The 72089-nt window shown below is 39.3% G+C and overlaps 1 protein-coding gene across 2 annotated transcripts; it reads right to left on the reverse strand.

Annotated features, from left to right (window-relative positions):
• Positions 1–2678: 2678 nt before the first annotated feature.
• On the reverse strand, positions 2679–43511 carry LOC101096984 (pantetheinase). Of its 2 annotated transcripts, XM_023254381.2 has the most exons (9): positions 43374–43511; positions 33248–33497; positions 31799–31929; positions 17146–17338; positions 16190–16481; positions 15384–15745; positions 7536–7706; positions 6024–6202; positions 2679–3482 (listed from the first exon to the last, which is right to left on the reverse strand). In XM_023254381.2, the coding sequence occupies exons 2-9, from the start codon at positions 33458–33460 to the stop codon at positions 3467–3469; spliced, it is 1557 nt and encodes a 518-aa protein (XP_023110149.2). In that variant the 5' UTR covers positions 33461–33497; positions 43374–43511; the 3' UTR covers positions 2679–3466. The 2 variants fall into 2 exon arrangements, with proteins under 2 accessions (XP_023110149.2, XP_023110155.2); XM_023254387.2 differs by lacking the exon at positions 6024–6202.
• Positions 43512–72089: the final 28578 nt, after the last annotated feature.

A 72089-nucleotide genomic window follows, 5' to 3' on the forward strand; every position in this document is an offset into this window, starting at 1 on the left:
ATACGTAAGACATTAGTGATGTCTTTGCATACTCTGGGTAAGAAGACACAGGTGAAGTTGCCTTCAGATTAATGGAAAGGGCAAGTAAAGTTTGAAGGAAGTGGTCATCTTGGCTTGCAATTGGCAGGCACATGGGCTGTCAACAAAGTATGGGGTAGGAGGCAAGGATTATAGTCTCACTATACATTGGAAAATAAATGATAAATAGCAGTGCTGGTGACTCATGGCAGACATTTATTGGGTGGAAATAAATGGAAGTGGAAAAAGAATATAAGATGCATGCCTTTGAAGACTTTCATTAAATGATAGATATTACTAGTGCTAACCAATATTTATGAATCCCTTCCCTTTCCTGGACACACAGGGAAATTATGCTTTCTGTGCATTTAAATTTGGCAAGTCCATAAGACTTGCTCTGGCCAAGAAAATACAAATGGGAATGACAAGTATCACTAGATGAAAGCATTTTTTTTTAACTGTTTATTCATTTTTGAGAGAGAGAAAGAGCACACATAGCAGGGGAAGGGCAGGGTAGGGGGGACAGATCTGAAGTGGGCTCCACACTGACAGCACGGAGCCCAATGTGGGGCTCAAACTCACAAAACACGAGATCATGACCTGAGCTGGGGTCAGATGCCCAACCAACTGAGCCACCCGGTCGCTCCTAGATGAAAGCATTTAAAAGACAGTGTGCAATCTCTCCATATTCTTCTGTCATGCTCCAGAAATTATGGGAGCATTGGTAATAAGGAAACAACACACAATGAAAAAGCCTGAGGTTCTGAGCTTTGACACAGAGGCTAGCTGCCCTGGAGTAGACTTTGAGAAATGAATTTTCATCTTATTTAGCCAGGAGATTTTTGGTTTTATTTGTTACTACGCCACAAGCTAGCCTATCCTAACTAATACACACGATAAAGAAAAAGTATAACAGAGTGAAAGAAATTTGGTTTTGTAGTGTCTGTACTTAAAACACTAAACTTATCGATTATGGCAGCATGCTACAGTATTACTCGTGGATATAGGTATTTTCCCCATCCAAGACTTGGTGATTACAAAAGCAAAATTAAGGTAATGCATTTGGAATACACTCAAGACATCCAGAATAGAGAATTGGAAGAATGTGGGGAATGTGAGGTTAATTTTCGATGTAAGAGCCAAGTGATAGATTTCAGAGCAGCTTTTGACATTGATAATGACTTTCTAGTTGATTGTTGCCATATTCAGAACACTTCAATTGTTATTTTCCATTTGTTTTATATTTTTATAGATTAGTAGAAAAAAATCCTTGCTGATTCAAAAAGAAAAAAAAAACAGTTAATATGTTGATGTTCTTAAGACCCTTTTTCCTAGTAGTGTCATTTCATGAATTAATGATTCTGGAACTTATGCTGTTTATTCTATGTTACTTTTTTTTTTAAGCTTTGTTTATTTTTGAGAGACAGAGAGAGAGAGAGAGAGAGAGAGAGAGAGAGAGCATGAGTGGGGGAGGAGCAGAGAGAGGGAGACACAGAATCCGAAGCAGGCTCCAGGCTCTGAGCTGTCAGCACAGAGCCCAATTCGGGGCTCGAACTCATGAACCGCGTGATCATGACCTGAGCCGAAGTCGGACGCCCAACCGACTGAGCCACCCAGGCACCCCTATTCTATGTTACTTTTTAATGTGTATTCTTTTATAAAGTAGACTTCTAAGAAGTGAATGTAAAAGTCACAGGTGTGTATCAGGAGATGATGCCACCACAAATGAGTAAATCCAACCAATTTAAATTTTACCAAGAGCAGAAATCATTAAATTATTTAATCTTTAGCATAGAAAATAATTGTAGAAAGTCCTTTGGCACAATACTTTTCAGATGTAAATATTGGGAGTATATTTTGAAAGACATATTACATATATAGCAAAAAGAAAAGGAAACGGTCCTATGTTTTAAAATTATATAGAAATACATATAAATATAAATACATACTTATCGTAATAGCCAGCATCCCAACTGATCTGCAAAGATCCTTGTCTCTTGATATTCTTACCTTTGTGTGATTCTCTCCCACATTGTACCACTGTTGGTCTGTGTGACAAATAGCGTATGGCAGAAGTGATGTCACTTCCAAAATTAGGCTATAAAAGACTGAAATATCCACACCCTTCTATATATAGATATAGATGATATAGATACACATGATATGGATATAGATAGATATAGATGATATAGATATCAATGATATAGATAGATATAGATGTAGATGTAGATATAGATATAGATATAGATATAGATATAGATACAGATATAGATAGATATATTTGTCTATCTCATCACTCACTCTTGGAGACGCCAGTTGCTTTTTTGTGAAAAATTTCAGGTAGCCCATGCATAAGGAAAAAGGCCACAGCCAGCTTCCAGCAAGGAGCTGAGGACCATCAACAACCATGTGAGTGATCTTAGCAGTGGAGTCTTCAGGCCCAGAGGAACTTAAGATGATTGTAACCCTGGGGACAGGTTTATTACAACGTTAAGAGAGACCTTAAGCCAGAAAACCCATTTAAGCCATTCCCAGATCCTGACTCCTAGAAACTGTGTCAGATAATAAATGTTTGCGGTTTTAAGCTGTTGCGTTGCCAGTAATAAGGTGAATTTTACTCAAATATTATTGGATGAGATAGTATTTTTTTGAAAAGTATCTACCACAAAAATGTTTATTTCAAAATGTTATATTACTGGTATGGATCATGCTCTCCTTTGCAGAAGGGCATGCTTCGTATAGTGTGGGGCTGATCTCGGGCTATGTGGATAGTCTACCGGTTGAGAGATGTTTTTGACTTCAACGATGTCCTTTGTTTCACTCAGTTGTATCAACAGATTCTTTTGTCACTAAAAAAGAATATTTAAGGACAGATCAATTACTTGATTTCATCCGTGTGACTTTCTGCTTTCCCAACATCCAGATGGTCTGATGGTTTCAGCACCAGTTCATCAGCAATGCTTCTCTGAGAGTATCTAGTTGAGTCTCATGGAACCAGGCTAGCTGGATCTTCTTAACTAGGTAACCATTCTGTTTAAGCTTCAATTTATGGTAGAAATGGAGAGGAGAGGGGATTAGAATTTGTACTGGTTTTTTAGGACTGCCATTATAAAGTACCACGGATTAGTTTAAACAACAGAAATTTATTTTCTCAAGATTCTGGAGGCCAGAAATCCAAATCAAACTGTCAACAGGGTTGATTTCTTCTGAGGGCCTTTCTCCTTGGCTTGTAGATGGCCATCTTCCTTTGTGTCTTCACATAGTTTCACATAGTTTCCATAGTGTCTATGTCCTAATCTTCTCTTCTTATAAGAATACCAGTCATATTGGATTAGGGCCCACCCTAATGCCATCATTTTACCTCTTAAAAGACTTTATCTTCAAATGCAATCACATTCTGAGGTATGGAATTCAGACTTCAATACGTGAATTTGAGGGGGGACATAATTCAGCCTATAGGAGACCTGAAATAGATTGTTTCGATAAAAAAACTAAAAGACCAAATAAGTAAAATCAATAGAACACTGAAGCAGAGCTGAATAACAGATATGTGTTAGGATACAAGTAAGAATGAATTCATATTTATTATAAGTGACAAGGCTCAGAAGCTATATAAAAATATAAGAATCAATAGCAACAAAACAATTAATCGTGGAGAATTTCTCCATGGAGCCTGGGTGGGAATCACTGGGGACCAGCTTGGAAAAAGGCTACTACAGTGAGAGAGGAAGTGGTTACATCATCATCATGAAGTTGATAACAAATGATATCTTTAAATGAGGAAGTATCAAAAATTGCTCTCTGGACCATTCAGAGGAGATCGGGTGCGTTCAGGGTGGTATGGCCATAGACAGGACCATTCAAATTGATCAAGGTATAAAGAGATTAAGGAACATATATTTGAGCATTGGTCTTTTTTGGAATTGGGCTGTTTGTATTGAAAGAATATTACGAATGTTTTACGCAAAAGAAATAAAAATCACAGTTAAAAAGCACATCAAAACTATCGTAAAATACGTATGCATGTGTTAAAGAAATGCACAGTGAAAAAGTAATCAGATCTGGGTATGGATGTTGTAAATACCATTTTTAAAAAAGTAAATTCATTGCCTGTAATGTTTAATTTTAAGAAAAATCATTCTAAGGCAAGCTGGTGAGTTTGCCGAAGTTAAAATACCAGATAGTGTATTCATATGAATAGTTCTTAGTTGATCTCCAGGAAAAATTTGAAAATAAAAACTAATGTGCTTTCTCCCAGGAATTTGAGAACATACCAAATCCATCAAAAGGCTTTGTGATGTGGTATCTTACAGTGAATGGATATCAACCATGTTTATAAAAATGATCTTATTTGGGGTATTAATCTACTTAGCACATTTGGCCATACGTTAATCAAGGTAATCTTTGCACATGTGTGCGTGATGATACATAATACAAAGCAAATAAAGATATTCTATTTCTCTTTTTATGAAAGACACAGGCAATTTGCCCACTGAATTGCTTTAAAGGCTTTTAATAGTAACATCTGTAGTTATTTAATACTTCAGAGCAGGAGTTAACAAACTTTTTGTGGAAAGGGCCAAGCAGTAAATATTTGCAGCTTTTCTGGCCATAACTGGCCATAACTGGCCATAACAGCTTTTCTGTGTCATAACTACCCAACTTTGTCACCATAGCATAAAAACAGTCATCAGCAGGGGCGCCTGGGTGGCTCAGTCGGTTAAGTGTCCGACTTTAGCTCAGGTCACGAGTTTGAGCCCCGAGTCAGGCTCTGGGCTGATGGCTCAGAACCTGGAGCCTGCTTCCGATTCTGTGTCTCCCTCTCTCTCTGCCCCTCCCCGGTTCATGCTGTGTGTCTCTCTGTCTTAAAAGTAAATAAACGTTAAAAAAAATTTTTTTTTTAATTAAAAAAAAAACAGTCATCAGCAATACTTAAACAAACGTGGTGTGTTCAATAAAACTTTAGGTATTAAGACTAAAATTTGAACTTTAGATCGTTTTCATGTATCACAAAATATTCTTCTTCTTGGATTCTTCCTCTTTTTCAACCATTTAGAAACATAAAACCCTTTCTTAGCTAACGGGCTATGCAAAAATAGATTACAGGCCAGATTTGGTAAATGTCTTAGAGCCTCCTTATTACTATACTTATAGGCTGACAAGGTAGACAAAACACTAAAGAGACGCTGAAAACCACAAAAAACATGAAGGCCTTCTAACAAGTTCCTAGGTGGAAGCCCAGCTGCCTTCTAGAATACCTCATTGCTAGGTACCAAGCCAAAGCCAATTAGCTGATGTTGAATTCATTGAGAGACATGCTCTGAGGGACAGAGCATGAGTGGTGAAGGGGCAGAGAGAAGAGGGAGCCACAGAATCTGAAGCAGGCTCCGGGCTCTGAGCTGTCAGCACAGAGCACAATAACGGGGCTTGAACTCATGGACTTTGAGATCATGACCTGAGCTCAAGTCAGATGTTTAACCGACTAAGCCACCCAGGCACCCCGAATTCACTGATTTTCTAACTGAAATATGTAGGGTGACTGAACCATTGGAAAATGTTTGCACTTTAGACAATTAGAGTGATATAGTTTTAGCAGTCAATATATCGTGCATGGTTTTCCTGTGACAGCCATTCACAGTTGTGATAGCACACGTGCAGTCCTTTCCATGATCCAGTAACTGGTCTAAGGACTTGAAGTGTATTTTTTTTTCCTCACCAAAAATCCCTAAAATGTGGGTATAATTGTTATTCTCATTTTATGGATTTTACCTTTCAAAATTATGTCACTGTGTATCTGGCTTCTATTATCTGGTGTCTGTGTGTGTGTGTGTGTGTGTGTGTGTGTGTATGCGTCTAAAAACAGAGAAATACATACGTATAAATAATTGTATTCACTTGTACAAAAGACCATGACCACTCTTATCAAAAGCCCAGATCCATGCTTCTGTTGTCACCCATCATTTTTTAAATCATGCAAAATAAAAAGGGAAATAGAACTATTTTACCAACTGAATGAGCACACACTCAGTGCTATAACTACGAGCATTACTCCCGGTGCTTGTGCCCTGAGGTCTGATGAAGCCTTTAATATCCAGTCCTTCTCGTACAACCTCCCAAACAGAGTTACGGTCAAGACAGGTCCCGATGGCGGCTTCACGCTAAACAAGCGTCCATCACTTGACACCTAATTAAAGCACAGAGAAGTTAACCGGGTCTCCCTGGAAGTTCTACAACCCCACCACACGCTTTTAAAATTCAGTGCAACTGGGGCGCCTGGGTGGCACAGTGGGTTAAGCGTCCGACTTCAGCCAGGTCACGATCTCGCGGTCCGGGAGTTCGAGCCCCGCCTCAGGCTCTGGGCTGATGGCTCGGAGCCTGGAGCCTGTTTCCGATTCTGTGTCTCCCTCTCTCTCTCTGCCCCTCCCCCGTTCATGCTCTGTCTCTCTCTGTCCCAAAATAAATATAAAAAACGTTGAAAAAAAATTAAAAAAAAATAAAATAAAATTCAGTGCAACTGCATGAAGAAACAGTAAAAATAATGGCTACCTTCTGTCAGAAATTTTGAAATGGTGCAGATCACGGGAAAAATTGGAGGTGTGGAATTGGCATGGATTCATTTATTATTGAAATGGCTACAATCAATATCTTATAATTGACTTATTTGAGGAAGCATTCCATGAGGAAACAAGCATAAAGCAATGGGTTTGGGAAATCTAATGCTCTCAGACAAAATAGGCTCTTCCAAGTGGACAGAAGGGACTGACTGAGGGGGTTGAGCTGAGCCTCTGTCAACCCTGTCACTCGCTCACCACAGCCCCCCAACATGTTCATTGACCCGATGCCCCACAGTAGCTGTTCCTACAAGGAATACAGAGTAAGAGCAGAACCTGCAGGAAAGCCAGGGAAAGAATGTGGCAGAGCTTATACAGTAAGGAACTATTTCCGGCCTTTAAACAAAAAAAAAACATGTTTTGTTTCTTGACAATTTCAGCTACCATCAGATTCTCTCTCCTTAGCTTTTCCTTCCTTCTTTTTCCTCCTGTGATCACAGAAGGTCTTTACACAGCAATGAAAGGAACTCCCTTTAATTTTGCTAGGCTATCACTGCTCTTGATGTGAAGGGGTTCCCTCTGGTGGGACTGGTCCTAAAATCCTTCTGGAGTCTTCTTCCTACTCAGGGGATCCGAAACAGCCAGCCTCCTCCCAGTAGTCTTCATAATATATATATGTATATATGTATACATAATATATATATGTATATATACATATATATTATGTACATAATATATATATGTATATACATATATATATTATTCTCAAGGACACTAATTACTATAGTAAGAATTTCCAGACAAAAAATTCAGCCTGCTCAGTGTGCTTCCTGATTCCTAAGAACAATTTTATCCTTTCCAAATGGAGATTTTTGTGATATTTGTAAACACTTGAGTCGGTTTCATACTCAAAAAGTGCTCCCTCTTACATGAAATGAATTGTCAATATTCAGCAAAGATTCTTACCTGAAATTCCCCAGGTGCAAGCTGACTGTCACTCAGCAACACCTCAGGGAAGACATATTGGGTTCCAAAAGTGCCACTGAGGGAAAACATTTCAAACCTGGTGGAAGCAGATTCAACCGCATCACCACAAGTGCGTAAGTTTGGTGTTTTACACTTCAGCAGAGTACAAATCTAGGAAAGTAAATGCAAACCAGTGAGTCCTAAGAAAGCCAACTGATGCACCCTTCTGACCTACAAATGTTGCCTCTGCAATGCCTAGGCTCTTTTGTTTGATAAAATAATGTTATTTTTCCATTCGATTAATTCAATTCATTGATGGATAGCTAATTCAACTAGCAATAAAAATAAACGACTTCAGACCCTAATGCTTTCTGCCATTCACGGTCAAACAGATTAAATCTCATGAAGAGACAATCAGACCCTTGGTCTATAGCGATGAACAACTATACCCTCATTGTTCTCAAGCTGGCAATGCTTTTAATCATTGACTTCCATTTTTTTTTTCCAAAAGGTTAAATCTAGTTTCATCTCTACATTTTTGCCTATTTCCCGCAATAAAAGAAATTTAAAGTTGTAATGAACCCTAGAGTTGATCTAGAGGCAATCCCTGTGAATGGGAAAAGTCACACACTTTATATCTGAGCAAAAACTGAAATAGTTCTCACTATACTACGCAGTTATATTCTACTCTACTCTACTACATAATAATGTAAATGTAATGTACATGTAAATGTAAATGTAAAATCTAAGTATAGGAATCATTTCACTATGCAGATGCAAAGTCCCCAAAAGGAAGATCCATATTCATTGAACCTGTACTGCATCTTCCAAACCTTATTTCAAGCCACCTTACCTCCTGCCTGACTAAAGCAACAGCTTTAACTGGTCTCCCTGTTTCTACTTTTGAAGTCAGAGAGTAAGAGCTTTAGAGCAAGTATGTTAAGATGGGAAACAAATAGCTTTCAGATAAAGGAACAATGAATACATGCGTCTGTTTTATTCCCTATATCTTACCTAAGCCAAACTTGGTTTGTTTGTTTAAGACATGAACCCATAAGGATAGGAAAACAGGAGGCTAGAGCATGGCTTAATGTTGGAAGTTGGGACGGTTGATGCAAAAGTAGTGACTGATTTCCCAAGCCTAAGGAAAGCCAAGTCCTAATCTGGCAATAAGAGAACCACGAATCAACCCTATCTACACGGCAGAATACTCAGAAGATTCCACCCCTGGGAGCATCAGGTACCTCAGGAACTGGTAAAGTTGTGGTGGCTAATGTAAGGAAAATTGGTAGGAATTTGTTAAGGATGCCTCAGATTCTGAGTCCCCCACCATGGATGGGCAACTCTCCTTCCTCTATTCCAGTAAAAGATGGGGCATTTATTCCCAGAGAGGATAAGGCAGATGATTTTTAGTAGAGGTTTTGAAAAACCTGGTTGAAGGGGATTACATGAATGAAATTTTGTTGAGATCATCCCCCTCCACCATGGATGCATCCAGCAAGGTCATTGCTCCCACCTGGTTCTCTAGATGCTGTCAGCAATGAATTTACCCTTCAGAAATAAAATTACCAGATAAATACAGGACAGGAGCCCAATTTAAATTTGAAGTTTAAATATACTAATAGTATCAAAAATGGTTTTTAGTGTGTAAGTATGTCTCAAATATTGAATGGGACAATCTTATATTTTTTAAATATTTGTTGTTTATCCAAACTTTGAATTTACTAGGGCACCCTGTATTTCAATTTGCTAAATTAGATAACATTATTCAGGAAGAGAATTAGAAGAATTTTAAAGACTGAGAAACCTGACCCATCCCAAGAGGAAGTCTCCAAATATACTTACTCCAAATATACTTACTTACTGTTTCCCCTAACAAAATGCCTGGTTAGATCACCCTACTTTGAAGTTTAAGTGGGCAAATATCACTCATGCTCGGCCCTTCACTTAGTTTTTGGTAAGGTTAAAGGGTTACTATATTTCTGAGGAAAGCTTCTAACATGAAAGAGAGAGCAGAACAGGTAGATAAAAGAAACTTTAGGGAAAAAGAGACTATTTAAAGAGAAGAAGCTTCAAGAAAAAATTTTCTGTAGGGCACCTGGGTGGCTCAGTCAGTTAAGTGTCTGAATCTTGATTTTGACTCAAGTTGCAACCTCACAGCTCTGGAGATTGAGCCCCCTTTCAAACTCTGCACTGACAGTGCAGCACCCGCTTGGGATTCTCTCTCCCCCATCTCTCTGTGCCTCCCCCACTCACCCTTATTGTCTCTCTCTCTCTCTCTCTCTCTCTCAAAATAAATGAATAAACATTTAAAAGAAAGAAAAAAAGAAAACAAATTCCTTACCAGTCTCAGAGAGATAAAATACTGGATCCACAAAACAACATCAACAGAAAAAAATTCATAAAGCAAAAAAAATAGTTCTTGAAAAATAAAAACATGTCAACAAAAATAAATGACTCAATGTAAGGCTTGAAAGATCAAGAGGAGTAAATGAAAAAAAGAGAGAAAGAAGAAAGAAAGAAAGAAAGAAAGAAAGAAAGAAAGAAAGAAAGAAAGAAAACAAAGAAAAGATACAAAAATATTAGAGGACAAACCCAAAAAAACACATGATTCCAAAAATAGGAGTTCCAGAAGAGGAAACCATGGAGGGGAGGAAATTCTATAAGGTTTCTGAGGAAACAGTAGGAAGAGGGATACACATACAAAGCACCAGGAATCAAAATAACTCAAGAATTCTCAGTAGCAATACAATGACCTTGAATTTTATACTTAGGGAAATCCTCCATCAAATATGAAAGGAAAGGCATTTTGAGACTTGTAAGTTGAAAATATTTTATCACCCACTCAGAGTGATCTTCCAGGAACTTACACCACCACCAACAAAGGAGGTGGGTGGTACTGTGTAAGAAAATATAGTAAGAAATATATATTTGGTCTTTTTCTAGTGCCTGGCAAGAAAAGCTCTAAAATCCTTGGAATTTCCTTAGTGATGAGAGGTGAAATGTGAAAAGAGGGGCTTTTGTTACTAATAACAAGCCTCTTTCAACCACGACTGAGTTCATGTTAATGAGGAGATTTTTGGAGAGCCTTTAAATAACCACAGGATGGAAACTGGTGACCAGGGAAACCAACCACCTGGTTAGAGAGTTGGAATTTTCAGCGTCGCCATCCCCACCCCTATATCTGCGGAGGGAAGAGGAGCTGGAGGCTAAATTAAGCACCAACGGTCAATAACTTGAATCAATCATGTCCATGAAATTAAGCCTCCATGAAAATCCCTAAAGTATGGAGTTCAGAGGGAATCCAGGTTGGTGAACAAGAAGGCCGTATCTACATGATGGGAAGGTGGCCTACCCCAAACTCCATGGGACAGAAACTCCTATGCTTGGGATACTCCCAGACCTTACCGTATGTGTCTCTTCATCTGGCTGTTCATTTGTATTCCTTGAAATGTCCTCTGTAATAAATTGTTAGTAGTACATAAGGCACTTTCTTAGGTTCTATGAGCCTTTCCAGAAAATTAGCAAACCCAAGGCCGAGATCGCGGGAGCCCCTGATTTACAGTCAGTCAGGTCAGAAGCATGGGTGACAACCTGGACTTGCGATTGGAGTCTCAAATGGGGAGGGGACCAGTCTTGTGGGACTGAGCCCTGACTCTGTGGACTCCGCTTTAGCTCCTGGTAGATGATGTCAGATGAGTAAATTTCAGAAGAAACAGTTAAAAGATTCAAAAGTGTTTGCCTTCAGAAAGAAGGACAAGATGGATTAGGGAAGAAACCGGTGTTTCACAAGATTTTAGTGCTGTCTTCTTAGGTGTGCCCATGCATTACTTTTATTGAAATGAAGAAAGAAGTGATAGAGGCAATCCAGGTGGTAGGAAGGGAGAGAACATCTGGCATATGACAAGGACTCAAGAAACAAAGGAGTTGACTCAGGACCTGCTTGCAATGCAGCCAGTGTTCACGTGAGCAAACCTGGTCGTATAGGTCTGACGGCTAAAAGAAAAGTTTATGTTACTTTTTTTTAGCAGCAACAACAACAACAATAATAAAAGTTAACATTCATTGAGGACTTTTTATGTGTAGGCACGGTGCTGACTTCTTTACATTTATTTGCTAGTTTATATATTTACTTATTTTTAATGTTTATTTCTTTACTTTGATGGGGGGGGGGGTAGGGAGAGAGAGAGATTGAGCACGAGCAGGGGAGAGGTAGAGAGAAAGGAAGATAGTGCGGGGCCAGACGTGGGGCTCAAGTTCACAAACTATGAAAGCATGACCTGAGCCAAAATGAAGAGTTAGACGCTTAACTGACTGAGCCACCCGGGTGTCCCTGTTTACATTTATTTATGAAATTAAAGTTCCCCCAAATGCCATAAATAATAATAATTATTATTATTATTATTGTTGTCATCATTCTTACTTCCCTCCTAGGATTAAGTTAGGTCCTCCAGTTGTATGGTTTAATTGTCCGTGGTACTTTCCTTTGGCAACATTTGTCCCAGCGAAACTCAACTAGTGATTTCCTTGGTTTTCTCTTCAATGCCTGTGTCCCCACCAGCATTAAGCTCTATGAAGACAGTGACAGTATCTGTCTTGCTCATCTTAATATCCTCAGGCTGTACCAAGTGCTTGCACACAGAAAGCATTACATAAATATTTGGTGAATGAAAATGAATCCACATGTTACAGATGAGGAACCAGGGATTTAAAGAAGTTGGCCCAGGGCCAGGTGGCCACTATACAGTTAAGAAGCGATTTACCCAAAATTTCTGGCTCCAGAATCTATGTTCTCACCATGTCATATCCCTAATTTCTTACCCTGTTGGGAAATAGTTTCACATTCTAGAAGAGAGAGGCTGGTGATTTGGATGACTCTTACCTTGGTGGGAGGAAATGGAGAGGACAAAGGGTACAGAAAATAATCTCAAGAGGAAGATCTCCCAGGTTATATGGGGTAAAGGGAATGAACTTTTGTTTAGTTTATCCCTTCTTTATTAATTGATTTACTCAATGATTCTTTACAATATGTAGGCTGCTTCTCCCAGTCTCCTATAACCACTGCTATAAATTTTTACCCAATCTTTTACCATCCTGTACTCTAGAAAATGCTACAAGCACCTTCTTTCCCTACGTCCTTAAAATTCACTATAGAACATTTGGAAAATCTCCGTGGCAAGATGCAGAGTTATTGTACCCTTATTTCCTTTTTTTTTTTTTTGTCTTCTCTTCTTAGTTAAGAACTAGATGTTGGTGTTACAGAGATTTTTCTGGCATTAGTTATCGTCACAGTTAGACTATGAAGGATTATGAATATAATCCAATACCCAAATCCCTCATTCTTAATTCCAAGACCAAACTTCTCTGAAAATAAAGGCTTTTGTAGCACATTGGACATTGAAACCTAACTTGAACTAACATAAGGCTATCCTGTTTTTAAGTTATTTAGGATGCATAATCCCACGTTTTCCAGCAGACACATTAACACGTTTTATCTGGGGTGCTGCTCCAGGCTCTGCTGGTGATGTCAGGTACCAGGGCTCCAGCTGAATGTCCCATAAATACTTTGAAACCAGAATATCCAAAGCTGAACTGAGCATCTCTCCACTGCCAGCCTGCTCCCCTTCTAACATCCTGAAACATACATTCACCCAGCTACTCTCGTCGGAAACCTGGCATTCTAGCCCCTTCATTCTGCTTTCCTGTTCTGTATCCAATTAGCTACTAAGTTTAGACTTCTACATATTGCCAGAGTCCACACCCTGCTCTTACTCCTACTGACATAATCTTGATACAGGTTTTAATAGGGCTATTTTTAAAATCTAACCAGTCTTTGTGCCCTCGCTCCCCCCTCCACAGTGCTGCCACAGCGCTCTAACTCAACAGCAGATCTGATCACATCATTCCCTGGCTGAACACCTTCCCACAGAAGACTGGCACCCAGAGAATAAAGCCCAAACCTTAGGAATGACGGGTAAGATCCTGCCAAACGTGATCCTGCCTCTAAGCCCATCTTCCACCAATCCTTGCTTCTTGCGTTATGCCTTAGTGACACTGACCCGTATACTCTACTTCTTGACATGTCCTCACCCTTGCTCACACTCTCTACTCCACCTAGAATTTCCTCCCACTCTTTTTCATCTGGAGAAGAGCATGAGCATAAGCTCATACATCATGTCTCCAGAAACCTCCCTGAATCCCCAAATCAGGCTAGGTATAGCTCCTTAGTATTTCCTACAACAAAACGTGCACTCTATGTTCTATCACATGCCGATTTGTACTGACATTACCTGGTCCTATGTCTTTCCCCCCTGCTAAATTCTTCAAGAGGAGGGCCTTGGCTTATTCGTCTTCATATCATTAGCACTGAATACATACACCTACTATGTAGTAGGCACTCAACAAGTGTCCAGGTAAAGATGCATTAAGAAGGTGCTTATCATGCAGCAAACAACATTTTGCACATTGGGTACAGTTCCAGCACTTATGCACAAGGATGTGCATCATTTCACATAATATGTCCTTAATAAAGCTGAGCGTAGGATGCCTGGGGAGGTGGGCTTGGTGCTACAGGAAGTGTCAGGGCAGCCCTCGGGGTGAAGATAACACCCGAAAAGCACCATGAATGGTGAGGAGGTGGGGCCATCATAGATAAAGGAGACAACCTGTGCAAACATCCAGAGGTTCTGCAGATGCCGGCACATTGGGGATGAAGAAATGCCTCAACATGAGAGGAGCCCAGGGCACGTGTGGGTAGAAGTGAGAGAAGAGAACAGAGAGTAGGAAGAGGTACATGTCAAGCATTTCTGAGTAGCTTTTTGGTGAGGAAGTTGATTTGCCCATGAGAAGACAGTGAGGCCTTTTAAGCAAGGCAGGGAAATAATCAGAAATGGCTTTTAGTAATTGGTATAATTAGAGTATGGGAAGTGGATGGGATGGAGCTGAAACTGTCAACAGGAAGCCCTGTTCAGATGTTGCACAGTCTGAGTGACATAGGATAGGAGCCAGATCAAGGAAGAGGAGAGCAGAATGAGAGGAAAATGAAAGTTGCTTGTTGCAACTCACCATAGCTCTTCCTTTGATGTTGAGGGCTGCGAGATACCAAGTCTCTGCACCAGTAAACTACTCTACTGCTTGTCTCAGAGGTCAACCCTAGATGTCTCCAGGACATACTTAGTGTCAAGTTCTTAAGTAAAAAAAAAAAAAAAAAAGGGGGGAGGGGGCTGGGTGGCTCAGTCGGTTGAGCGTCCGACTTCGGCTCAGGTCATGATCTCGCACTTCTTGAGTTTGAGCCCCATGTTGGGCTCTGTGCTGACAGCCTAGAGCCTGGAGCCTGCTTCAGATTCTGTGCGTGTCTCTCTCTCTCTCTCTCTGCCCCTCCCCACTCACGCTCTGTCTCTCCTGCTCGCGAAAATAAATATTGAAAAAAAATTAAAAATAAAAATAAAAAGCTTTAGCGAACATATCAAGAAAATGGGTATGTTTGTTCAGGGAAGAACTATCAGAGGTTAATCATCCTTTAAAATCATCTGTAATTTGATTACTGTATCATTTTAAATGCGGGTACTGTAAATAAATCTTCTGCCTTTTTCCAGCCAGTTTAAAATTGGACATCCAGGATTGCAAGTTTTGGCAAATAAGAATTCAGGATGCCCAACTAAGTTTGAATTTCAGGTAAATAACAAAATTTTTAGTGTGATATATCCTCAAAAGTGGGACCCACTTTTTTTTTTCTTTAAGTGGGACACACTTACAATGAAACAATTCATTGTTTATCTGAGAGTCAAATTCAACTGGGTGTCCTATATTTTGCCTGGTTAATGCCCCTGCCGGCAAAACAAACATTACCTGTAGATAATAACTCCCTTCGGCAATATGTAGTCCATCAAATGCCCCTAGGGCATAAACTTCATCTGGTTTCTTCTCAGACATCTTGTAGCTTAGATGGCAGCAGAGTTCTTTCTGACAAACTGTGTAATTTCCTGTGACTCTTGTGAGCTCCAAGAAGGTGAATTCATCAAAAAACGCAGTGCTTTTAAATTCCTGATTTCCTGTGGAGAATGCTTTTATACTACTGGCATAAGAAGCCCAATTTACCACTCCAGGGTCGTATGAAGAAGAATTCAGTCGTGAGATGAGGAGTTTTCCCTCCTTTGTCTTCATGTCATAATGAAATGCTCTTGGAGAGTCAGGTGCATAGATGCCGCTTCCTGAAAGCGATGTTGGAAATGGCATTTGAAATAGAGAAGTGAAAAGGGATTGCATGATTGCTACTGCTATTTTAAACTCACATTAACATTTAGTCTGGCTAAGCTAACGATTTCAGTAATTTCAGTAAAATATACTGACAGGGAAACAGGTGAGAGGAAATCCAACAGGGTTTGCTACTGAGAAGCCAATAAGAGAAACTTTCGGGTCAGAAGTGGTCAATCTGGAGGGGGAAAAAAAGTGTGCCTGTAAGTTGAATAGAACTAAATAAATGTACAAAACAATTTAGATTGAGATGGCTTCTATGGTATGTCACCAGCCAGAGGTGCAAAAAATAAGAGTTGGAAAACATTATATTAAGGAGTACACGTTAGCTAGAAAAAAATCATTATTTTGCTTTTTTGGTTATGGCCTAAAGTTTGTACATCTTAGAGATTACACATTACCTGTCATCCTCTTGTGGGGGTGGTGTATGTTGGCTGCAAGGAAGTTAACCCCCATGCCCACTGCCCAAGCCGAGTGGAATTCAATAGCTGATAAATGTGGCAAGACATTCATCCACGCTGTTGGGAAAACTATGGTATCCACATGGAAATCTTTCACCAGAGTAACAGCGGGATCATGGAAGAGTATATCGAAGCATGTGAAAATGCCAAATCTTCCAAAGATGGTGTCAAAAGTCACAACCTCAGGCTTCTTTGGTACATTGAATTGATCCTCACCCATGAAAAGATTGTACTGTAATAAAGAGAAGATGAAGTGGGTAAAAGTCTCTTTTCAGAAGTTGGCTTGGGTGTCAATGTGTCTGAAAAAGTGCAAGCCAACATCTCTTAGTGCCAATTTCATCCATAACCACCGTCCTCACAGGGAAAAAGTGTTACAGAATCAGAGATTACTATGGCTGATAGGAGCCTTTGGTTCAATCTCTACATTTTAGAGATCTGTAGAGGGGAATCCTTATGTATTAAGACCCTATTGAATCTTACAAGACCTAAGAGTGAAATAGATAACTTCTATTTGCCAAGAACACCTAAATATTTTCTATAGACAAAATTGCTCCTTTCTTTTCAAAACCAAGTCTATCTGGTAGGTAGTTTTTTTGTTCTAGTCTTGACCCATTGGCAGGGCATGTCCTTAAAAAGACAAAGTCTAAAAGGCAACATTATACTTCAGTGCAGGTACCTCCTGCTGATTCTCACACACATTCCTGTGTTCCTAAATGCATAGAAAACCTCTTGAGCCTCTTTATAGGAGCTTACCACGCCTAATCATCGTTTTCCATGCTTTGTCTCTACTCTGCTCCTAAAGTATGCTTATTATAAACATTAATGTTTTTCCCCCTTTTTTCCCACTTTATTTTGTTAAACATTCAGTATCTGAACTGTGTGCAAATTAATTTTACCTTATGGTAGCGTGCCACCAGTTTTCCCTGAGAATCAAACACCACATCAGTATTGTACTGGTAACGGCCATCGGGGGGACACTGAGGGTCACTGGCATTGCATGGCTTCTTGTCCCCAATATTTGCCACAATGTAGATAGAGTTGTGCTTGGCCAGGCAGCTGAGTCTTTCTTGCACTGGGGTGTGGCCAAACCTAATATGTGTTCATTGGAAGAGGAAAACAAAAATCAAGCTTACCTCTTAATAAAATTCAGCGTTATATTGCCTGAAGCTATTATGTGACATACACAAAACTAAATTCTAAATAACATAATAGAAGGGAAGGATTAAAACAAGAATAGACTTTGGAGGAAGTACACACTTGTGGGAATTTGGTTGTAGAAAACTGTTCTAGGATAAGATTCTAGGTCATGTATCTTTTTTCTTCACAGCATTTATCATCATCTATAATCAGTATTCATTATGTGTTTATTTTATGATCCGTGTCATATCTCATAGGTATTTTGGGCAAAGATATACATCTTCTGTTCACTAACCCTGGCAGAAAAGAAGCATTAAAAAAAAATATTTCAATTGAAATAAGAACAACTTGGAATTAAGAGAATTTGGGGAAGATGTCTCAGTACAAAGCACCAGGAATCCATCCTTCCACGTAAATGATATTTGTGCTGGCAGAATCTAACTGAAATTTTGGAGTCTATTCCAAGGGTTGTGAGTTCCAGGGGGAAGGCTTGGCAGGTGCATAGATGCCGCTTCCTGAAAGCGATGTTGGAAATGGCATTTGAAATAGAGAAGTGAAAAGGGATTGCATGATTGCTATTGCTATTTTAAACTCGCAGTAACATTTAGTCTGTCTAAGCTAACTACTTCAGTAATTTCACTAAATTTCACTAAATTTCAGTTAGTTTCAGTCAATTTCAGCTCTTATCAGGGGTAGTGGCTACCCATGCTCTACCCCACCCCAAGCCCCATGGCAGGCAGCCATGCAAGTGTTCCTGCAATACTGTGTAGGTAGTTTATGGGATCAGGTTAGACAATAGAAACCCTGTCCTCTAAATATCAGGAAACTGTATTCTGATCACTGATAACTGCTTCTTATCCTGGAGGTGCAGACACAGGGACAGGTAGCCATTGTTGCATCTCCACCACTATAATGTTGTCAGTCCTTCCCCCACTAACTGAAATAATTTCTAGAGGATTTAAAAAGCCAGAGTCTTCTTCTCTCCCCCTTCCTTAATTTTGCTTTTTTTCCCTTTCTTTTGGGAATCATACATTGAAGGACTAGGATATACAAAAGCAATCATATATATAGGAGATTGTAGAAAGTCGCCACATATGCTCAGGGTAAAATAAAGGCTAAGACAAGGCTTCAAAAGATTTTATACCTCAAGCTTATGCCTAGCACAGAAACACCTACAGCAATCAAAACAGATAAACAAGCAAAAGGCAGTAAACCCTGGGGAAGGGGGAAAATTTCATTTCCAGAATTACCACATTTTAAGATTGAAATACCAACTTGTCAACAAAAAAAATCATAAGGTATACAAATAAAGAGGAAAGGGTGTCCCCATTCCAAGCAAAATAAGAATAAACCTACAGAAACTATCCTTGAGTACGACCAGATGGCAAACTTCGTGGACAAAGACAAAAACAACGGTTTTAAAGATGCTCAAAGAACTAAAAGCAAATGCAGAGGAAGTCAAGAAAACGATGTGTGAACAAAAAGGAAATATCAATAAAAAAGATGGAAAACCTAAAATAAACCAAAAAGAAATTCCGGAGCTGAAAATTACAGTGTTTAAAATAAAAAAAAAATTACTAAAGGGATTCAGAGATGGATTTGAGTTGGCAGAAGAAAGAATCAATAAACTTAAAGGTAATGCAAATTGAAATGATCGAGTTGAAAGAATGGAAAGAGAAAAAGACTGATGTGAACAAGGCCTAAGGGAGCTGTAGGACACCACCAAGTGGACAAATATACACATTCTAGGAGTTCAAGAAGAGTGAGATAAAGGAACTGGAGAGATTATTTGAAGAAATAATGTCCAAAAACTTTCCAAATTTGAACAAAGACATGACTATAAAGATCCAAGAAGTTAAATGATCTCCAAGAAGGATGAACTCAAAGACACCCATATCAACACACATTCTAATCAAATTATCAAAAGCCAAAGACAAAATAAGAATGTTGAAGGCCACAAGAGATAAGTGATTGATACCATACAACCAATCCTCAGTAAGATTATCACAGTTTTTAATCAGACACTTTAGAGGCCAGAAAGCAGGGGGGGCAATATATTTAAAGCACTGAAAGAAAAAACTTTCAACTAAAAATCCTACATTCAGCAACACTGTCCTTCAAATGTGAGGGGAAAATTAAGATATTCTATGCTAATATCTGACATAATTGACTTTAAATTAAAAAAAAAAAGATTATAAGAGACAGAGAAGAGCACTGTATATTAATATTCACAATACAACAGAGAACTCTTAAAATTCAACAACAAAAACCCTGATTTAAAAATGGGCAAAAGACTGAAATAGACTTTTCTCAAAAAAAAAAAAAAGGCCATACAAATGGCCAATATTACTGGTAGATCTGTTCTTTTTTTGATAAAAACCCTTAAGAAAGTAGCGATAGAAGGACCATACCTCAAGATCTTAAAACCATATATGAAAGACCCACAGCTAGTATCATCTTCAATGAGGAAAAATTGAGAGCTTTCCCCTTAACATCCGGAACACGACAGGGATGTCCACTCTCACTACTGTTATTCAACGCAGTGTTGGAAGTCCTGGCCTCAGCAATCAGACAACACAAAGGAATAAAAGGCATCCAAATCGGCAAAGAGGAAGTCAGACTTTTACTCTTTGCAGCCAACATGATACTCTACCTGAAAAACCCAGAAGATTCCACCAAAAAACTGCTAGAACTGATCCATGAATTCAGCAAAGTCACAGGACATAAAATCAACGCACAGAAATCAGTTGCATTCCTACACACCAATAATGAAGCAACAGAAAGAGAAATCAAGGATTCGATCCCATTTACAATTGCACCAAAGCCATAATATACCCAGGAATAAACCTAACCAAAGAGGTGAAAAATCTATACACTGAGAACTATAGAAACTTTATGAAAGAACTTGAAGAAGACACACACACAAAAAGGAAAAATATTCCGTGCTCATGGATTGGAAGAACAAATATTGTTAAAGTGTTGATACTACCCAAAGCAATGTATATATTCAGCGCAATCCCTATCAAAATAACACCAGCATTCGTCACAGAGCTAGAACAAACAATCTTAAAATTTGTATGGAACCAGAAAAGATCCCGTATAGCCAAAGCAATCCTGAAAAAGAAAACCAAAGATGGAGGCATCACAATCCTGGACTTCAAGCTGTATTCCAAAGCTGTAATCATCAAGACAGTATGGTACTGGAACAAAAACAGATACATAGATCAATGGAACATAATAGAGAACCCAGAAATGGGCCCACAAACATATGGCCAGCTAATCTTTGACAAAGCAGGAAAGAACAGTCAATGGAATATAGACAGTCTCTTCAGTAAATGTTACTGGGAAAACTGGATAGAGACACGCAGAAGAATGAACCTGGGCCACTTTCTTACACCATATACAAAAATAAACTCAAAATGGATGAAAGACCTAAACTTGAGACAGGAAGCCATCAAAATCCTAGAGGAGAAAGCAGGCAAAAACCTCTGACCTCGGCCGCAGCAACTTCTTACACAACATGTCTCCGGAGGCAAGAGAAACAAAAGCAAACATGAACTATTGGGACCTCATAAAGATAAAAATCTTCTGCACCTTGAAGGAAACAATCAACAAAACTAAAAGGCAACCAATGGAATGGGAGAAGATATTTGCAAATGACATATCAGATAAAGCATTAGTATCCAAAATCTATAAAGAACTTATCAAACTCAACACCCAAAAACAAATAGTCCAATGAAGAAATGGGCAAAAGATGTGAATAGACACTTTTCCAAAGAAGGCATCCAGATGGCTAACAGACACATGAAAATATGCTCAACATCACTCATCATTAGGGAAATACAAATTAAAACCTCACATCTGTCAGAATGACTAAAATTAACAACGCAGGCAACTACAATGTTGGTGAGGATGTGGAGAAAGAGGATCTCTTTTGCACTGCTGATGGTGCAGCCACTCTCAAAAACAGTGTGGAGGTTCCTCAAAAAATTAAAACTAGAACTACCCTACGATCCAGCAATTGCACTACTAGGTATTTATCCAAGGGATACAGGTGTGTGTTTCGAAGGGGCACATGCACCCCAATGTTTATAGCAACACTATCGACAATAGCTGAAGTATGGAAAGTGCTCAAATGTCCATTGACTGACGAATGGATAAAGAAGATGTGGTATATACAATGGAGTATTACTTGGCAATCAAAAAGAATGAAATCTTGCCATTTGCAACTACATGGATGGAACCAGAGGGTTTTATGCTAAGCGAAATTAGTCAGAGAAAGACAAATATCATATGAGTTCACTCAGATGTGGAGTTTAAGAAACAAAACAGATGAACATAAGAGAAGGGAAGCAAAAATAATATAACAACAGAGAGGGAGACAAACCATAAGAGACTCTTATATACAGCGAACAAACTGACGGTTGCTGGCAGGGCGTTGGGTAGGGGGTTAAATGGGCTAAATGGGTTAGGGACATTAAGGAAGACACTTGGGATGGGTACTGGGTGTTACACATAGAGGGTGGATCACTGGAATCTACTCCCAAAATCATTATTGCACTATATGCTAACTTGGATGTAAATTAAACAATCAATCAATCAATAAAAAAATGTTTAAAGGAATAAAAAAAGGATGTTATATTTTGTCAAAAGCTTTTTTTCTGCATCTATTGAGAGGATCATGTGGTTCTCATCCTTTCTTTTATTAATGTGATGTATCACATTGATTGATTTGCAGATATTGAACCAGCCCTGCATCCCATAAATAAATCCCACCGGATCGTGGTGAATAATTCTTTTAGTGTATTGTTTGATGTGGTTTGCTAGGACCTTATTGAGAATTTTTGCATACGTGTTCATGCAAAAATGTTAGTGGGGTCTTTGTCTGGTTTTGGAATCAAGGTAATGCTGGCCTTGTAGAAACAGTTTGGAAGTTTTCCTTCTGTTTCTATTTTTTGGAACAGCTTCAAAAGAATAGGTGTTAACTCTTTAGATGTTTGATAGAATTCCCCTGGAAAGCCTTCCGGCTCTGGACTCTTGTTTCTTGGGAGATTTTTGATTGCCGATTCACTTTCTTTACTGGTTATGGATCTGTTCAAATTTTCTATTTTTCCCTGTTTCAGTTTGGCAGTTTATGTTTCCAGGAATTTGTCCATTTCTTCCAGATTGGCCAATTTGTTGGCATATAATTGTTCATGATATTCTATTATTGTTTGCATTCCTGTGGTGTTTGTTGTGATCTCTCCTCTTTCATTCATGATTTTTTAAAAATTGTTGATGATTATTTACTTTTGAGAGAGAGAGACAGAGCACAAGCAGGGAAGAGGCAGAGAGAGAGGGAGACACAGAATCAGAGCTGTCAGCACAGAGCCCGATGCGAGGCTTGAACTCACAAGCCGTGAGATCATGACCTGAGCTGAAGTTGGACGCTTAACTGAGTGAGACACCCAGGCACCCACATTCGTGATTTTATGAATTTGGGTCCTTTCCTTTTTCTTTTTGATCAATCTGGCTAGGGGGTTATCAATTTATTAATTCTTTCTAATAATCAGCTCCTGGTTTCATTGATCTGTTCTACTGTTGTTGCTTTTTCTCGATATCATTGATTTCTGCTCTATGCTTTACTGTTTCCCTTCTACTGCTGGTTTGGGGCTTAATTTGCTCTTCTTTTTCCAAATGTTTTAGGTGTAAGGTTAGGTTGTGTATTTGGGACCTTTCTTCCTTCTTTAGAAAGGCCTCGGTTGCTATCTACTTCCCTCTTATAACCATCTTTGCTGCATCCCAGAGGTTTTGGACTGTCATGTTTTCATTTTCATTGGCTTCCATGTACTTTTTAATTTCCTCTTTAATTTCTTGGTTAATTCATTCATTCTTTAGTAGGATGTTCTTTAATCTCCAAGTATTCAGGGTCTTTCCAAATTTTTTCTTGTGGTTGATTTCAAGTTTCATAGTGTTGTGGTTTGAAAATATGCAAGGTATGATCACAATTTTTTTTATACTTGTTGAGGGCTGATTTGTGTCCCAGTAAGTGATCTATACTGGAGAATGTTCCATGTGCACTTGAGAAGAATGTGTATTCTTCTGCTTTAGGATGAAATGTTCGAAATATATCTGTTAAGTCCATCTGGTTGAGTGTGTCATTCAAAGCCATTGTTTCCTTGTTGATTTTCTGTCTATATGGTCTGTTCATTGCTGTAAGTGAGGTGTTGAAGTCCCCTACCATTATGGTATTATTATCAATGAGTTTCTTTATGTTTGTGATTAACTGATTTATATATTTGGGTGGCTGCATATTGGAGGCATAAATATTTACAATCATTATATCTTATTGGTGGATAGACCCCTTAATTATAATATAATGCCCTTCTTCATCTCTTGTTACAGTCTTTATTTTAAAATCTAGTTTGTCTGATATAAGTATGGCTACCCCAGCTTTCTTTTGATGACCATTAACATGACAGATGGTTCTCCATCCCCTTACTTCCACTCTGCAGGTGTCTTTAGGTCTATAATGAGTCTTTTGTAAGCAACATACAGATGGGTCTTGTTTTCTTATGCATTCTGATACCCTATGTCTTTTGATTGGAGAATTTAGTCCATTGACATTTACAGCGAGTACTGCAAGGTGTGAATTTAGTGCCATTGTGTTCCCTGAAGCATTGGTGTTTCTGGTAATGTTCTCTGGTCCTTTCTAGTCTTTGTTGCTTTTGGTATTTTTTGTTTTGTTTGGTCTTTTCTCCACTCACAGGGTCCCCCTTAAAATTTCTTGCAGGGTTGGTTTAGTGGTAACAAACTCCTTTAGTTTTTATTTGTCTGGGAAACTCTTTATCTCTCCTATTTTGAATGACAGCCTTACTGGATAAAGAATTCTTGGCTGCATATATCCTGCAACACATTGAATATATCCTGTCACTCCTTTCTGGACTGCCAAGTTTCTGTGGATAGGTCTGCTGTGCACCTGATCTGTCTTCCCTTATAGGTTAAGGACATTTTTTCCCTGGCCACTTTCATAATTCTTTCCTTGTCTATGTATTTTGTGAATTTGACTGTGATAGGTCTTGGTGATGGTTGGTTTTTGTTGAATCTAATGGGAGTTCTCTGTGCTTCTTGGATTTTGATGTCTGTGAACTTCCCCAGATTAAGGAAAGTTTTCCACTATAATTTGTTCACATAAATCTTCTGCCTCTTTTTCTCTCTATTCATCTTCTGGGACTCCTATGATTTGGATGCTATTCCTTGTTGACAAGTCGCTGAGTTCTCTAATTGTATCATGATCTTTTGTCTTTGTTTCCCTCCTTTTTTTCTGCTTCATTATCCTCCATAATTTTATCGTCTCTACCATGGATTCGCTGCTCTGCTCCGCCCATCCTTGCCATCGTGGCATCATTCAAGATTGCATCTTGGTTATAGCATTTTTAATCTCATCCTGACTAGATTTTATTTCTTTTATCTCCACAGGGAGGGACTCTATGCTTTCTTCAAAAGCAGCTAATATTCCTATTATTGTGGCTATAAATCCTAGTTCAGACATCTTGCTTATATCTGTATTGACTAAGCCCCTGGCTGTCATTTCCTCCTGTTCTTTATTTTGGGGTAAATTCCTTCATTTTGTCATTTTGGAGGAAGAAAAAAATTAACAAGATTAAAAATTAAAATTAAAAAATTAAACACAAAGCAAAAAATCAAATAAAGGAAGCTAGATCCTGGCTGTTTTGTGTGTTTTGGTCTGCTTGTTGAAAGAAGCTTGATATAATAGAGTAAAAAAAGGAAAGAAAAAAAAGGTAAGAAAAAATTTTAAATAAAATATTTTATATAATAAAATAAAATGAAATAGAATAACAATTTTTTAAATAAAAAATAATGTAAAAAAGAAATAAAAATAAATGTTTCTCTTTCTGTATCCAAGAAAGAGGATGGAAAGAAAGAAAAGAGAAAACAATTTAAGCAAAAACAGAAGGAAAGAAAAGGAACAAATAAATGAATCAGCAAACAGAGTGAACTCTGGATGAAGTTACATCCAGTTTCCTCTAGAACTGAAACTATGAAGCCTTCTATAGTCCATACACTAAACAGGTGGAGTGGCTTGTGCTGGTCTTCTAGGGGATGTGCTTGGAGGGTGCAGTTGGGCAGGGCTTGGTGTAATGGTTCCATTCTTCACTAGGTGGTGCTGCTTAGCTTACTGGGGTGGATCAGTGTGACATGCATGTGCATGTGCACTTGCATGTGTGTGGGAAAGGTGGAAATGGTTCACCCAGCTCCCTAATCTCTAAAACAGAAACTCTGTGCTCTTACCAACTTACAATCAAGCACCACTCCTTTGTCTGAGGCCTCTGTTCACTCCCCACCTCTACCTTGTCTGTGTCCAAGCTGTCCACCTACCAGGTGACATCTCTTTCCAGAGTTTTATCTCAGATGGGGTTGTGTTTCAAAATCCCACACTTCAGAGACCCCCGTGGCTTGGACCCATCTGACTCTCTGGGGAAGGGTCTTGCTGAGCATTGGCCAGGTCTTGGCTTGCCCCAGAAAACGTTTGTGCAATCGTTCAATAGCAGAGATTCAGAGATTATGGCAAATTACAACACACAGCCAGTGCCAGATTTCACTGCACTCTGGAGTCTTTGTCCCAATACCAGCAAACGTGGCCGCTCTCCAGCGTCTGCTGGGACCTTTGCCTATGGGGAGAATGTATGGCCTTTACCAAATGCTTTCCAAGCAAGGAACTGCTTCCCCTGTGTGGCACATGGACCCCTCAGACCCCACTGCCTGCTCCTGGGAATTCACGCTACTTCCTCACCAGAGTACCACCAGGCATTGAGCTCAGAAACTTCACACTCTGCACTCCACCGTTTATAGAATCCTGGTGGTAATGCTCTCCTTTCTTCCCATCAACAGTTTTAGGGAACAGATTTCTTGATCAGGCCCCTGCAAGTATTTTCACTCTTTCCCTCCAGCTACTTTAGGGGGAGTACTTTTCTTGCACAATCTGATGTGCTGCACTCTCCCCCTTTCTCTTTCTCTGTCCTCTCTCTGCAAAAACAGCTCCCTAGCCTCTGTGGCTTTTCTCTCCCCCTGTTCACCTTTCCATGCCATGTACCTGCCGAGTTTTGTGGCTCAAGTTATGCAGATTGTTGTGTTAATCCTCAGATCAGTTTCTTAGGTGTTCAAAATGGTTTGGAGCTGATCTGCCTGTGTTTCAGAAATGAAACAAGCTCAGGGTCTCGATGCTGCTCCTGTGATTTGATTTTCTTTCTTTCTTTTTTTTTTTAAGTTTATTTATTTTTGAGACAGAGAGAGACAGAGCATGAACGGGGGAGGTCAGAGAGAGAGGGAGACACAGAATCCAAAGCAGGCTCCAGGCTCTGAGCTGTCAGCACAGAGCCCAACGTGGGGCTCGAACTCACGGACTGTGAGATCATGACCTGAGCCAAAGTCGGATGCTTAACCAACTGAGCCACCCAGATGCCCCTCCTGTGATTTGATTTTCATCAGAGGTGCTTGGCCAGATTATTATTTCCCTTTGTATTTCAGAGACTTGTTACAAGATGAAGAGCTTCTACTTGTTTCAAGGATGAGAACCTAGTTATGGCCAACAGGACCTGTCCTTTTATGGGCCTGCCTGGTCTTCACTGAACTTTTTCTCTCAGGAAGTTTCTGCCCCTGGCAACACCAATTTCAAGGAGATTATCCCCCATGTTTTCTTCTAGGATTTTTATCGTTTAGGTCTTATATTTAAGTCTTTAACCCCTTTTGAGTTAATTTTTGTGAATGGTGTAAGATAAAGGTTCAATTTTACTCTTTTGCATGTGAATATACAGTTTTCCCAACACCATTTATTGAACAGACTGTCCTCTCCCCATTGAGTATTCCTGTCTCTTTAGTCAAATGTTCATTGACCATATACACATGGTTTATTTCTGGGCTCTCGAGTCTGTTCAACTGGTCTATGTGTTTCTTTTTCTTGCCTAATTGCTCTGGCTAAGACTTCCAGTACTAATTAAATAGGAGTACTGATACTCTCTTTTCTTGATCTTAGAGAGAAAATCTTCAAATTTCATCACTGAATATGATGTTAGCTGTGAGCTTGCTATTTATGGCCTTCATTATGTTGAGGTATGTTCCTTTTATACCCATTTTATTGAAAGTTTCTAAAATGAAAGGATGTTGAATTTTGTCAAATGATTTTTCTGTATCTATTGAAATGATATGATTTTTATATTTCATTCTATTAATGTGGTATATCATATGCTTCGATTACATGCGTTGAAACATTCTTGCATCCCAGGGACAAATTCCACTTAACCATGGTCTATGATCCTTTTAATATGCTGTTGAATTTGGTTTGCTAGTATTTTGGTAAGAATTTTTACATCTATATTCATCAAGGATATTGGGCTATAGTTTTATTTTATTGTGGTATCCTTACCTAACTCTGGCATTAAGGTAATGTTGGCCTCATAAAATAAGTTTGGGACTATTCTCTCCTCTTAAATTTTTTGGATGAGTTTGAGATGAACTGGAATTAATTATTCTTTAAAAGTTTGATAGAATTTTTCTGTGATCCATCTGGTTCTGGGCTTTCCTTTGTTGAGGGTTTTTTGATTACTGATCCAATATCCTTACTCATTATCGGTGTGTTCACATTTTCTATTTCTTCATGATTTGGTCTTGGTAGGTTGCCTATTTCTAGAAATCTATGAATTTCTTCTAAGTTGTCCAATTTGTCGGCATATAATTGTTCAGAGTAGTGTCTTATGATCTGTAGTACTTCTGTGATGTCATGTAAACATAATGCCTCCCCTTTCATTTCTAAAAATATGGCGTGCTTCAGGAATTTGCATGTTATCCTTGTGCAAGGGCCACAAGGTTTTGTGTTTTGCTAGATAAAAAAGAGTTCTGGAGGTGGATGATGGTGATGGTCGAACAACAACATAAACAGACTTAATACTACTGACTGCACATTTAAAAAGGGTTAAGATGGTAAATTTTATGTTATGTGTATTTTGCCCCAGTAAAGAATATTAGAAAAAAAGTCACCTTTTGTAGGCTAAGAAAAGGGAAATCTTGTTCAGGAAACTAGCCAATCTGGTTGGTGCAGAGGCATCCTTAAGGAAGAAAAGGGAAGAGGAAATTTAAAAAGATGCATTTGGGGTCATAAAAGATAGAGCTCAGCACAAGAAGCTAAAAAGCTTATTTTAAATTTAACAGACAGAAAAGTACCATTAAAGGTTTTAAGGACAGAAGTAACATGATCTCAATTATTTTTCAGATAATAGGGCATTAGGGTATAGAATGTACTAGAATGGTGAGAGACTAAATGTAGGGAATTGTTGGGAAACTGTTGGAATAGTTCAAGTTAAAAGCAACAAGGGTTGGGCTAGGGCGATGCCAGACAGTATGGAAAACTGGAAACATTGGAACATTTGTTAATGTTTGATTTCTTTATTCTTTATCATGTTACCAAGTTGTCCCAGTAAATCAACTAAAATACAATCTTCAAAAGTGAGACCTCAGAATAACCCAGTGAAGAAATGGGCAGAAAACATGAATAGACACTTCTCTAAAGAAGACATCCGGATGGCCAACAGGCACATGAAAAGATGTTCAGCGTCGCTCCTTATCAGGGAAATACAAATCAAAACCACACTCAGGTATCACCTCACGCCAGTCAGAGTGGCCAAAATGAACAAATCAGGAGACTATAGATGCTGGAGAGGATGTGGAGAAACGGGAACCCTCTTGCACTGTTGGTGGGAATGCAAATTGGTGCAGCCGCTCTGGAAAGCAGTGTGGAGGTTCCTCAGAAAATTAAAAATAGACCTACCCTATGACCCAGCAATAGCACTGCTACTAGGAATTTATCCAAGGGATACAGGAGTACTGATGCATAGGGCCACTTGTACCCCAATGTTCATAGCAGCACTCTCAACAATAGCCAAATTATGGAAAGAGCCTAAATGTCCATCAACTGATGAATGGATAAAGAAAGTGTGGTTTATATACACAATGGAATACTACGTGGCAATGAGAAAAAACGAAATATGGCCTTTTGTAGCAACGTGGATGGAACTGGAGAGTGTGATGCTAAGTGAAATAAGCCATACAGAGAAAGACAGATACCGTATGATTTCACTCTTATGTGGATCCTGAGAAACTTAACAGGAACCCATGGGGGAGGGGGAGGAAAAAAGGGAAAAAAAAAAAAAGAGGTTAGAGTGGGAGAGAGCCAAAGCATAAGAGACTGTTAAAAACTGAGAACAAACTGAGGGTTGATGGGGAGTGGGAGGGAGGAGAGGGTGGGTGATGGGTATTGAGGAGGGCACCTTTTGGGATGAGCACTGGGTGTTGTATGGAAACCAATTTGACAATAAATTTCATATATTAATAAAAAAAAGTGAGACCTCAGAATATATAACATATAGCCATATGTACTCTACTGGCACAATCCTTAAATATTAAATGGTTAATACTAGGTTATTGAAGAATAGCTGAGAAGGGTAAAATTACTGTTGAATGAATGGGATATTGGTGCCATCTGCTGGAGCTTTCTTTGAGTATCAAATCTATACTGTTAGATCTACAAATTGGTAAAATTAACATAAGCAATTATCTACAAAACATATCCTTGAAAAAGACCAATGAGGATGATAAAAATAATGTAAATAAAAATAATGTAAAAATTATTATTTTAATGCATTTATATAAAGAACAACTATTTGATAGTTGTTCTCCCTGTTTTCTTCAATTAATTCCTGAACGACATAGATGTAAACACAACACATTGAACCACTTGAAACATATTTAGCCCAAGTCTTTTCAGATCTCCACAAATGGTAGAATAGTATATTGAGATAGAAGCCTGGTGTTTGGGATTTCTTAAACAGTCCCGATTACATATTTCCCTCCTGTCTATTAATCTTGAAAGTACATCAGATATTCTAATATATTTACATTTAAACCACATTTTTCAGACTGTTTACTGTATCCAGGAAAGGCTCCAAAATGCTTTGTTAGAAAATACACCCATATTACCTACTCACTCACTTCTTCCAAGTCTCTGTTTAGATGTTACCATGGAGTCGACTAATGACCAAAAATTTAAGCCCTATGCTTTCCGCCATATTCACCGGTCCTGCTTTTGTTTTTCTCTGTAACATTTACCTTTGCTACATGGCATAGAGCAGTAGACAGATAACAACTAACTAGATACTATCTTTTTTTCATTGACTATCTCCCCACAGTAGAATATAAGCTCCAGGAAGACAGAGATTTTTAATCTATTTTGTCTACTCTGCTGTCCAGAATAGTGAGTGCCTGAACATAATAAGTACACACACACAAAAAAATGTTGAATAGATGAGTGAAGGCAAGGAATGGAGATGTCATTAGTTGATGGAAAAAAAGAAGGGCAACCATATTTCTTGAAATGAGATGTATGGAAGGGTCTGGTGGGGATTTCCAGGAGACCCTTGGAAATGTGGGTCTGGGAAAAGGTCATTCAGAAGCAAGTGAAGTCAATACATAATGGAAGTGAACACAGAGTGTTGCCCTTTAACAACCGAAAATCTGGCATGAGAGGTGGTCAAATAAAAAATAATTATGATACAATGAAATATGAAGATAGTAGACGATTAGGATAAATAATACTGAACTGTGTCAAAATCAAGGTGTCTCTATACGCAGTTACAGTGGTTAGTTTGCATGGTTTTGAGAGCATTTCCAAAATGGGAGTTCCTAATGATGTTAGCAATAGCACGTTTGGAAAGAAGTGAGTTAACAGAGAGAATTCTCTTAAATCTATAAGGTATTGCTTTGCTTACGTTGAAAAAAATAGTGCTGCTTTCATCATACATTATATTTCTTTAGTTTACACCAGACTCAAACCACTCACACAGTTCTAGGACACCAATAATTACCTTAAGCTCTCAGGATTTCATTCACATTAACCTCATTTAGCTATCTTATTGATGTAAAAGGGAAAGTTTTAATCTTAAACTAACATGTGACTCTATTTTGCCATTTTCTCACAGTTTTCAAATTACAGTGCCCACATGGGGAAACAATTTTTTGTTCACTGGTAAGAAGTCAGAGACTAGAGTTTGATTCTGGTTCTCCCACTAACCAACTCCCCCCGTAAACCATAAGCAAGTTACGCTATTGTCTTCCAGATTCATTCTCTCAGTGAAAATATATTCACAATTTGGTGGTTTCTATGAGACCTTCCAACACTGATCTCTGTGATTTCACAATTAATATTCGCTTCCCTAATAAATGTACCCATAGGAGGTGAAAAATAATAAAATCATCTTGAGCTTCGAGTTGATAGTGAATCTTATGCACTGATCTTCTACAAAGTTCTCCCAGGTACAGTAAGTTCATGTTCATGATTGAATTGTCCACCATCTGTTTCTTTACCTGTTGGGATAATTACAAGGGATCCAGTTCACTCGAGGGTCTGGGATATCCTCCAAGTATGGATAGATAGTTTCTCTGTTAAAATTCCAGCCATAGATACCATCTTCTGGAGTCACAATAATATGTGCACCCTGTGAAAAATGTAGCTTAATTGAAATATTTCTCAATTAAGGAAACGATCCAAGAAGGGTTTGTAAGAGGACCTGAGCAACTGAGTGGATGAGAAACAACCATCCAGGCTTTCTTTTTTTTTCCCCCCTTTCAATCCTAATCCTTTGTTTTCACTATTTTTAGAATTTATTTTCTTGGCCCAGCCACTTTTATTGTCTAATCCCACCGTCGCCATTTCTATACAACTTTTTCATTCTTCCATAAACATCAATAGCCTTACATGGTTGCCATCCACTGCAGTTAACTGTAAACCCTGGTCTTCTCAAAATCACTTCCCTTTTCTGGACTTCAGTCGGATGTTGTGCCTGAGTGTCACCGGGTTGATTTATACTCAAAGTCTTGGTTTTACTTCCTCCTCCGTTCCAGCCTTCCCTGCTCCGTATCCTGCAAAAGTGACTCTGGCTTCTCAGAAGGAGGGCACTCAGACCCTGGTTCCCTGAAGCGTGCCAAGCCCAGAGGTACACCCCACGCTAACCAGGGCACCTTCAGACCAGGGGATCACCCTGAAAGCTACTATAGCCTTTGAGAAAATGGCTAGACTAAGGGTGAAAAAGAACCTCAGAATTCTTGCAGCCTTTAAAATGTTCGTAAGTATGTATAAGAACGTGTGCTGATGAAGTGTGAGATGTGATGTGTACGTTATACGTATGTATTCACGACTCATCACACTTTACATATCCTCCTCTACACTTGATCTACAAATGCCTTATTTAAACCATACCCATTCAGACCACGCACTTAAACTTAACCCTTCATTGAACTCAAGGACTTACTATGCATCAACATATACTTTTATCCTGTAATTAGAATGAAGTGTGAAGTACATAATGCATATTAATTTGCAACTTACTAACTTTATTTTGGTGTTATGAACTAATCTGAAAACCTGCACCCACTTAAGAGCACAAAAGTATACCAAGGCTGCTAACACTCGAAAGCACAGCACCTGGTCCTGACCCATTTATCTTCCACCCTTTATGTGCAGCAAAAAGACGGGAGCAAAGTTGTGGAATTCACAGCAAGTTCCTCAAAGGCCTGCTGAGCCTTAATGATGAGGAAGCCATTCTTTTTCTCACTTGGTCTCACTCAGGGAGGCATAATAGTGTCCTTGCCGTAATAATTTTGAGAAGGAGGTAGGACTCCGATTGTACAGCAAAAGTTGTTGGCTACCCTGACACTTACGTCATCCAAAAGTATAACTGAACCTGCCAGGGACCCTGTCTCCTAAGACCCCCACTCTTCCTCTACATGGAATCTAGCACACTCGAGAGATGGTACCTGTTTTGCTGCTGAAGTGATCGCTCCCTCCAAAAGATCCAGATTTCGGTTCATTAACGCCAATGCCTCTTCACGGGACACTGGTATTAGGGTGGTATTAGGCAATATCACAGCGTGTTCATAAACAGCTGCAATGAAGGTATCCAGGGAGCTGACTTTTAAGACACAGGAAACTGAAATTGCCACATAAGCCAGCAACCGGGGAGTAATCATGCTGAAGTCCAATGACTGCTGATAAACAGAGCAAGTCCTGATATGTACAGAGAGAAAACACAATAAATCATGTGATTCCCAGGACTTAGTACCTTACAAGCAAATTAAAATCTACTATAAGCAAGCCGTGTGGTTTTACATCACAGAGATGCAAACAAATCTTACATAACGAAGGACTCTTATTGCAGGGATTTGTGAGGATCCGATGAGGAAATGTATGTTTCAGTTTGCCAGGCCTGTCATAATGAAGGACTAGAAACTGGGGAGTTTAGGCAACAGAAGCTTATTGTCTCACAGCTCTGGAGGCAAGAAGTTTCAGAGGAAAACAGATCTGGTTCCTCTTGAGGGCTATAAGGGAAGGCAAGGCTTCTCTCTGTGTAGACGGCTATCTTCTCCCTGTGTCTACACATGATATTCTCCCTGTGTCTACTCATGGATTCCTCCTGTGCGCACATCTGAATCAAAACTTCCCTTTTTGACGAGGATGGGAGTCATTAGATTTAGTGCCCACCTTACTCCCCTAATGACCTCATCTTAACTTATATCTGAAACAATCTTATTCCCAAATGAGGTCACATTCTAAGGTACAAGTGGTTGGAGCCAGAATTGGTATGATCACATTAACTGTCATTGACTAATTGCCAGATGCTCCCGCAAATAACCAAGGCAGGCAGTTTTCTTACTTTTTAAACAATGAGACAATAAACCTGTGAGAAACTGACAGGACAAAGAACGCTTGGGGAGCTTCAATTAGTAAGGGCTTCCAGAATCTGGGCTAGAGTTGTAAATTAAACAAAAAGTAACAAGGGCTGTTCATAAGGTCTTTTTGGCTCTAAATTTCCTATCTTTGGTAATGAGGATCTCTCTACCTCCTGGTAAAGAGAGGTTACCTTTCACATGGGAGTATTTCTTGTTTTCTGGAGGTGAAGATGGGGGGTGTCAGAGCTGGTTTTGTTTTGTTTTGTTTTGTTTTGTTTTGTTTTGTTTTGTTTGCCTTGGTTGTTTCTTAAGTCACTTTTATTTAAAATAATCAACATGCCGGGGGAAAATGAGTGATGGGCGTTGAGAAGTACACTTGTTCGGATAAGTGCTGGGTGTTGGATGTAAGCGATGAACTACGGGAATCTACCCCCAAAATCAAGAGCACACTTTACACACTGGATGTTAGCCAATTTGACGATAAATTATATTAAAAAAAATAAATAATAAAAATTGGAAAAAGATAGCAAAGAAAATAAAAATAAATAGATAAAATAATCAATATGCCAAAGTGGTCACATTTTGTGGTGGCCTGTCCTTGGTCCCTATAGTTTCCTCCTCGGAAATTTCCCTGGAAGTTTCGCACATTCGAAGTTGAGCTGGCAGATTGTTTTATGTCACTAAACAGTATTTTAGTTCTAACGATGGGTTAGTGTAAATTAAATGAACTTTAGAAGGCTGTGCTGCTTGTGTATTTTCAGAGTGAAGCCGACGGTTCAAATAATCATATAGTAGATACGAGGCATTTTTATGGAAACAACAACAACAAAAAAACAATGGTTAAGATTAGATACATTATAAAACTGGTTTTGAGTTCTGAGAGTAGCCAGTTAAAAAGATTTCTAGATGGCAGGCTACAAGCATTTTCAAATAAGGTTAGTGCAGGCAGTGACAATTTGGCAGACTGTTTCGGTTTGTACAAGCGTCTCTGGTAACCTTTCTGAGCGACCCGCACAACAGGCATGACGATTGTTATATATTAGCTGTTGTGGTGACTTCTCTGGAGTTTACATCAAGTTGTTTCTATTTAGTCTGTAAGGCTTCAGAAAAAGGAGAAGTTTTATTTACAAAATGATTCCAAGTCAAAATGATGGGAAAAAACTGGAAATGTTCATTCAGAGTTATAACCAGACACTGAAGGAAACTAGAAAAAAATCAAGGTCTGGTCTCATTTGTTTGTTTTTAAGTTTATTTGTTTATTTTGAGAGAGACAGAGAGAGAGCACAAGCAGGGAGGGAGCGGAGAGAAGAGGGGACAGAGGATCCAAAGCGGGCTTCTGTGATGACAGCACAGAGCCTGATGTGAGTCTTGAACTCGCAAACCGGGAGATACGATCTGAGCCGAAGGCACGTGGTTAACTGACTGAGCCGCCCAGGCACCCAATGGATCTAGTCTCATTTATAATGAACTGTTTTAGAATCTAATATCTATAAAGATGTGTTACTGAAACATAATTTTCTTTTTATAAGCACCCTCATTTTACCAAAGATAGTCAAATTAAGACTGATTCGTTTATAAAATAAATGTAGTTTGGGGCGCCTGGGTGGCGCAGTCGGTTAAGCGTCCGACTTCAGCCAGGTCACGATCTCGCGGTCCGTAAGTTCGAGCCCCGCGTCAGGCTCTGGGCTGATGGCTCGGAGCCTGGAGCCTGTTTCCGATTCTGTGTCTCCCTCTCTCTCTGCCCCTCCCCCGTTCATGCTCTGTCTCGCTCTGTCCCAAAAATAAATAAAAAAACGTTGAAAAAAAAATTTAAAATAAACGTAGTTTAAAAATATTGGCCTGATTCTTTATAAAAGTTCAGCAAGAATAGCATTTGATCATACAGACTCTTTTAAATCTGCTTTGCTGGAATTTTTTATAAAGAACCTCTAGACTCAACTTTTAACAGGCTCTGAAGGCCAGAAGCCAAGTCAAATCCTTGCCATCAGACTCTGCCTTTAATATTTATAGATTTAGGTTAATTCTTCTCTTCTTGAAGTCCTCAAAATATCCTGAGGTTCCTGCACCTGCCAAGAAGTGACCTTCTTTACCTGTAAGGTTGCTAGCAACCCCATAAGCAAGGTATTGGGCTGTTTTCCTAAGGAGCTTTATTGGGTCCCTATCATTAATACTAGTTCCTTAAAGCTGTCTGGTAATATCTAAGTTTTTGCAGGTCTCCCTCAAATATAACATTCCAGTCAAAGCCTCAGTAGTACAATCAGTGTTTCCAATTATGTTCTGTTACAGGAACCGGTTCTTACTGAACTTATGCAAGTGGATACATTGCCATGAAAATATAAGAATATTCACTGAAAATTCTGAGGGGATCAGAGAGAAGAAAAAGGTATATGTTTTAATTTGTTGAAAAGTTTTATTTTGTCAAATTGCTATAGGCCATAGTTAGCTTAAGAGAAAGTTAGTTAAGGGGCGCCTGGGTGGCGCAGTGGGTTAAGCGTCCGACTTCAGCCAGGTCACGATCTCCCGGTCCGTGAGTTCGAGCCCCGCGTCGGGCTCTGGGCTGATGGCTCAGAGCCTGGAGCCTGCTTCCGATTCTGTATCTCCCTCTCTCTCTGCCCCTCCCCCGTTCATGCTCTGTCTCTCTCTGTCCCAAAAATAAATAAACGTTGAAAAATAAAATAAAATAAAATAAAAGAGAAAGTTAGTTAAATTTGGAAAAGCAAAACCTTAAAAGATCAGCAAAGTTTCAAACAAAAAAAGTCATAAAAAGTATAATCATCCTCAGTTCATTTAGTCTCATGATATTAATTTGTGTTCTGCTTGAATCCAATTTCCCCACTAAACCAAGTTTAGTTTTAACGTCTTAGGGTTGCTAAAACACAACCTGGTGGTGCCTGGGTGGCTCAGTCGATGAAATATCTGACTTTGGCTCAGGTTATGATCTCATGGTCCATGAGTCTGAGCCCTGCATCGGGTTCTGGGCTGACAGCTCAGAGCCTGGAGCCTGCTTAGGATTCTGTGTCTCCCTCTATTTGCCCCCCCCCCCCCAAGTCCATCTCTCTCTCAAAAAGAAACAAACATTAAAAAAATTAAACAAAAAGCTTTAAAAACAATAAACCTATACTCAGAGTTCTTTCCATGAGTCTCACTGGAGATAAAATACATGTGCAGGAAACTTGTAAAAGCGTCTGAGAAAAAGTATAACTGTCTGTAAATGATAAAGGACCTTAAAAATCCATGATTAAAGATGTGATTAGAAATCATTACAATGGGGGCGCCTGGGTGGCGCAGTCGGTTAAGCGTCCGACTTCAGCCAGGTCACGATCTCACGGTCCGTGAGTTCGAGCCCCGCGTCAGGCTCTGGGCTGATGGCTCGGAGCCTGGAGCCTGTTTCTGATTCTGTGTCTCCCTCTCTCTCTGCCCCTCCCCCGTTCATGCTCTGTCTCTCTCTGTCCCAAAAAAATAAATAAACGTTGAAAAAAAAAAAAAGAAATCATTACAATGTAATTGGTAAGGAAATTTGGTTATTTTTCTGGTACATAACATTTTAAGATAATAACATACCAGGACATATCAGATTTCTAGGCGTTTCATACAATTTCCAGAGTACTGACTTTAGTAACATATATCTACACAAATATAAGACAGTTTAGTATTACTTATTTGATAATACTTCCTATGTAATTTAACATACCAAGAACGCCTAAGTAGTTTAATATCTCTCTTTTATGATGAGAAATAGAATCATCGAACTATTCCAGGGGCCCTCTGGAACATTTCAATTGGCTGGTAGTCAAAACACTATTTTACAGCTCAATTTTGGAGGGTGCCTGGCTGGTTCAGTTGGAAGAGTGTGTGACTCTTGATCTCAGGGTAGTGAGTCTGATCCCCATGTTGGGTGTAGAGATAACTTAAAAATAAAGTCTTAAAAAAAATTTGATTTGGGGAAGGTCATCAAAGAATATCAAAAGTTTCAAACATTTAATTAAAGAATGATCATAGATCATTATAAAACTACTAATCAGTTTAAACAAAGTGACAATAAAAGATTTTTACATTTTTTTTAATGTTTATTTATTCTTTGAGAGAGAAAGAGAGAGAGCATGAGAGGGGGAGGGGCAGAGAGAGAGGGAGACACAGAATCCAAAACAGGCTCCAGGCTATCAGCACAGAGCCCGACTTGGGGCTCAAACTCATGAACCGCAAGACCATGACCTGAGCCAAAGTCAGATGCCTAACCAACTGAGCCACCCAGGGACCCTCTGACAACAGAAAATTTTAAAAGCACATATAGAGGATTACGTAGTTGTAAACAAACCTTAGCTCTTTTAATATTAAGAAGACTTGGTTCTTGAATGATCAAAGATTTGATTAAAACAAAACACAGAATCTTTTTCTAGGCAGATTACATTAGAGGTAAAAAAATTTTTTATTACAATTTCTAATAAAAAGCAAACAAATCACCTAAGAAAGCTTTTTTCTTTTAACAGAGGAAAAAACCAAATTCTAATTTTCTTTCCATGAGTGTACTTTTGATACGAAAACTTATTCTTAAATAAATGTATTCTAATCTTAGCCATTTACAATTTTTTTTAAGTTTATTTATTTGAGAGAGAGAGAGAGAAAGAGAGAGTAGGGGAAGCACAGAGAAAGAGGGAAAGAGAGAATCCCAAGCAGGCTCTACACTGTCAATGCCAAGCTGGATACCTGGTTTGATCTCACAGTTTGTGAGATCATGACCTCAGCCAAAATCAGGAGTCTGACACTTAACGAACTGAACCACCCAAGTGCCCTAATTTTTAACAGCTTTAATCACATGTATTAATCACAACTTTTAACCCTTACAAACTAATTTCTAGTGAAAACTAAGTAGTAAAAAATGTGAATTGTCTGTTTCTCCAGCATTTTTTAGATTGGCAATTTTCTGAATATATTTCATAGCTTCTAGAAGCATGTGTTTCTTCATAGTGCAATCTTTTAATAAAGCACAAAACATGGTTGCTAACAGATCCAAATTTATTTTTAGTTTCTCTATAATAAGGAAATTATAAGTAGATAAACCTATGCTTAGTATTTAATGTTTATTATTTTATCTTATTTGGAAATGACCCAGATAGTCAATGAATTCAACCTAACTTATCACGTAGCAAAACGTCAAGGTTTCAACTTGCCACAAAGATTTGGGAACGCTACTCAAAAATTTTTTTTTAATGTTTATTATTTATTTTTGAGAGACAGAGTGTGAGTAGGGAGGAGCAGAGAGAGAGGGAGACACAGAATCCAAAGTAGGCTCCAGGCTCTGAGCTGTCAGCACAGAGCCCAACATAGAGCTCAAACTCATGGACCATGAGATCATGACCCCAGCCAAAGTTGGTTGCTTAAGCGACGGAGCCACCCAGGTGTCCCTGGAGAAACTACTTTAAAAGTTTACCTAAAAACCTTTTAAAAGTTATATCTCTTCAATTTACTTGTTCTTAACAGTCATGCGTAGGTTACCAATAAAAACTACATGAGACAATGAAAATCTTCCCAAGCTAATTATATTTTTAAAACATTTTACAACAGAGGTAGTATCCACTTACTTGACTTGAACTAAACTGAGGCAGAATAAAAGTTTTAGTTTTAATGGTGATAATTTTAAAACATGTCTATTTTAATTAAACCAACCACCTTAAATTACCTTTAACACTGAATATTTTCCCAGATCATATGAACTTGAAAATAAGCGCTTGCCTTTAAACCAACTAAATAGGGCTCTTTTACAAATTAATTTTAGTAATACCATCCAGATGTAGGGAAAAAATCTCACACTTACAACATATGTGTTGTTAAAAGGAAAACCACAGGCCTAAAATGGAATTACTTAGGTTAAGGCTCCAAGTCAGTAAACCACGACTAAATACCTGAACTAACTGCAATTTCAATTCCCCAGGAATGCAACCTTTAACCAGTCAACATGGAATTTCCTGGTCAGCACAAGAAGTTTATTGATAGACCTCTTCCATTTCCCTTAGGAGGGCAACACAGCCTACAACAATGGATGCTTTGCTAAAAACTATCTTTTTCCACTCCACCTCTACTTTCAAAAACAGTTCCTTTCTAATTGTTAGATGGGACGCTCCCAATTCATGAATTGATTAATAACGCCGATTAGATCTTTAAATTTTTTTTTCAACGTTTATTTATTTTTGGGACAGAGAGAGACAGAGCATGAACGGGCGAGAGGCAGAGAGAGAGGGAGACACAGAATCGGAAACAGGCTCCAGGCTCTGAGCCATCGGCCCAGAGACGGACGCGAGGCTCGAACTCACGGACCGCGAGATCGTGACCTGGCTGAAGTCGGACGCTCAACCGACTGCGCCACCCAGGCTCCCCTAGATCTTTAAATTTTACTCTGTTGGATTTTCGTGATTTAACAGTATGGACATACATACAAACATACTTCCAGATGTAAACAAAGATCTTATCGTTTTTGTTTTGTGGAGAGAACATCATGGGTCTGATTTTGACATACCTTTTCTCTCTCTCTCTGTCTTCCTTCTGATGCGAAACTTTTTTTTTTAGAGTTTGTATTTCAAAAGATGGCTTTTCGGTAGAAAATTGATATCACAAAGACATAGAGAAAGTATCCAAGTTTTCTCCAACGTGGACTTTTGGGGACATATTGTCCTCTTATCAGAGATGTTAGAGCCTGGGCACAAGAGGCATTTTAGTAGTTTGTATTTTTAAAAGACCTTTTCTCTTCTCTGCCTTTTTCCTTCAGTCTCAGGCAATTGTGGGCTGTGTTTACATTTCAAAGGTATGATAAAAATTTATAATTTTAAGGGACAGAGGAAGAATGCAAGTTTGTTTTGTTTTGTTTTGTTTTTTAAAGAAATGTGGGCTAATTGCTGTTTAAAATTTATTTCTGTTCTTAGGACAATTTTGCTCCAATATCCTGATCTTTTATAATATCTATAAGCATTTTGAGAGGAATAGGAAAGATTTTGAGATTAGAAAAGATCGGTGGGTTTGACTTGCTTTTAGAGTTTTGTAGAGATTTATAAGATAAAGACACTTGTTTTTAATTCCCCCAAAGATTTAGATTGCACCTTGAATATCAAGGGATTGACCTGCCTTTTTTTTTTTTTTTTTTTTGAGAGATTGAGAGAGAGAGACAGCACAAATGAGTGAGGGGCAGAGGTGGGGGGGGGGGAGAGAGAGGGAGAATCCCACGATGGGCAGAGAAAGAAGGAGAAGAGAGAGAGGGGGAGAGAAAGAAGCAGGACTCAAACTCATGAACTGTGAGATCACACCCTGAGCTGAAGTTAGATGCTCAACCAACTGAGCCACCCAGACGCCCATCCTGCCTTTTTAGCTAAACATTATATATTTATACCAGGGAGATGATTAACTAAAATAGGAATCAAAACCTTTATGCCTGTGTAAACTCTATATAAAGCACTCTAATAAAAGCCTTTTTTTTCCCCTAAGTACAAAATTTAACCTTGAGCTTTTATTATATTAAGCCTTGAGAATCAGCCTTCCACTGATTAATTGAAGGAGGGCCTAGGAGAAATTTTGGTCTTCTGCTTCCTCTGTTGAAGGGGGGCAGAGTTCCAGGGGGCCTTCTGTCATGCCTAATAACCATATATATAATCATGAGCTGAAAGAAACTTCCCTTAGCAACCAGTCAAGTTCTCTGTGAGTGAGGCTGTGACTAGCCATTAAGCCAATTCCTCTAAATTTGGTAGGATCTTTTCTTTGAAATATTAGTAGGTTTCATGCCCAGGGTGGAGCCCCATGCAGGGTTTGAACTCATGACCATGAGATCAAGACCTGAGCTGAGATCAAGAGTTGGATGCTTAGCCGACTTAATCCAAGCTGGTAGGGTCTTTTGAAAGTGGAGGAAAAGGGCATTATAACTTAAAAGATCTGCTGCTGTTCAAGGGACATGAATTCTCTATGGTTGTTGGGGGCAGGGTCATTGCATAGAAATGCCTAAAGGTGGCAGAGCCTGATTAGAGCAAAGCAAGCCCTACTGCCTGTCTCAGGTGCTTCTGCTAAATTTACTTTTTGGCTTTCAGCATTTATGAGTAACTTGTATACTTTGAACTTGAGATTAAGCTGGAATGCTGTCTACAAATCTTGTACGGAGTGGAAAGTTTAATTTCTGTTCTTTGTCTTGTTAAGCGAGTCCCTAAGGCTAGCCTTATACTAATAAGACAATTCAGAGCTCTCTATAAAGATTTTTTTTTTAATTTAGCTAATTTAAAAGATTCATCTTCTGGTCATTGATGAGTAAGATCTTACTATTAATAGTGACTCAAACCAGTAAGTCTTTTCATGGCTTAACCAAAGATACAAAAGGCATCCCTAGAGAGGGCATAGTTGATGAAGTTCCCATGATCCAAAAGTCTACTCTCAAGAAAGCAAAGGCCTTGGGGGACAGTAGGGAAGAATGGCGTGGTATATCCTGTGTCTCCAGCCTCCCACAAAGGTGCAAAGCTTCCTGACCCACTAATTTGTGTCAGCAGGCAGGTGCTGCCAGAATGGGATTTTTCTAGCACTTAACAAGCAATGAAAGTTGAGAGGACAAAGGTCCTTATGGTCTAGACATAAGACATTTTCTTATGACAAATTCCCCTGAGAGCTGGCACAGCTGGAGAAAGAGAATGCTCCTCGTCAGTGGGTGTCTCAAATCCCCACTGTATTCAACTGGCCACTGAAGTGCACCCCAGTAAATGCACCCTCCGAATGCCAGAGAGAATGTTCTCACTGGTCACAAAGCCAAGCTCTTAGCACATAGAACAAGATGAAAGGAACACCCTCATCCGGTTATTACACAGGGGATTCACAGCAAAGTACGTCTGATGAGAAACTGTGAACTCATCACTCAGTGGGATCAGCTTGCACAGCAGGCTGGTAGGGTCTATGCTTGAGTTCTTCTCTACGATAATCCCTTTTAAGAAAAATAACACAAAAGACACAGACCAAGGGGGGAAAAAAAAGACCACCTCTGGGAGGAAAAGGATCACTAACCAAACAGTATTCTACCAAATTTTTACCGAGAGTCACTAAGCCAAAGAAACTAGTTCAACAAATATTTTCTCTTACTAATCTAATCTGAGAGAAAGAAAGAGAGAGAGACAGAGAGAGAGAGAGAGAAAGGCTGTCATCACTCTCACTCCACCAGACCTCACAGATTCCAGGAGGCTGGCATGGTAAGAAACCTTACCTTCTGCCGGCTGTACGTCAGATCTCCCAAGACCTCAAAGCTGCAGAATCTTCGGAGCAAATATCCAGCGGAAGTTGATCCAGCTGGCCACGCCAACCATAGGGGAGGAACAACCTCCTCTGCTTTCAAAGATTTCCAGCTGGTCTAAGAATTAAATGAACATGAGACAGATTAACGGGGAGGGGTCGGAGGGGGGGGGGGAGCCAAAGCTTTAATACGTGCATACAGAGTCCCAATAATGAAATTGAGTCCTAAAGAAATTACCAAGGCAGACAGTTTCTCAACTTTTTAGACAAAGGGGCAGTAAATCTGTGGTGAGGAATTGACAGGACAAAGAAAACATAACTTTGGAAACTTCAATGAGTAAGGAATTCTAAACAGAATTTAGGGACTACGGTAGTAAATTAAATAAAAAGTAACAGCCTTTTTGGTTCTAAATGTCCTATCTCTGGTGATAAGAATCTATTTACCTCCAGGCACAGAGACACTACCTTTTACACAAGAGATTTGCCGTCTTGTTTTCTCACGACAAGGAGGAGTCAGACTGTTCTTTTTGCATTGGCTGTTTCTTAAGTAATTTTTTTTTTTAAATAATATGCCAAAGTGGCACACTTTGGAGTGGCCTGCCCTTGGCCTGAACAAAACTTATTTTTTTAAGTTTATTTATTTAAAAAAAATTTTTTTAAATTTTTATTTACTTTTGAGAGAGACAGAGACAGAATGTGAGTGGGTTAGGGGCAGAGAGAGAGGGAGACACAGATCTGAAGCAGGATCCAGGCTCTGAGCTGTCAGCACAGAGCCCGATGCGAGGCTCAAACTTACAGGCTGTGAGATCATGACTTGAGCTGAAGTCGGCCGCTCAACTGACTGAGCCACCCAGGCGCCCCTAAGTTTATTTATTTATTTTGAGAGAGAGAGAGAGAGAGGAGAGAATGAGCATGAGCAGGGGAGGGACAGAGAATCCTGAGCAGACTCCATAGGGACCAGGGGCTTGAACTCTCAAATCGTTAGATCATGACTTGAGTCCACATCAAGAGTTGGACGCTTAACTGACTGAGCCACCCAGGCGCCACTTTCCTCCCCAACCCCAACAAAACTTTTAGAGAAAGTAGAGAGAAATCTTGATTAATACCACCAGACATCCAACCAAACCTGCAAGGATAGAGATGATTACCCGCTGAGAGGGAATATGTAACATCCCACTGCCTGGTGTTGGAATAAGACCTCCAGCATCTGGGGTTTCACTGACAGCAACCCAGGTAGCCAACCCCAAAAGGAACTCAGCAGCACATCTTGCCCAGCCCAAGTGGAAAGAACCAGAAACAGGAGAAAGGAGAGGAGAACAAAGATCGAATGGGGTGGGTACTGCCTGTTGCATTTCTCTATGTACCCAATACCCAGCCCAATACCTGGTACACAAAAGACTTAACAAATGTGCCATTTAAGGGATCACCCCAGGACTGCCACCAGCTTTCGATAGAACTTTGGATAATTTACTTCCCTCATTGGTTATCTGTTCAGTTGTTGCAGATAATCCAGATGTTCCGGATGATCCAAGGGAGGTCAATGCAAGAGAACCATGATTTAATCATGGGTGCCTATGTAATGAAGGGGTTTGGAGAGCTTTGGGGTTGGCGAGCACATGGAAGTATGGGGAGAGCAGCACGCTCAGAGAGGGCATGGAAACTCTGTGCTCCTTCCCCATACCTTGCCCTGTGCATCCTTTCCATGTATCCTTTTTAATGAAACTAATGTTAAAAAGAAAGCCACAGGCCCCAAAATGGCATCACTTAGGGCCCCAAGTCAGTAAACCAAGACTTAACACCTAACCTGTATATAATTGCAACACCCCAAGGATGTAACCATTCACCAGCCAACACGGAATTTCCTGGTCAATTCTAGAAAATTTACTGATAGGCCCTTACCACTACCCTTAGGAAGACAACCTTGCCTAAACAATGCATTCCTTGGTAATAAATTCCTTTTTTCTTTCTTTTTTTTTATGCTTTCTCTCTCCCTTCAAAAACTGTTACCTGCAAGACCCCCAAGACCTGACCCTCACTCCCCACCTGCTTGTACTCACCAACCTTTGTCCCACATTTTTCCGTAAGCTCTTCTTTCCAGCTTATCTCCTAACTCAGACAAATAAAAACCAAAAGCACTCCTCAGGCCATAGTGACTGCCCTGACAAGACCTCCAGCCAGCCCAGACCAACAAAACCAGTATGAGCTTAACTTCTGACTTGCACCTGCACAGGAGGACCATAGAGTGACCTCCAGAATGACCAAAAACTACCTTTACCTCATTATAATACTAAAATCTCTGCCCAAGGAAGAGCACAGACCTCATTGACATAACACACAATGCACGTATAGGCATGTTTCTCTAAGGCATGTGCATGACCTTATGACTACCTCTACATACAGAGGGGAGGCTTCCTAATCTAAATATTCACCCTGAATCTAAATAAAGAGAATCCATTCACCCTTGCTTGGAGAGTCAGTGCATTGGAAGCCATTCCCTGTAATGTCCTTATTTGCTGCAAATAAATCTTTCTTTGTGTGCCAACTCAACCCAGTTCAATTTCTGATTCACCAAGGAGCAAACTTAACGTTGGTTCAGTTACAAAACCTGCCTCTTGTTTAGCTCAAGGGAGCTCCCGTCTATTTGCTAGATGGAATGCTGCCTGATTCATGAATCATTTAATAAAGCTAGTTAGATCTTCAAATATACTCGGCTGAATTGTTTTGTTTTGTTTTAACAAATCTGGGGGCACTGTCAGGATCTGAAGCACAATTCTGACTGTATTTGGGAGCAATGAGAAACACAGGTATAATGCTCTGTGAACACTTCTGAGTTCACTGTCTTGCTTCTTCTGAGGGCCATTGGTACGTCCCTCTCAGTTAAGCTCTGCTGTTTTTGCATTCGAGCTCCTGACCTAATTGGCTTTCCAGTCCATGGTCAACAGGTCGGTCTAGACAGATAAGAAGCTTTAATGGAGTGCCAGTCCTTAGCCCTTTGATCAGTCTGCAATTCCACATTGGGATTCCTTCTTAACTTCCACACTGAAGTCCCCATTTACTGGGGTTTCCTGGTTTATTCCTTTCCCCAGTTCCAGTCTGCAGTCTCCATAATGAATTCTGCTGGTTTAGTCCACAGTGGGAATTGCTAGTGGTGGGCACAGCCTTCCCTTGGCCAGTCCACAGTGACAACTTTTGTTTACTGCTGGTGCATTAAGGTGCCCATGTTTGTTTGCCTTGTGTCCTGTGAACAAACACTTAGCTAATGGGATTCTTAAAATCAGAAGAGTCAAGCATGTCACCTTCTGGAACACCCGCTTATTTTATGTCTAAAAACTATGGTGCTGGGGGCTGTGATTGTCTACAGAAATGGTAAAACTTTAATAAAAACAACATAGAATTATGATGGCCATGATGCAGAACGTTTTAATTAGGTAAGGCCATCTAAGCAGTACACTTGAAAGTAAGGGTTCCCAAAGTAAACAGAATGGGATACCTGTTTTAATTGGCAAGCAGACGCCTGCAAAAAGTTTCAAAATTTCAAAATAGTTTCGTTGGAAGATCCACTGCAAAAGGATAATGAAAAATTAAATTTAGATGAGCTCCCTGCCAGGGCCAAGGGCAGGCTGCCCCAAGATGGTCCACTTTGGCATGAACATTATTTTGAGTTAAAAGCAAAAGAATCCAACAGATTCAGGAAAACTCTTTACCTCCTCCTCCACTGCCTGCATCAGGAAAACAGGTATTAACAAAGATTTCTCTCTACCTAATAAATCTATCAGCACAATAGGCAAGCATTGTTTTCCAAACATGTCCTCAGCTTCCTGCTGATGATCTTTCTTCCCTTTGTATCTTTAGGAATTTCATGCCTGTGTGGATTCCCTGTATGTATGAAATTAAATTTGATTTTCTCCTGTCATTCGTCTCATATCCATTTGATTCTTAGTCCAGCTAGAAGGACCTTGAATAGCAGAGGAAATTCTTCCTCCTCAACACATCTTTGTAAGTACAGTAAAATCTTGGTTTCTGAGCATAATTCATTCAGGGCATACGCTTGTAATCCAAAGCGTGAGTATATCAAAGCGAATTTCCCCATAAGAAGTATTGGAAACTCAGATGATTTGTTCCACAACCCAAAAATATTCATATAAAAATGATTACAATTCTGTAATATAATACAAAATAATAAAGAAAATATAAAGAAAAATAAGCAAATTAACCTGCACTTACCTTTGAAAACCCTAGTGACTGGTGTGAGGGAGACAAGAGAGAGGAGGGTTATTGTATAGGATGACTTTCACTTTCACTGGATGTTGACTACAGTACAGTGTCATATACTGTATTTAATGTAACTGGCAATAAGGCAGCAGAGGAAAGGGTCTATATCTGCAAGCAGCCTGACCTAGAATGAAGCAAAGCGTTCCTAAGCTTACTCTTGTATGGAAAAGTAGAGGACTGTCCATAGTTGCTATGAAGTGATAAAAAACACACTAGTGCCAGTTATGGGCACTTTCTAATGTTCTGAAAAACCACTGATTTCTGCCAAACACTGTGGCCTGAGACTGAGCATCCAAGCATGGGAGACCATCACTCACAATCTCCCATCGCACAGTGGGAGAGAGAGAGAGAGAGAGAGAGAGAGAAGAACCATTGGCTCGCTTATGATCATGTGGCATTCAGCATCATGTGCTACTCATATTGTAAGACATTGCTCTTTTATCAAGTTAAAATGTATTAGAAATATTTGCTTATCTTGCAGAACACTCACGAGCAAGTTACTCGGTTTTACTGTATTGGATTTTAATACTGCTTCTTATAAACTGGACCAGATTCTGTTTTCTTCTAGTGTTCCCCAATGCCTGGTTATGACTCTCCAAACTAACATTTTTTTTCTCTCACCCTTCTGACCTGAAATCGTTTAAAAACTAAAACTGCCTTTATTTCTGAAGCTCTACAAACAATATAAACAACTTGGTATAAATTTTAGAGAAATCACCACAATAGCTCATGTATAAACAATCTTCAGGCCTCTTGCTCTGTGGACCGCTCAAGATAGCCTGACGGGCGCCTGGGTGGCTCAGTTGGCTAAGCATCTGACTTCAACTCAGGTCACGATCATGCTCACATGCTGTCTCTGCCTCTCTCAAAAATAAGTAAACATTAAAAAAAAATAAAAAAAAAAAAGATAGCCTGACATATAAAAATCTTCTTGATTGGCTACTCTCAAAACTCGGAAACTGGTTTATAATTTGATACAAACCTTAACCATTGTTTTCTTTTGTTTCCATAAAAATGTCTCTTATTTAATATCTGGTTGTTTATACCAAAGACCAAACTTTGAGAATATACCTTTATCATGACCTCCTGAAATGAGTTTAACTAAATTGACCTATTGTCAGGACTAAGACTGGTTTGAAAATATGAAATCATCTACCAACTCAATTTATTAATGTGTGAAACTTCAGGGAAGTTTCAGACAAAGGGACTGTAGGGCAAAAGGGAGGCTGTCCCAAGAAGGGCCATTTTGGCATGAAGATTACTTTGAGCTAAAGACACATCCAAATTGAAAGTGAGATGATACAGCACCACCTATCATGCTAATGGACATCAACAGAAAGCTGCAGTAGCCATGCCATACTTATATCAGACAAACTATATTTTAAACAGAACTGCAGCAAGAGATAAAGAAAGTCACTATATCATAATAAATGGGTCTATCCAACAAGATCTAACAATTGTAAATATATGTGCCCCCAATGTGGTGACACCCAAATATATAAATCACCTAATCACAAACATAAAGAAATTCATTGATAATGATACAATAATAGTAAGAGACTTTAACACCCCACTTACAACAAAGGACAGATCATCTTAAAAGAAGATCCACAAGGGAACAATGGCTTTGAATACCACATTGAATCAGATGGACTTATAATTATATTCAAAACATTTCACCCTAAAGCAGCAGAATACACATCCTTTTTGAGTGAACATGGAGCATTCTCCAGAATAGATCACATACAGATTCACAAATCAGGCCTCAGCAAGTACAAAAAGATTGAAATCATACCATGCAGATTTGCAGACCACAATGCTATGAAACATGAAATCAAACACAAGAAAAAATTTGGAAAGACCACAAATACATGGAGGTTAAAGAACATCTTACTAAATAATGAATGGGTTAACCAGAAAATTAAAGAAAAAATAAAAAAAATACATAGAAGCAAATGAAAATGAAAATATGACAGTTCAGAACCTTTCAGATGCAGCAAAGGAGGTCATAAAAGAGAAGTATATAGCAATCCAGGCTTACCTCATAAAGCCTAAAGCCAGCAAAAGAAGGGAAATAATAAAACATAGAGCAGAAATAAATTATATAGAAACAAACAAAAAAGTCAGTAGAAAAGATCAATGGAACAAAGAGCTGGTTCTTTGAAAGAATTAATAAAATTGATGAACCCCTGGCCAGACTTAATCAAAAAGAAAAGAGGAAAAACCAAGAAAACAAAATCACAAACTAAAGAGGAGAGGTCACAACCAACACCACAGAAATACAAACAAGTACAAAAAAATATTATGAACAGTTATATGCCAGCAAATTGGGCAATCTGGAAGAAATGGATAAATTCCAGGAAACATACAAACTACCAAAGCTGAAACAGGAAGAAATAGAAAATTTGAACAGATCCTTTACCAGCAAAGAAAGTGAATCAGTAATCACAAATCTCGCAATAAACAAAAGTCCAGGGCCAGATGGCTTACCAGGAGAATTCTACCAGATATTTAAGAACAGTTCATATCTACTCTTCTCAAACTGTTTCAAAAGAATAGAAATGGAAGGAAAACTTCCAAACTCAATCTACAAGGCCAAAATTACCTTTATTCCAAAACCAAAAACCCCACTAAAAAGAATTATGGGCAGCAAAAATTCTCAACAAGATACTAGCAAATCAAATCCAGCAGTACACTAAAAGAATTATTATTCACCACGATCAAGTAGGATTGGTTTCTGGGCAGCAGGGTGGTTCAATATTCACAAATTGATCAACGTGATACACCACATTAATAAAAGAAAGGATGAGTACCATAGGATCCCCTCAATAGATGCAGAAAGAGTGTTTGACAAAATACAGCATCCATTCTTTTAATTTTTTTTTCAACGTTTATTTATTTTTTGGGACAGAAAGAGATAGAGCATGAACGGGGGAGGGGCAGAGAGAGAGGGAGACACAGAATCAGAAACAGGCTCCAGGCTCCGAGCCATCAGCCCGGAGCCCGACGCGGGGCTCGAACTCACGGACCACGAGATCGTGATCTGGCTGAAGTCGGACGCTCAACCGACTGCACCACCCAGGCGCCCCTAAATACAGCATCCATTCTTGATAAAAACCCTCAACAACATAGGGATAGATAGAACACACTTCAACATCGTAAAGGCCATATATGAAAGACCCACAGCTAATACCATTCTCAATGAGGAAAAACTGAGAGGTTTTCCTTTATAGTCAGGAACAAGACAGGGATGCCCACTCTTACCATATTTAACAAAGTATTGCAAGTCTTAGCCTCAGCAATCAGACAACAAAAATAAATAAAAGGCATTCAATCAGCAAGGAAGAAATCAAACTTTCACTATTTGCAAATGACATGGTATTCTATGTAGAAAAATCAAAGACTCCACTAAAAAATTGTTAGAACTAACACATTAATTCAGCAAAGTCTCAGAACATACAATCAATGCACAGAAATCTGTTGCATTCAATGTGGATGGAACTGGAGGGTATTATGCTAAGTGAAATAAATCAGTCAGAGAAAGACAGATATCATATGATTTCACTCATATATCAAATTGGAAAAACTTATTAGAAGACCATAGGGGAAGGGAAAGAAAAATAAGATACAAACAGAGGGAGGAAAACCATAAAAGACTCTTAAATACAGAGAACAAACTGAGGGTTGATGGGGTTGGGAGTTGGGAGTAGGGAAAATGGGTGATGGGCATTGAGGAGGGGACTTGTTGGGATGAGCACTGAGTGTTGCATGTAAGTGATGAATCATGGGAATCTACTCCTGAAGCCAACGCCACACTGTATGTTAGCTAACTTGACAATAAAACAAAAAAAGAAAGAAAAAAGTCTGTTGCATTGCTACACACCAATAATGAAGGAGCAGAAAAAGAAATCAAGGAATCGATCCCATTTACAATTACACCAAAAACCATAAGATACCTAGGAAAAACTTAACCAACGTGGTGAAAGATCTGTACTCTGAAAACTATAGAACACTTATGAAAGAAATTGAAGAGGTCACAAAGAAATGGAAAAACTTCCCATGCTTATGGATTAGAAGAACAAACATTGTTAAAATGTTTATACTAGCCAAAGCAATCTACATATTTAATGTAATGCCTATGAAAATACCACCAGAATTTTTTATGGGCTGGAAAATAAGCCCTAAGATTTGTATGGAACCACAAAAGACCCCAAAGAGCAAAAGCAAGTTTGAAAAAGCAAAGCAAAGCAGAAGCATCACAATTCCGGACTTCAAGCTGTATGACAAAGCTGTAATCATCAAGACAGTATGGTACTGGCACGAAAACAGACACATAGATCAATGGAACAGAATACAAAGCCCAGAAATATTGCTGACCCACAACTGTATGGTCAATTAATCCTTGACAAAGCAGGAAGAATATCCAATGGAAGAAAGGCAGTCTCTTCAACAAGTGGTATTAAAACTAGACAGCTGGGGCGCCTGGGTGGCGCAGTCAGTTAAGCGTCCGACTTCAGCCAGGTCACGATCTCGCAGTCCGTGAGTTCGAGCCCCGTGTCGGGCTCTGGGCTGATGGCTCAGAGCCTGGAGCCTGTTTCCGATTCTGTGTCTCCCTCTCTCTCTGCCCCTCGCCTGTTCATGCTCTGTCTCTCTCTGTCCCAAAAATAAATAAACGTTGAAAAAAAAAAAAAACTAGACAGCAATATGCAGAAGAATGAACCTGGACCACTTTCTTACACCATACACAAAAAATAAATTCAAAATGGATGAAAGACCTAAATGTGAGACAGGAAACCATCAAAATCCTAGAGGAGAACATAGGCAGCAACTTCTTTGACCTTGGCCATAGCAACTTCTTACTAGACACGTCTCCAGAGGCAAAGGGAAAAAAAAGCAGACATGAACTACTGGGACTTCATCAAGATAAAAAGCCTCTGCACAGTGAAGGAGACAATCAACAAAACTGAAAGGCAGCCTATGGAATTTGCAAATGACATATCTTATAAAGGGTTATTATCTAAAGTCTATAAAAGACTTATCAAACTCAACAGCCAAAAACCAAATAATCCAATTAAGAAATGGGCAGAAGACATGAATAGACACTTTTCCAAAGAAGACATCCAAATGGCTAACAGACACAAGGAAAGATGTGGATAAATCTTTATCCACAAAATGGCTAAAATTAACACCACAAGAAACAACAGGTGTTGGCGTGGATGTGGATAAAGGGAACCCTCTTACACTGCTGGTGGGAATGCAAACTGGTGCAGTATGGAGAACAGTATGGAGGTTCCTCAAGAAACTAAATATAGATCTACCCTACAATCCAGCAATTGCACTATTAGATATTTATCCAAAGGATACAAAAACACAGATTCAAAGGGGTACATGACCCTGATATTTATAACAGCATTATCAAGAATAACCAAACTATGGAAAGATCCCAATTGTCCATTGACTGATGAATGGATAAAGAAGATGTGGTATATAGGTACAATGGAATATTACTCAGCCATCAAGAAGAATGACATCTTGCCATTTGCAATGACATAGATGGAGCTAGAGTGTATTATGCTAAGTGGAATAAGTCAGCCAGAGAAAGACAAATACCATAGGATTTCACTCATATGTAGAATTTAAGAAACAAGACAAACACAGGGAAAAGAGGAAAAAAAGAGAAAGGGGGAGGCAAACCATAGAGACTCTTAACTATAGAGAAGAAACTAAGGGTTGCTGGAAGGGAGGTGTTCCATGGGATGGGCTAGATGGGGGATGGGTATTAAGGAGGACACTTGTTGGGATGAGCACTGGAGGTTGTATGCAAGCGATAAATCACTCAAATCTACTCCTGAAGCCAACATTACGCTATATGTTAGCTAACTAGAATTTAATAAAAATTTGATGAAAAGAAAGTAATCAAAATCCAGCAAATTCAGGAAAAGCTCTTTACCTCCTCCACAACTGCCTGAAAAGAATTTAGATAGAGGATCAGCTCCAGGACGTGAGCTATCACCTTAGATAACTATGCTTTGACATGAACTAGGTGTGGCAGGCAGGAAGAAACCTAGCAAGACTTGTTTCATCAAAGTCCTGTTTGTCTCACATTTCCTGAGAGGCCTAGCAAACATTTGTTTACCAACCATTTACTCTTTCTTATCTCCCTGTGAATTTCATTCCTTCCCTCTGAAGTCCCAGGCCCCACCCTCTTCTCCTTACTTCACAGTGACAGATATACTTCATTTTGCCTGATATCTTTGGAATTTCCATGTGCATGTGGATTCCCAGTACATACGAAATCAAATTCAATTTTCTCCTGTTAATTTGTCTCATGGCAGTTTGATTCCTAATCTGGCTAGATGGGCCTTGAGAGGAAAAGGAAATTCGTGCTCCCTGATATACCTACGGCAAAAGACAATTAGACTGATGTAACTCTCATGGCTCATCTCTGTCCTCTTCTGAGTACTCCATTCTACTAATCCTCTGTCTAAATTGTTCTCCCGCTCTGGAAAGACTACATAATTAAAAGCAAAAGTCTGCCAATTTCATGCTTTTACAGACACTCCTGTAACTACCTTCAGAGAAGGGCCCCCATGGGGCCCCCTCCCAGAGTTGAAGAAACTGAGGAATTTTCTGGTAAACTGCTACATTCTTCCCTTAAACAGCTAAGAGGGAACTGGTGGATATCAGAGCCTGCAGACAGGATTCTGGGAAAGCTGTCAAAGGCCAGTGAAAGATGAAAATTCTTACCAGAATCAGTTCTTCTGAATCTCTGTCTGTGATGCCCAGTCCAGAGAGGAAAATGAAATCTCACTGTTGTCCCTTCATTTCCAAATGCGAACCCATTGCGTATTGTTCTTTTCTCTCCAAGGGATAGGAATTGCTTTCTTACTTGTCTCCTTTTGCGTGAAGAGGCTAGGCTTTCTGCCTGCCTGGTGCATGCAAGTTGTTTCTTTCTTTTGGCTGTCTGTGGGAGTGACTCTGGATTTGAGAAAGATAGGATCTTTTGCACCCTCTTTGGGGGCCTGCTGGACACCCATGAGATGTTATGCAATACTGCCAGAAATATTTAAAATTAAAACTATGTACCCATGCAGCATTACTTACAATAGCCAAATTATGGAAGCGATCCAAGTGTCCGTCGATTGATGAATCGATAAGGAAGTGAGATACACACACACACACACACACACACACTAAATGTAACTCAGCCGTAAGAAAAGAATGACATTTGCAGCAAAATGGATGAATCTACAGGGTATAAGGCTAACTGAAATAAGTCAGTCAGAGGAAGACAAATAGTATGTCATTTCATCATGTGGAATTTAAGAAACAAAACAAACCAACAAAGAAAAAAAGAGAGACAAAAAAAAAAAAAAAGACTCATAAATATGGAGAACAAATTTATGGTTACCAGAGGGGAGATCTGTGGGGAGATGGGTGAAATAGATAAAGGGGATTGAGAGTACACTTATCACGATGAGCACTGAGTAATGTATACAATTGTTGAATCACTATACTGTACACATGGAACAAATATAACACTGTATGCTAATTATACTGGGATTAAAAAAACAACAAAGCTATGTATCCAGAGGGAAAGAAAAAAAAAAAGAGGATAATGTAGTAGGATAGACGGATTAACTTATAAAGTCATTTAATTTATAACCCAGTTCTTTGAGGAATTAAAAACAACATTCTTATAGATCTTTTACAAAACAAAAGTCAGTCTACAGGCTATTCAAATTCGCCTATTCTTTTACCAATCCCAAAACTTCTCTTCTTTATCTGAAAAACCCTGTAAATCATCGGCCTTAGAAAATCAAAGTCCTTCTTGGGAGAACTCCCTTTTTTTTCTCTTCCCCTTAAAGTTATACATCTTATCATGTCTTTGCAATGTAAATATAGCCCTAAACTACCTGAGACTGAAGGGGAAAAAAAGAAAGAAAGAGTCTTTTTTAAAATAAACTGCCAGGGTCCCTGGGTGGCTCAGTTGGTTAAGCGTCCAACTCTTGATTTCGACTCAGGTCATGACCTCACGGTTTGTGAATTGGAGCCCCATGTCAGAATATGACATGTGTATGTCTCACAGAATGTGGGAATGTGTGGCCTGCTTGGGATTCTCTCTCTCTCCCTCTCAAAAAATAAATAAATAAATAAAAGTAACTGCTAAAAGGACTCTTGTGCCCAGACTCCAGCACAGCTTTCTTAAGATTAATTTAGGAACAAATACAAATGTTAAAAATCTCCACAAATATTTGTAGCAAAATTAATTTTCAAAAGAGCTCTATTTAGTTGGTTTGAAGACCAGTGCTAATAAGGACTGCCCATTCTAAACCTCCGAAAAAGATAGAAATTAACCCAAGTGTTTTTTTCCAGTTCATGTGATCCAGGAAAATATTCGATATGAAAGCTGGTTTAAGGTTGCTGGTTTGATTAAAATAAACATGTCTTCAGAGCTATCAGCAATAAAATTAAAACTTTTATTCTGCCTGGGTTTACTTAAAGTCCTATAAATCAATATTATCTCTGTTACAGAATATTAAAAAAAAAAAATAGCTTGGAGGAACGCCTGGGTGGCTCAGTTGGGTGGGCATCAGACTCTTGGTTTCAGCTTAGGTCATGATCCCAGGGTCATGGAATCAAGCCCTGTGTCAGGCTCCATGTTGAGGATGCAGCCTGCTTAAGATTATCTCTCTCACTCTCCCTCTGCCCTTCTCCCCGATTGTGCTCTCTCTCTCTCTCTAAAAGAATAAAAAATAAAATAAAATAATTAACAAAAAAGAAAAATTACTTGGAAGACAGACTTTGATGTATCACAAAGTTTTTATGAGTAACCTAAGCATAAATTGTTGAGAACAAGTAAATTGAATAAGCATAACTAAAATAAAAAAAAAAAAAAAAGCTAAACTTTTAAATAATTTTCCTAAATCTTACTGGTCACCTAGAACCTTAAAAAGTTGCTGAGTTAGGTTAAACGATGAGTTCAGTTAAATTTGTTAAATATCGGGGTGCCTGGGTAGCTCAGTCCAAAAAGTGTCTGACTCTTGATCTCACCTCAGGTCTTGATCTCAGGGTCATGAGTTCAAGCTCTGCAGTGAGCTTCATGCTGGGTATGGAGAATACATACATACATACATACATACATACATACATACATTCATTAAATATCTAGATCACTTCCAAATAAAACAAGATACTAAAACATTAATTACTAAACATAGGTTTATGTATTTTTGACTTCTAGTTACAGAGAAACTAAAAGATGTCCTGATCTGTTCATGCTCCACTGGAAAATTTAAAAAGGCATATGCTTCTAAAAATTATGAAATATATTCATAAATGTGCAAATCTGAACAATTGTGCTAAGACAGACAATTTGCAATCACTGCTTAATGTTCACTAGAAATGAAGGTTTCTAAGACTTAAAAATTCTAATGAATGTAATGTATTAGACCACCGGAAATGATAAGGGAAAAAGCTTTGTATGCAAAGAAAATAAGATGGATGTTTTCAGTGAAAAAAAATTATGAGATACAGAGATGCATTCTTGTTGAGGGAAAATAAAGTAATTTTGTCCTAAAGTGAGGCTGGTTATTTAAAGAGGGAAAGCCTAGGACAAATCTGAGTTAAAGAAAGAAAATTATAGAAGGTTTATGTATTAAAAAAAAAAAGGAATTTGGGAAGAACTTTCAATAAGTGATCAAGTTGGCTTCCGTGACAAGGCTGCAGCAACAGAATCCATAATGATTATAGCACATCTGGATGAGGTCCATTCTGCTTCTGCAAAAATGGTTTCTCACTGCCAGGCTGTTGTCATCCTGATATCCGTATAACATGGCAACAGTCTGCCCCTGAATCAGAGAAATTGAGGTGGGTAGACAATGGCTGTAAATTAAACGAATAGTTGGGGCCATCGGAAACCCAAGATGGTTGCTTCGTTTTTGCCAGGTCCTTGACAAACTCCATGTTTTTTATTTTTGTGTTCCTTCAACCACTGTAGTGCATTTAAGATGACTCAAATTATACGTAGACATTAGTGGGAAAGCCTCTCTAAAATTGCAAAAACAGTCTACCAAAATGTCTAACGTGTCAGACCCATAATCCTGAAAAAAACTGATTTTTGTCTACAGTGTCCTCAAACCATCTCCTTGTAGACTCTTTGAACCCCTACCTACAGCTAGACTTCATTCAATGGCCACTTAGTAGGGGTTACCAATATGTCCTTGTTATTGTATGCATGTTTCCCAGATGAGTCGAAGCTCTCATGGGATGGGGGTGGGATGCTGCTAAAAACTGTGTTTCCCACTTTGAGTATACCTTCTTTAGTCTCCAGTGATCAAGGCACCCGCTTCACTGGGTGAAGCATCTGAGCCTTAATGAAAACCTTGCAAACTTCTTGAATTCTATCAATATATAACCTTTTGCTGATTCCTTGCTGTCTCATGCTATTATGGCCACTACTACTGTAAGTCTCTAATGCCTTATGCTCAAGCCTGTCATCAACAGGGTAAAGAAGCCTTCCTGGGTCCCAATTCAAAGGATCCCATTGGTCCCAGTTTAGAGCCCCGTGATTGGGTATTCTGAATATGTCATCAGAGCAAGACCTCCGGCCCCATTAGAAAGAAGCTTACCAGGTGTTCCTGACCACTGACACGACTACAAAACTAGAAGGTGTAGAGCCTTGGGTATATATTGCACAGGTGAAGAAGACTCAATCTGACCCCTGGTCCTGGAGACACTGGAGAGCTCTGAATCAAAGTGACAGGGAAGAAAAGTAGCTGAGGTAGACTGTTTCCACCCAAGATGCCAGAGCAACTTCCTCCTTTAATTGAACATGAAACCCCTTGTCCTTCTTCACTCTTCTTCACTTCTTCCCCTTCCTTCCCTCTGGAATTGGCTGGGAAAAATAACCCCCTCATCTTTATCTCCCAGGCCATTTCTGAGATGGATAACCTCTGGAATTGAGAACAACAACCTTTTATTTCAGGCTAGGAAGCTGAAATCTAAATGACCCCCTACATCTCGTTGGTTGACTCCCCTGAATTTATATCATCAAGTTAGAAAAGGCCTACCAGGAGGCTCTCGTGATTCGGGACTCACTCCTTTGGCAGGTTCCGACTTCTCTGGCAAGGGATAAATATAAATGAGGCTGTGATCAGGAGCTCCTCTTTAATCTTGAAATTGTTGCAGAATCCACTGCGAAAGCAATAGCTGCCCAACAAAGATCCTTAGACCGTCTGGCTAAAGTTGTTCTTGATAACAGGAGAGCCCTTGATCATCTGTTGGCTGAGCAAGGAGGTGTCTGCTGTAACCAATTTCTCCTGCTATACCTGGATTAACACTTCTGCGGAAGTTAAAACTCTGTTACATAAAGTCACAAAGCGATCCATTTGGATTAAAAAGGTGACTCCTTCCGTGAGGTCTTTTTATTTGGTTTTGATTAGATTGGGCCTAGGGGACTGATGAGGAACACAAAGGCAAGAGAAATGTAGATAAAGTTAAATTTCCTTACAACCTGCAGCCCACTGATAAATACTTGAGACCTGCAGAGTGTGACATTCCTTAAGGAACTCACAAACTGCCTTAATGTTAATGCTTTGCTAGAGATGAAAAGCAACCTTAGCTTGACAATAGCCAGAACTCCAGGATCCTAGAAGGTTTCTTTAACATCCAGAAATACTTTTAGAGACTTCCATTATCTCTACCACCCCAACTCCAAAATATGTAATCAGTCATGCCTCACAACCCCAGTGCAGCTCTTTCAATACCCACAGGTCCCGTCCCTGTGCTTTAACGAAAGCACCTTTTTACACCAGATATTTATCCAGATATTTGATGCCCTCTCTTCATTCCTATTCTTATACAAAGCTGTCTTTCTTGGGCACAGGACAGTCACCTAAGTCACTAAGATGGTTGCCAATCTTAAGACTCCAATATCAGTTTTCCTCCTCATTGGTCACTGCAATCCCCTCCACATCTCTAGTCTAGTCACTTCTGGTCAAAAGACCTCTGCTTAGAGCCAGCTGAAACCAGTATGCAACTGAATTTAAAACCGTTGCAACCAAGGAGTGTTATGTGGGGAAGTCAGTTTTAAAGACTACATGTGTTGGAATGTCGTTTAGACCGTGATGGATTTCCACTTTATTATTCCTCATCAATGCCCCCTACTGAGTACTTAAGTTGTAATATTAGGTACTTCTGCTCTTGCAAATTCTTAGCATCTCCATGGGTTAAAATGGCAGTCTGTCTTTGGTCCATCTACTGGCACCTATTGTGTCCCAGAAAAAAAAAAATAGGGAAGCAAAGAGATGTCAACATCACTTTAGTAAACAAACTGGTGTTCAAAACAGCTTTTTGAGGGATGCCTCTGGTTGCTTTGAACACCAGGAACCCTCGACATTATTCTGAATGGGATGCAGCCCAGGAGCCAGGGGAGGGGAGGCAATTATGGTAACGAACTTATCCACTTTTATAGGAACATAAGATTTCCCTCTTTTTTTTTTTTCTTTTAAGGTTTACTCTTGACATATTGGATAATGATTGTGTAAATAGGCCCCCTCCTCCTAACAAACCTGGGTTACTGGAGGAATCACCGGCCAGTTCAAACAAGGAGAACATTGGCTCTGTCATTATCCCTCCTCCTTACAAACCCTAAGGACTCTCCTGCTCCCAGCCTGGCTGGACATAACAGGAGCAGAATCCCCCATCTTCCAGGAGCTTCTCCTACATCTGGACTATATCCCCTTAGGGACGTTGTTAATGGAGAAATGGGCACTATTAGAACCTACGTCCCATTCTTCATGGAAGACTTGACTCATACAAAACAATTAGGATGATATTCTGAAAACTCTTCTCAATTTATTGAGGGTTTTCAACAAGTTTCTATTATGTTTCACTTGACCTGGCAAGATATATATATATATATATATATATATATATATATATATATACATATATCACATTAACTCATGGCTGCACCCCTCAGGAAAAGAACCTTCTGGGCAAGGGCTCAAGAATTTGCTGATGAGCTAGCACCCAAAGATAAAGATCATTATGCAGTAGGGTAATGCTGGCCCAAATACCAAACCACATTGGAATTACCAGGAGGGTAGGATGAGAAGGAAAACATGAGACCATATGATCACTTGTTTAATAGTAGGAATGAAAAAAAGGATTCTCTAAACCTGTAAACTTTGCTAAAATTCAGAAAATTACTCCAGGAGCTGATGAAAATCCAGCTCTATTTCGGGGTCATTTGGAGAAGCCATCCTTAAATATATAAATCTGGACCCAACCTCACCTGAGTGAACAACTACATTAAACGTACATTTTATAAAAAATCAGTTGGCACCTGACATCTGTCAAAAATTGACTAAAGTGGCTTTAGGGCCTCAAACCTCCACCCAGTGTCTACTAGAGGTACCTCCTGGAGTTTTTTGTTTTAATTTTGTTTGTTTGTTTGTTTTGTTTTAATTTTTTTGTTTGTTTTAGTTTTCCGAGGGGAAAGGGTAAATTTTATTTTTTTTATTTTTTTCGCCAATTTTTAAAAAAAATCTACTTAGTTAACATGTAGTGTGATATTGGTTTCAGGAGTAGAATTTAGTGATTCATCACTTACATATAACACCCAGTGCTCAACAAGACAAGCGCCTTCCTTAATGCCCATCCCCCCTTTAGCCCATCCCCCACCCACATCCCTCCAACCACCCTCAGTTTGTTCTCTATTGTAAGAGTCTCTTTTGGTTTGTTTCCCTGATGGACTTATTTCCCTTAGCATAATACACTCTAGCTGCATCCACATTACAGCAAATGGCAAGATTTCCTTCTTTTTGATAGCTGAGTAATATTGCATTATATATGTATATACCACATCTTCTTTATTCATTCATCACTCAATGGACATTTGGGTTCTTTCCATAGTTTGGTTATTCTTGATAATGCTGCTATAAAAATCAGGGTGCATGTACCCCTTCAAATCTGTATTTTTGTACCCTTTGGATAAACACTTAGTAGTGCAATTGCTGGATGGTAAAGTAGTTCCATTTTTACTTTCTTGAGGGACGTCCTACTGTTTTCCAGAGTGGCTGCCCCAGTTTGCACTCCCACCAACAGTGCAAGAGAGTTCCCCTTTCTCTGCAGCCTCGCCAACACCTGTTGTTTCTTGGGTTGTTAAGTTTAGCCATTCTGACAGGTGTGAGGTGGTATCTCATCAGGGTGGTTTTGATTTGCATTTCCCTGATGATAAGTGGCGTTGAGCATCTTTTTATGTGCCTGTTAGCCATCTGGATGTCTTCTTTGGAAAAGTGTCTATTCATGTCTTCTGCCCATTTCTTAATTGGATTATTTGGTTTTTGGCTATTGAGTTTGATAAGTCCTTTATAGATTTTGGATACAAACCCTTTATCAGATATGTCATTTGCAAATATCATCTCCCATTCCCTAGGCTGCCTTTCAGTTTTGTTGATTGTCTCCTTCACTCTGCAGAGGCTTTTTATCTTGATGAAGTCCCAGTAGTTCATGTCTGCTTTTGTTTCCCTTTGTCTCTGGAGACATATGTAGTAAGAAGTTGCTATGGCCAAGGTCAAAGAGGTTGCTGCCTATGTTCTCCTCTAGGATTTTGATGGTTTCCTGTCTCACATTTAGGTCTTTCATCCATTTTAAACTTATTTTTGTGTATAGTGTAAGAAAATGGCCCAGTTTCATTCTTCTGCATGTTGCTATCTAGTTTTCCCAACACCACTTGTTGAAGAGACTGTCATTCTTCCATTGGATATTCCTGTTTTGTCAAAGGTTAGTTGGCCATATAGCTGTGGGTCCATTTCTGGGTTTTGTATTCTGTTCCATTGATCTATGTGTCTGTTTTTGTGCCAGTACCATACTGTCTTGATGATTACAGCTTTGTTATATAGCTTGAAGTCCAGAATCATGATGCCTCCAACTTTGCTTTGTCTGGTTTTGGAATCAAATAAAGTTGGCCTCTTATAATGAGGTTGGAACAAAGGTTTTCCTTCCATTTCTATTTTTTTTTTGGAACAGTTTAAGAAAAATTAACTCTTCTTAAAATGTCTGGTAGAATTCTCCTAGGAAACCATCTGGCCTTGAACTTTTGTTTCTTGGGATATTTTTGATTACTCATTCACTTTCATTTCTGGTAATGGATCTGTTCAAACTTCCTAGTTCTTCCTGTTTGGGAAATTGGTATGTTTCTTGGAATTTATCCATTTCTTCCAGATTGCTCAATTTGTTGGCACATAACTTTTCATAATATTTTCTTACAATTGTGTGTATTTCTGTGGTGTTGGTTGTGATCTCTCCTCTTTCATTCATGATTTTATTTATTTGGGTCCTTCCTCTTTTCTTTTTGATAGTCTGGCTAGGGGGTTATCAATTTTGTTAACTCTTTCAAAGAACCAATTCCTAGTTTTGCTGATTTGTTCTACTGGGCTTTTTGTTGTTGTTTTTGTTTCTATATCATTTATTTCCACTCTAATCATTATTAGTTCCTTTCTGCTGAGTTTCCTCAGCATTCCTTTTTGCTGTTCCTTTTCTAGCTCCTTTAGGTGTAAGGTTAAGCTGTGTATATGAGAATTTTCTTGCTTCTTGAGGTAGGAATACTGGAATTTTTAATAATAGCAGTATGGTTTTAAGACAAGAAAAGGACTGAAGACCTAAATTGCAGGGACAAATACAGGCTCAAATATTGGCTGCCACTATCACAGATTCTCCACAATGCCAGACTAACCAGGAGCCAAAGAAAAAGCAGGTATCAGACAAAGGACAAGGTAAGATCCCATGCTAAAGGTGTGGCCATCAGATACTGGAGCAAGGAATGTCCAAACAAATGCTCTCCAGTAGGGCCATGTCCTTCTGTCTCAGAAGGCATGTCCTTCTGTCTCTCTGCCCCTCCCCTGCATATGTTCTCTCTCTCTCTCTCTCTTAAAAATAAATTAACATTAAAAAAAATAATAAATAATAAAAGCTTCCTTCTTTACATCCCTCTCAGTGCAAAAACACGGCCACTATTTGCTTTTGAATGAACCTCACCTTTCAGCCCACAGGCTGCTCGATTAACATGGACAGTTTTGACACAGGAATTTAGAGACAGTCTCCACCTTTTCAGGGGCTGCACTTAGCAAAGACCTCTGTGACACATCCTTGCCTCAAAGAACAATAATTTGATATGTGGATGATATTTTAAACTGCAGTCCCACCGGAGAAATGTCTGATAGTAATTCTATAACTTTGCTTAATGTATTGGCAGATGGGGGTATTGCATCATCCCTAAGAAGGCACAAATATCTAAACAGAAGGTACAATATCTGGGATATGAATTAACACCAGATCACTGGACACCATTTACTGACAAGAAACAGGCTATATTAGATCTTGAGCCCCCAACTACAAAGAAGCAACTCCACACTTCCCTAGACATGGGAAGTTTTTGCCACCTATCGATTCCTGGATTTGGGCTCTTAACCATACCACTGTATGATTTAATGACTAAAGCCCAACAGACAGCCTTTCAAGCACTAAAAACTTGACAGCTGTCCACCCCAGCCTTGGCTTTACCAAATTTAGGAAAACCTTTTCCTTTATATGTAGCAGAAAAACAGGGACAAGCCTTGGGAGTTCTTATCAAGAAATTAGGAAATAAAATAAGAACAGTGGACTATTTTTCAGAGATATTTGAGAATGTAGTGCAAGGGCGGCCATCTTGTCTTCAAGCAGTGGCTACAACAGCTCACTAAGAGGAAGAAGCTTTGAAACTTACTGTGGGACAATCCTTGACAGTAATGACATCACATCAGGCCCAGAGGGTCCTAGAGACCAAAGACCACCAAAGAAACAGTGAAAATAACAGGAGACCAATATACTAAACATACAGGCTATGCTTTTAGATATTCTCAAAATAATACTTAAAACCTGTCAGACTTTAAACCCAGCTACCCTGATTCTTGGATGTGACCATCATGCCTCTATGCTAGAACATGACTGCTCAGAAATTATCAAACTTGTTTATTCTAGCAGACTAGATTGAAAAGACTCCCCTATTGAAAATGCAGACGATGGTTGGTTTACTGATGGCGGTAGCTTCCCGGATAAGGGAGAAAGAAATGCTGGATATGCTGTAGCGATCTTAACTAAGACCATTGAGGCAAAAGCCCTTCCAGCCCTGCCCAAAAGGCTGAATGAAGAGCATGTACCCATGCTCTTCAATTGGCCAAAGCCCTAAAAATTAATACTTATACTAACTCTAAATACACTTTCTTGGTGCTACATGACCATGGGGCAGGTTGGAAGGAAAGGGGATTTTTATTAAATCATAATTCCCCAAACAAATATGGGCCTGAAATAATCATCCTTCTTGAGGCTGTACACCTGCCTAAGGAGGGAGCTGTAATTCACCTAGAGGACATCAAAAGGGTATGAATTTAGAGTCTAAAAGAAACAATTTGGCAAACCATGCAAGTGAAACAGGCAACACAAAATGAACATATACCAGTCTTCATTCTAATACAATCCATAACTCCAGTCTATTCAGACCAAGAAATTCACATAGTCCAGGAATGAGGATATTAAAAAAAAAAATACATGGGACTGGCTTACTAATAACAAGGGAAAAAAATCTTCATATCCAAAAATAACCAGTGAAAAGTAGTACAGGGTTTATAGCAGGCTACTCATTTGGGCAAAATGCTTTAGAACATTTAATTAAAAATATATTTGATGATTGAGGCTCCTGGGTGGCTCAGTTGGTAAAGTATCCGATCTTCAGCTCAGGTCATGATCTCGTTGTTCACGAGTTCAAGCCCTACATCAGGCTCTGTGCTGACAGCTCAGAGCCTTGAGCCTACTTCAGATTCTGTGCCTCGTTCTCTCTCTCTGCCCCTCCCCCACTCACGTTCTCTCTCTCTCTCTCTCTCTCTCTCTCTCTCTCTCTCTCTCTCTCAAAAATAAATAACCATTAAAAAAAAAATATATATATATATGCATATATATATATCTATATGATGGAATAAATTTAACAACTACTATGAAATAGCTCTGTCAATCCTATATTGTTTGTGCAGGAGTAAATTTGGAAGGTGCAGTCTTTCAAACCAGTCTGAAGACTTGAACATATCCAGAAGAGGACTGACAGCTTGATGTCACACAGATGCCTCCTTGCAAAGGCTGTAAATTCCTGCTAGTGTTTGTTGATACCTTCCCTGGATGAGTCAAGGCCTTTCCATGTAAAACTGAAAGAACCACAGAAGTGACCAAAGTCCTGTTGTGAGAAATTACTCCTAGACTTGGCCTTCCATGAGCCCTTCAAAGTGACAATGGCCCTTGTTTTACTGCACAAATAACTCAACAAATAGCATGAGCTTAAAAATTATATACTTTTTTACACTCAGCCTGGCATCACAATTCTCTGGAAAGGTAGAGAAAGCTAATCATACTTCAGTTTTTAAAAATATTTATTTATTTTTATTTTTGTTTTTATTTTTTGAGAGAGAAAGAGAGAGCATGAGCAGAGGTGGTGCAGAGTGAAAGAGGTTGAGAGAGAGAATCCCAAGCAGGCTCCATGCTGTCAGTGCAGAGCTGATAGGGAGCTCGATCTTGCAAACCTTGAGACATGACCAGAGCCGAAATCAAGAGTCAGATACTCAACCAACAAAGCCCCTCAGGTGCCCCAAGCTAATCAAACTTGAAAACAACACCTTACTAAACTTAGTCTGGAGATCCAAAAAAATTGGGTTACTTTCTTACCAATAGGACATCTCAGAATGAGGACTGCTCCAAAACAACTTATAGGACTAAGCTATTTTGAGTTATTATATGGAAAACCATTTTACAGTGGACCTGTTATTAGATAAAGATTATAATACTTTATTAAATTACTCACTTGAAGCCAGGTTAATTCATAAATTACTTCATATACCGAACGTATGCTCCCCAAATCTAATTTAACTATAACTGAAAGCTTACCCCATGCAAGTCCTGGAGGCATGGTTTATTTAAAATATTGGAAGTGAAATATAGTAGAGGGCTTAAACCCCAAGTCCATATCAGGCCATATTATGTACTCCCACTGCAATACAATTAAAGGGACACTCTTCCTGGACTCATATATCCAGAATAAAACCGGTAACTCCTTCATAGGAAACAATGAACAAACTAACGTGACTTCTTACTCTTGTGGACCTGTAGAAGATGTCAAATGACGATGAAGGTTGTATAATTTCTTTTCATTCTCTGTGCACCCATTTTAATAGACAATTCCTTTCTACAATGGGCACAACATTATATTGGACTTCAGAATCAAATAGATTGTTGGATATGTGGAGTTTTGCCCATGTCACGTATGTCTGAGTTACCCTGATGTGTTTCTCCTTTACAAGGCACTAATTAGTACTGCTTATGCACTTATGTTTTAGATATAATACATAATCCTAACACTAGCATGTATTGTGATAATTCTATCATTAGACATAATGTTTCTTCTTGGCCCATGATCAGTATGACTTGGAACTTTCCAGGTCATAACCAGACTTTTTCATACCCTCCAACTACTAAGGTTTTAATTGAATTCACAAGCCCACTAGTTAATGCCCATCAAGGAGTGCCTAGATTATAAAACTCTACTTATCAATTTACCCAGGACAATATATATACCAAATCTGGGATTAATATTTATGGCTCACACCCCTTCATTGGACAACTCAGTCAAAAGGCAATTTTACACTGGAAACAAAGAAACCATATATATGATACCTGGACAAACAGCACACGACGTTTGGGCTGGCTATCTCTAGAAATCTGTTCTCAAACCATTGTATTACAGGCGACTGATTGGTTTGCTTCTGATTGGTTTGCTACTGATTGGACAGGGTAGCCCAGAATGGGATGGGTAGCTCCAAACGGGATCCAATGGTTATGTGGATCTAACCTATGGCCCTGGCTTCCTCCAGGATGGATAATAGGTCATTGCCCCTTGAGTCTTGCTTGGATTTATCGGTGTACTATCAAAACCATGACTAATCTTCCAAATTTAAAACAACAATGGACACGATCAATACTTCACCGATATGATCACTTAATGTTCCATCTTTGTTCCATCAATGGGACTAGAGAATGTCATTTGGCATATGGAAGCCCTTAATCAATAAACTGTAAAAGCACTAAATGACTCACAAAGCCGTATTTCCTTAATGCTGCCATTAAGCAGATATGTAAAGCAGTTCTACAAAATTAAATGACCTTACCTGCTTTAACAGCTGCACAAGTAGTTACATGTGCCATTATCAAAACAGAATGTAGTGTATATATTCCAGAATTTTTAAAAGATATACTCCAGATTATCACAAAAACATAACAAGATTGCTAAAAGATATGAATCCCCAAATTGGCACTTTACATCATCCTTCTCTCTCCCTTAATGATTGGTTAAGCTCCTGGACGGAAGGAAAATTTCAGTCCAACTACCACAGGTCTCTTTATTAGGCTTCTTTTTCTCATAATAATATTGATCTTAATTTGTGGTCTCTTCCAGTGTCTCCCTGCCTGGTGCCTAAGCTCCTTCACTTCCATGACTTCAAGCTGACAGATGAAAGAGATTCATGTATGTTGTCTGTCTTGGATTTGACTGCCTCTGCCTTTCGTAACTCCTTTATATAAATTCCCCAACTGACCAATGTTGACCCATAGATAGGGACATCTCTACATAGGAAAAGGTTACAGAAGACAAGACCTTCCACCTCAGCAATCTCAAAGATTTAAGGGTCAAAATTGTTGGGGGGGGGGTGTGGAGAGTGGGGGTGGGAAGAGAATAATGAAGAGACCAAAGGCAAAAGAAATGCAAATAAAATTTCCTTACAACCTGCAGCCCACTGATAAATACTTGAGACCTGCAGAGTGTGACATTCCTTAAGGAACCCACAAACTGCCTTAATGTTAATACTTTGCTAGAGACGAAAAGCAACCTTAGCTTGACAATAGCCAGACCTCTGGGATCCTAGAAGTTTTCTTTAACATACAGAAATCCCTGTGTGTTAAACTCCAAAATATATAATCAGTCACACCTCACCATCACACGTGCAGCTCTTTCTGCCCCTGGGTCCTGTCCCTGGCTTTAATAAAAGCACCTTTTTTGCACCAAAAATGTTTCAAGGTTTCTTTCTTGACTGTTGCGCTCAACGACCCGACAGCAGGGACTATGACTTCAAAGTACACTCCAAACGTCGGGAATTATCCCACTTATAGTAATCGTAACAGCCTTCTTGGTACCTGATATTCTTTCAAAATGTTTGAATGCATCAGCAAAGGAACCAAGGATGACTGACTTACAGGGTGCAAACCTAAACTCATAATCCGCAGAGATCACAGAGGTAAAGAAAAAAGCCATGACCTGTGAATGCCACACAAAGAATCAACAAAAGCTTCAAGAACTTCAGAGCAGTGGCATTACTGCCTTAAATTTTGATCACATCTCTCAGGTAAGCTGAAAGTCTGATCAAAAGGAGGGGATTGTTAAAAAGAAAATCACAGACCCAAAATGGCATCACTTAGGTTAAGGCCCCAAGTCAAGTAGGATGAGGGAGCCTGGAGCAAGCTGAGGGCAAAGTACAGGCTAACAGAACCCCCTGCCATCACTAGGTGGGATATGAGTGATATTTCTCAGACACCCCCGGCTGCCCAAGAACAGGGGAAAGGAAAGAGAGCAAATGGTTGACTGATAGAGATCACAGTCATGCAGGACAGGCGTCTCCTTCGGTTTACAGATAACTTAGTAAACTGCAAGAAAAAGGCAATCTTATCCATAGCTTAATCTCCAGAAACCTATAGACTCTGTTTCCTGGAGCCCTACTATCACCCTCATCAAGATGGAAGGGGGTTTAAGTACTTGCCATGACGATGTGGGAAACAAAGGCAAATGAAAAAGTAAATCCCCTTACTGCCTACAGCCCATCCACAAGTCCTTGAAACAGGCAGAGTGACCTCCCTCCAGGAGCTCAGCTGCCTCAAGGTCCTGAAAACCTTGCTTCCAAAGTACCTTAGAGACTTACTCTACCCCTGACCCCCTCCCAACCTGATGGTATATAATCAGTTACCCGTCACAACCCCAGTGCACCTCTTTCTGCCCACGGGCCCTGTCCCCGTGCTTTCATAAAATCACCTTTTTGCACCAAAGATGTCTTCAAGAATTCTTCCTTGGCCATTGGCTCTGGACCAACCCATCATCACCCCAAAACCCCATCAAGTAAACCAAGACTTACTACCTAACCTACTACTGCAATTGCAATACCCCAAATGTTACCCCATGTAACCTGTAACCAGTCAACATCAAATTTCCTGGTCAATTCTAAACCAGGACTGGAGTAGTAAGTAGTACTTACTACTCCACTTAGAAAGGCAACTTGGCCTAAACAATGCATTCCTTGCTAATAAATTCCTTTCTTCTCCTTCTCCTTCTTCTTCTTTTTTATTTATTTTATTTTATTTTATTTTATTTTATTTTATTTTACTTTATTTCATTTCATTTCATTTCATTTCATTTTACTTTATTTTTCTACTTATTTATTTTTATGCCCTTTCTCTGCCTTTAAATACCTTTTTCTTGTTTAGCTCTGGGGAGCTCCCCTCCACTTGCAATGGGATGCTGCCTGCCTGACTCATGAATCATTTCCAAAGACAATTAGATCTTCAAATTTACTCGGTTGAATTTTGTTTTTTAACACGAATAATCCAGTAAGTAAAATGTTTCTGAGTTCTAGTGAGCCACTAGGGCAAATTAACCAAACCAAAGGAGGGGGTCCTTGGACCCTCCTTTGTATAACCAGTCAGTCAGAAGCACAGGTGACAATCTGGGCTTGACGTCTAAAGTGGGGAGAGGGCAGTTTTGTGGGGCCAAGCCCCTCAACTGTGGGACCCAGCACTGTCTCTAGGTATATAGTATCAGAATTGAGTTGAATTGTAGGACCTCCAGCTGGTGTCAGACAATTGCTTAATGGTGTGGGACCCTCCTCCCCCACCTCAGAATTGGGTGTCAGAATTGTAGGTGGTGATCAGAAGTGGGATCGGAGTCAGAGTTATAGTATGTTACATGTGATAAAAGATAAGAAATCTGCCTGTAGCAATATATATATTGCTACTAAATATATATGCCTAGATATTAATATTGTTAAAAAAAAGACAGCAGTTCCAAAATGGAGTCACTTATTCTAAACCCCACCAAGACTTAATACCTAACCTAACTGGCAGCTTCAACTTCTCCCAGAAATGTGAACTTTAACCAGACAACCTGAAATTTCCTGGGCTGTACTAGAACTTAATCCTTAAGCTCCCCGTAGGAGAGCCACCTTGAATAAAATAATGCATTGTTTGATAATAATTTTTCTTTTTCCACTCTCTCTCTGCCTTTAAAAACCTTCCTTTTTATAAACCTCAATGGAGTTTTGTTTTTGTTTTTTTCCCCCCCTAGATGAAATGCTGCTGGACTCATAAATCACTGAATGAAGCCAATTTGGTCTTTAAATTTACTCAGTTGAATTCTTGTTATTTAATACTTACTGACTAGAACACTTTCAGCTTTCTACAGATGTGAATCTGATTGGTACAGTTATTTACATTGTAAGAGTGTATATATTTTTGCCACAGAACTTAATAAAACATTTTTTAACTATCAGTCCTAACCATCGTTCTGTGGCTAAACTGGCTCCCATAAAAAGAAAAAAACATTTTTGCTCACCTGTAGATTATACTCTGCTGACTCGGGAATACTAGCTAAAGCCAAAAGAAGGATTTCACTCTCCAAAGAAAGAATTTAGATGAGGAAGTCGCTGCTCTGAGGAGTGAGTCTATCAGAGCTCCTCATTTATAAGTCATGGTAAATAAAGTGGGGGGGGGGGGGGGGAGATAGGAGAGAGACTAAAGAGGTCAAAGAAATAAAAAAACATGTGGTATTAAAAGATAAGGATCAAAACAACTTCCAGAGAGACAGCTTGTTTGTTGAGTCATCGTGAGTAGGAGTGGAGAAACTCACAGGATCTGGTGATGCTGTGGTCTCCTCATGCTAGAGAAAGGGGGCAGAGGTCGCTTACGTAACATGCATGGGGTGAAGGGTGGTGAGGAGGCTGGGGCCACCAGGTACTAATGCTGTCACCAGACAAACGTCTAGGAAAGAGAGGGAAGAATTCTAGAAAAAGCCCACACAAGACCATCAGGACAGAAGATGCCCGTGTCCCGCATGGAAGAGTCCGGGGCGCTGGTACAATCTTGGGATCTGAATGGCATAGTCCCTGGAGAGGAAATCCAGACATGACGGGAGCAGAGATCAAGGGGATCGTCTGCGGCTCAGAACATCTCCAGCCTCCTGGAACCGGGTTGAACTAAATGGAATGGAAATAAGCATCTGGGAGAAGCCTAGGAGAGCAAC

This window comes from Felis catus, chromosome B2 (assembly GCF_018350175.1).
Source record: "Felis catus isolate Fca126 chromosome B2, F.catus_Fca126_mat1.0, whole genome shotgun sequence".
NCBI classification, from domain to species: Eukaryota; Metazoa; Chordata; class Mammalia; order Carnivora; family Felidae; genus Felis; species Felis catus.

Excerpts from the sequence above, each read along its gene's own strand:
- LOC101096984 (XM_023254381.2), bottom strand. The coding sequence starts at position 33,460 with ATGATTACTCCCCGGTTGCTGGCTTATGTGGCAATTTCAGTTTCCTGT. Across the intron at positions 7,707-15,383 it reads AAGGGAGTTATTATCTACAG|ATTTGTACTCTGCTGAAGTG; the intron begins GTAATGTTTGTT and ends TTACTTTCCTAG. Across the intron at positions 6,203-7,535 it reads TTGCACCTGGGGAATTTCAG|GTGTCAAGTGATGGACGCTT; the intron begins GTAAGAATCTTT and ends TGCTTTAATTAG.